The sequence below is a fragment of the Haemaphysalis longicornis genome, unplaced genomic scaffold, assembly GCF_048455015.1.
Source record: "Haemaphysalis longicornis isolate Haplotype H1 unplaced genomic scaffold, Haemaphysalis longicornis Haplotype H1 scaffold_4, whole genome shotgun sequence".
Taxonomy (NCBI): Eukaryota; Metazoa; Arthropoda; class Arachnida; order Ixodida; family Ixodidae; genus Haemaphysalis; species Haemaphysalis longicornis.
The window spans coordinates 69,730,770-69,802,858 of NW_027526361.1; the positions used below are offsets into that span (position 1 = coordinate 69,730,770).

The following is a 72,089-nucleotide window of genomic DNA, read 5'->3' on the forward strand; positions in this document are numbered from 1 at the left end:
TCCGATCGGTTATTACCTGCTCGAACTAACGCAACAGATGCATTATTTCCTTTGCCGATTATGGGTGAAGTTTCGTCAATCTCTCATTGCGAACAGCCTATAGCTGCTGGCGGTAAGTGTTTAAATCAGTTTTGGATATTATTTTGCTCTCATCAGATTGGCTCTTTTTTTTTCACTTACCACATTGGCTCCTTGTTTTCGGGAGTAATAATAATAATAAAAATAATCTTTATTTAACATCCCTGATCACATGCGTGGGCCAGCACAAGTCAAGAAAAAAGGCCTCGCTCGGACCTGCGCACTTTTGGCTTGGCCTAGACAATTTTGACAAAGATTGTACAATGTACGCGAGCTCGTAACTCCGAATGTTCTGCAACTATGTGACGTTTCACCGCCGCTTCACCGGTGCGATATTCGTATTGGACCGCAGCCGTCGCACCTGTTATCAAGTATAGCAGCACGGCGGCTGTCTCGACGCCCGGCTGTTGCATTTCACATGGTTTTCCGAACTTGCCGCTGAATGTCCTCCATGACTGGCAGGCACGAATCGTTTTGTCCACTGCTGGCTTTCTCATCTCTCCCAAAGTGGACCGCATTAGCACGCGCTAGAGCCCGCGCAAACCGGCTTTGCGAATTCGGCGTCTGTAGCGCGAGCTTTTCTGTGCTTCCAACTTGAGGCGCGAACGCCCGTGAACTGACGAGGAGAAGAGCACGCGAGAGATTACGGCACGCACGCTGGGCAGTGTTCTGATGAAGGCGCGCTTGATGACGGGATCGCTGAGCGAGGTTTTCTTGCGCACATTCGCCGTCCCAACACCAGCTTAAACAGCATCGCTGTCAAAAGAATTTTCGCTGAATATTGCGATAGCCCTAATGCAAAATTTAGCGCAGCGTGAACTGCAGAGTCTTCTCGTCTATGATTGGGCACCACTTTCTTCGTCTCAGGAAGTGATGATCAGCGAACGCACGACGGCGTTCTCTACTATGGTGTTACCTCGTATCGCGTCGCCGCCCCGGTGCACGTCTCGCAAGGCGCCATCGGCATACCTTCCTCCCTCTCACACTTGCGCCACGCTTTCCTCCTCCCCTTTCCTGTGGCTCTATCTTCGGTGTCCTTTTCGTTCTCTCGGTTACGAGGCCGACGGCGGCGTCGTAACCACAGGAGCCGGTGCTTAAGAGCTGCACTCTAAAACTGGAACCTTCTGTCTGGTGGTGGTGGTGGTGGTAAAACATTTATTCAAGAGGTTGCTCGAATCTGCAGCCTTTTGCAGGCGCGCCTGCAAAAGGCTGCATATTTGACCAACACCTATGTGCACAAGCAAGGGTTGGAACTGTCTTCCAGCAAATGCGCAGTGCTTGCGTTCTCACGGAAGCCTATGTATGCATACCCCTTGACAGATAATGGCGAAAGGGTCTCTAATGTGAAGTGTCACAAGTTTCTCGGTGTGGTCGTCGACAGAGACCTTTCTTGAAGCCCCCACATTCGTTGTTTGAAGAAGAGGCTGTCTGCAGTGGCCCATATGCTACAGTTCATCGGCGGAAAGACGTGGGGAGCGCCTATGAACTCAATGTTTCAGCTTTACGACGTACTATTCTTGGGCTCCCTACGGTACAGCCTGCCTGTACTTTCAGATACGTGGCGTAAAAATATTCAGTAACTGCAAGGCATACAAGCTCAGGCCCTCCGAACGTGCCTTGGCCTACCGCGGTGTACCAAACAGCTGCAACCATTGCTGTGGATTGTGATCAACCCTTACCCACTTACGTGACAATTGAAACACTCTGGGTGCACATTAGGCGCCTAACCAGGCTGCCTGATCATCACCTTACTAGTCTGCCATCTAAACGCCTCCATGCGTCTTTCGCAAAAGTTGTCACTTCCAACATCACCAGCATGCCGTCCAGCTATACGCCTGCGATGAGGCCGCCACTCCCACTTTGGTGTACGACGCAGCCTCGAGCATGCCTCACTATCCCAGGAATAACAAAGAAGCAAGATTTTCCAACGCTGGCACTACAGCAGCTAACTCTGTATTATTTACACGAGAGATACAGTGAGCGCACCCATATTTACACCGATGGCTCTGCAACAACATCTGGTTCTTCCGGCGCCGTCGTTATACCACGAATGTCCATGTCCTAAAAATTCAAAATAGCCCATCTTACCACTTCCACGGCTGCAGAACTTACCGCCATCCGTTGTTCCCTTCACACCGTTGAACAAACTTCATGCCGAAAATGGGCGATCTTCTGCGATTCAAAGCCTGCGCTTCAATCGCTCCAGTCGGCCCTGTGCCGTGGACCTCATGAACAGCTGCTGGCCGAGATAAGACTACTGTACGACCGTGACACCCAAGCGGGTCATGACATTGCCTTTCAGTGGCTTCCCAGTCATTGCGGCGTTGTCGGAAACGAAAGTGCGGACGCTGCCGCCCGCTCGGGAGACCACGAAATTTGCTCGGGAGACCACGCTATCCAAATGGACCACCAAAGAGTTCACGAGCGGTCGTATTCACGCACTGGACCCGCATCTTCAGCGCACCCTTCCGCTAGGCCTCCCACGATCTGATGCAACGTACATTCTTTGTCGTCTCTGGCTTGGAGTCGCATTCACAAATGCTTACTGCTATTTGATTGGAATGGCAGCCAGTGAGGCGTGCGAAGTCTGTGACACACCAGAGATCATACGACATGTCCTATGCGAGTCTCCACGGTTTTCATCGGAACGAAGCCAACTCTCTTCGACTCTATGAAAGTTAGACTCTCGGCGCCCGTTCTCTGAAAGAGACAATCCTGGGTCACTGGCCTTCTACGTCATCTACGGACAAGGCAACAAAAGCGCTCGTGTGTTTTCTAGAAACGACGGATATGAACCAAAGACTGTAGCGCGAAAGTCTACCCTCTATGAACTCACTGAACTTGTTTGTCTATAGTGTCCTACCGCTAGGCACACGACTCTGCGCTATGTCTGTACCTTTCCCCTTCTTTTCGCTTTTCCTCTTTTAAATGCAGAACATTTCAGTAACTCACGATGTCACCCGCGTTGACGTCCGTAGTCGTAGTCCGCACCCCTCCCCCTACACTATATAAAAAAAAATACTATCCGGCGCCTGGTTTCGATCCCTCGACCCTGCGGGCGGAACGCAATGTACATGGTGCTCTACCCACTGCGCTACAAAGCCGACACAGAATGGGAGGCTACGAACGCGCCTTATATCCTTGACTCATTCAAACTACGTCAAGAAGCTGCTGATACAACGCATTCACTACCACCAACTCTTCAAACACTAAACGTTAACGCAATACACCCACCCCCTATGCGACGCATTTACTCGAGTCCCCCTCGCGGGGAGATGGGCCCAATTTTTTAAGTGTGAATGCACTTCTTAAGCGAGCCTGAATCGTCCGCCGCTGTCGTCCGCATAGCAACAGCTGCGGGTGCGCGCGCTCCTCGTCTTCCCTAGCAACGGGGGGAGATGGGCGCGTGCTACTCTCCTCCTCCTCTCTCCGCTCAGTGACTGCGGGTGTTGGGCGCCTCCTCTCCACTTCGGGCGGGAGAGCTCTCGCTCGCGTAGCGGGCGCTCCGCATTCCGACGCGTGAGGGCGCTCGTGTAGCCCTCGCCGTAACGGCGGGCGCTACTCTCCTCCTCCTCTCTCCGCTCGCCGTCGTCGAGAGCGGTCGCTGGTCCTGCATCTCGATAACGATGATGGCGGACCGGGCAACGGTACCAGCAATAACGAGTGAAATATCTTTCTTTGTAGTTGTGTGCGTGTGTGTAATCTCTCGACTACTCATTAAGATCACGATATCCACCGTAATCGCGCAATCAACAACCGTGCATTCGCACTTACACACTCTCCCCCTCGGGGAAGTGCGAGGGAATTTTTTTCCTCGTTGTTCTCCTTTCCCCCGTTCAGGATAGCATACTAGGCCGTAGCCTGGTTAACATTCCTGCCTTTTCTTTACCTTTCCTCTCCCTCTTCTGTCTGGTCGTGTGCAATGCATACCAGGCCCTATATTTCCTTACGCTTCCCGGCGGACACGGTTGGTTTACAGACGCTGTTTTCTGATATTCTGATACGGTCGGTCCATGAATGAACGCTATCAAAATTTTGAAAATAATTCTCCGCAACTTTTTTGTAACGTAGGCGTGCAAAGATACACAAATCTCACATTATTTAAGGTACGTATTACAGTGGCGCATTTACCTTTGGAAACGCGAACATTCCAAGCTTGGGGCGTCCTTTCTGCCTTTCATCTACTGTGAGAAACTCGAATTTCACTTTGCGAACGGCTTCATGTAATATTCGCTCAAAATATATATCTAACGTAAATTTTCGTAATATTTAAAGAAATTGAACAGCGTTTTCACATATCCCTGATGAACGAACACGCATACACAACACACATACACACTCTCTCTTGTGTGTATTCAGAAACTGCAGCGTATTCTCCCTTTCGAAAAACTAACACTCTTTAACGGCCCGCAGAAACCTGGGGAGTTGACTATTAAAAAGGTCAAATGTTTTATTTAACACAAAGCTTTCCCGTCCTAATAATCGCGGCCTTACTTACTTAACTACAGGTTTCCGGCATTGAGGTGAACTTGCCGGGCTACTAAACTCGTATGTATGCATACGCAAGACCAGCTCAACTGAGCCTCGCCACGGTTCTGCATGCTTGTCACAGTGTCGAGGAAAGTGAACCATTAGTCGATCGCGCAAATGACCGCCAAAAATGATTTGGCGCGTTACGAACCCAATTTCCTCTCGTTCACGTCATTCCTGAGAAAGGGAACAACCAACGGCCGAGAAATGCCAAGGAAGAACCGACAGGCACGACGCGATTCGGGAACGTCTCACTCTGCAGGAAGAGCCCACGGCGGAGGCCGAGAAAGAAATAAACCAGAGCCAGAGCAGCGCCTCTAGCGTCGTCCGCGCTAAGCCAGTGCACGGTAGCTTCATTGCCAAAAAAGTGGGTGAGGGGGGCGCGGAAAGGGCAAAGCCTTGGCACGCCTGACCGCAGGATAATGAAGTTTCGCACTCGAACGATAATGAACCATAAAATAAATTATCGTGAACGGAATGATTCTTTAACTGCTCTTCTTTTCTATTTCTCCTTTCTCGCTTTTTTTTTTTTTGTCCACGCGGCCTTCCTCCTTTCCCGGCTTCCCATCTCCGCCCCCACGCTCTCCCGTGTTGCGGTAGCTTCGCCGGCCCGGCGCTGGAGGTCGTTTTAAACTAATTAGGAGCGGCGGCTGCTGAAATATTGGAGCAACCTGAGCGACGAGTAGACCGCAAGACGGATGGGGATATTATGAGAATGGGCTTGCGACGGGCCGCCAGTGCAAGACCGCGATGGCCCAGCTAGCGTTGTCGCGGCGCGCGCGACGGCGAAATAAGAAGAACGTCGTGCTAAGAAGCGGGAAAAAGGAGGCCCGTGGTGTGCCTTTGCTACCGCGCGCGATCTTTTCAGTGCGGCGATTCGAAGAGAAAAAGAAGAGCAGGGGAGGAAAGAACACAAAATTTCAGCAGCGAGCACACAAGTGAGAATAAGAGAAAATAAGCGAGAAACGGGAACGGCCACAGCGCGCTACCCGCAAAATGACCCGGCCACTGGCGGTAGAAGTAATTTACGCCTCATCGCGGTCCGCAAATGAAGTCCAACATCTCCGTGAACGGGGAGGAGGAGGTGTGGGGTGAAGAGAGAGAACGAGAGAGAGCGTTGAGCGCTTCGGTGAGGCGGAAGATTCTTGGGATGCCTCCATCCTTGCTCGGCAGTCGGTAGCGCGTAAGAACTTGGCAGATACCGTTATACACGAGCCAATCTGTACTCTCTATTTGCTGGAGGGAATGTTCGGAACGTTTTTGTCTCTTATTCGCCCAATTATTTGTTTGCCGAACTCTGTTATCTTTAAGCACACGTGTCGTTTTTATTGTCGGTTCAAGCCCACGATTCTTTTTGTGTCCGCATTTTTTTTTTTTTGCCGTCGTGTTTTGTTGACATGTGTTTGAGAGAAAGCGTGATGGTTTATAACCCTAGCTTTTCTTGCACGGCTTTTGTTTCCATGTTTTATGTTTTAACTGCCGAATGTTTTATGTTGGTTCTGCTTAGAATTGTACGGTCGACGTAAACGGGTGTAGTTCGCATTTTACTGAAATTAAGCTAAAACAAATATCAAGCTTGGTCCGAGCCTGCGATAAACAATATATAGTCCCGCAAAGGTTGATTAAGCAGTTCACTAAAAACAACTTCAATCACAGCTGAAAAATGGCGCTCAATACTTGTTTTTTACTATTTACAAGAATGCACTCCCGCACCCGAGCGTTGAGGAAACCGTCACCCTCATTTTCACGTCTTTACTTCTAATGAATTGCGACTCCCGGGCGTAAAAAAAACAGTCTGTAACCGCGCTAACTGTCGTTAAGGCGGAGTTTGATCATTCGTAAATACTTGTATTTTACTAGCTGCAACGCAGGACGGGCAGAAGCAATTCTACATCGCATGCGGTTGAATGTCGCACACACACGCAACTTCCTCTGTAAGATGAAACGATCTACGTCGCCACTCTGCCCACACTGTGCTGTGCGAGAAACCCTCCAGCACCTGCTCTGCGAATGTGCTCGATTGAGTGCTCAAAGAGTGTCCCTCGCTGTGGCTTTGGGACTGCCGCTTTACGTGGACATGCAGCTAAAGGACGTTTTAGGACCATGGGCTTGTCCCAAACGTGCTTTATAGTCTACAAAAGCTCTGATAGAATACCTGCAACACACAGGTCTAGACCAGTCGCTCGACTGGTCTAGTCGACTGGTCTGGTCGACTGAATAACTCGACGTTTCTGTGCGCATCAAGTTCTTGAACATCATCGCCATCATCTTAATCACATCATCAACTGGCGTACCAAGTTAGACATTTTAGCCCGGCTAACATCGCCAGACTTCATTAAAGACCGTTCTCTCTCTATATCTCTCCACTTCGGATTACAGAAAATAAGATGTCGATAAAACGAGCACCTGACCAAGCATATCGCAATGTGGTCATATGATCTCGAAGCAGCGTGCTAAAGGTCGCTACACACTCCCGTGTGCGCGTCTGTAAGCGTGTGTGTGTGTGTGTGTGTGTGTGTGTGTGTGTGTGTGTGTGTGTGTGTGTGTGTGTGTGTGTGTGTGTGTGTGTGTGTGTGTGTGTGTGTGTGTGTGTGTGTGTGTGTGTGTGTGTGTGTGTGTGTGTGTGTGTGTGTGTGTGTGTGTGTGTGTGTGTGTGTGTGTGTGTGTGTGTGTGTGTGTGTGTGTGTGTGTGTGTGTGTGTGTGTGTGTGTGTGTGTGTGTGTGTGTGTGTGTGTGTGTGTGTGTGCGCGCGTCCGTGCGTGTGCGTGTGCGTGTGCGTGAGCGTGGGCGTGCATGCGTGCATGCGTGCGTGTGCGCGCGGGTGTGCGTGTGCGTGTGCGTGCGTGTGTGCATGTGCATGTGTGCGCACGTGTGTGTGTGTGTGTGTGCGCGCGCGTGGGTAAGTGGGTGTGTGTATGTGTGTATGGGTGTTTGGGAGTGTGGGTGGGTAAGTGGGTGTGTGGGTGTGTGTGTGGGTGTGCTGGTGTGGGTGGATGGGCGGGCGGACAGGCAAGCGGGGGATGGGCGGGCGCGTTTTTTGATACAGCATAAAAATATTAAAAGTTGTAGAATCGCTGTCCGAGAGTGTGTAGTCTCACAGATGCGTAAGCCGGGCTTGTAGCCTCTATGAAGTTGGCTTCACGACTATGGGAAAGTGCATTGTTAGGAAGACAGTTGCTCAGGTCCGGAAAGAGCAGACGTATGGAGATATGAATTGTTTAGCGCCTCAAGTTAAATACTTACATAAAACCCCATGTGTCGCTATAGACAGCTTCACACGGAGCGCCTTTACACCGAGGGGAAACGACCAAGGCATTCAAAAATGTAGTGAAAGAATCAAAGACAACGACCTGGAAAAAGTGGACGGACGCAAAGAAGTCCTTTCATATCTACAGGTTCGTAAAGCGGGAAATCACGAGGGGAAAGTTCTTTGGCAATAGCAGAGGGAGTGTAGCGCATTGTTTTTTTAGATCGGGCGGGTTGCTTGCGGACGAAAACACTTATCCGCGAGCCAGTACAGGAAGAACTGTGCGTAGGTTGCGGCAGGGAGCCCGTAACCATGCGACATATTATAACGGAGTGCAAAGGTATCCGTCCAGTCCTTAGTGACGAAAAAATCCAGCTTCCGGAATAGCTCGGCTTCAAGGTTAACGGAAAATTGAATTGGACAGCAGTAGAGGTTAGTAAAACAATGTTAGAATGTCGGTGGGAAAACAGCAGAGCACAATGTGGAAAGACATGCGAACGAAGTCAGACTAGCGCAAAAATTCCATAAAGGTGTTTTCTTTTTTTTTGCGAGGAAATTGTAAAGTGGCGTTACGACTAAGTCGCTGTGCAACGCCACCCCGTTACAAAAAGTAAGCCACAAAGAATCATCATCATAATCATATTTAAAGCCGGCTTAAATACTATACCTAAATTCACCACTGGTAATACAGGTTATTAAAGGCGATATGAGGTGCCTAAGGTCAAAGTATGAATTCCCCAATACTTTTCTTTAAAATCACTTTCATAAGACCCCATTTATCGCTACAAAGTTCAATACATTGAGCCACTCTAACTAGGCTTTGTATCATGACAGAACGGCGTTGCTGTAAGAAAAACATATCTTCAAGGTCACTATAACCGTTCTTATATCAAACTGAGAAGGCCACAGAATTTTTTGCTAAACTCCTTTTCTTAATCAGCAAGAGTGTGAAACATTGAGCGTCTTATACTGGCAGACAAGTTTCCTCAATCAGGCCGCATATAAACGCTCCGTCATTTAAAAAATATTGAGTACCCACCCAGTCGTATACTGTATGGATGGCCAGTAAATCTGATGGGAATAAAACACTTTTATAGCTAACACTATGCACGTATTAACGACATTAAACAGCACGAAAGAGTCTTTGCAACTAACACATATAGGAATACTTAAAGAAGGGATTAAAGGTGTGCCGGTAGGGCATAACAACCTCTGGGATTAGGTGACTTGTGGAGTGCGATAGCTGTGTGTTGTGTACATAACCTCCGTTTCCCGTCCCGTCTTGGGCTGAACGTGCTGCTTCGATGTTCACGTTAGAGGCAACTGGCTGTGTTCGTGTTCATTGAGCGGCGTAAAAGCGTTCGCGTTCCAGTTGTTCACGTGATCTTCTCCCATAGGCCCATGAGGTGGCGTCATCTTTGAACGGCGCGTGAGTGGCTCTGTCATGTTCATTCTCTTCTTGGCTTGTTCTGTTTCGGTTTTTTTCTTGTTTTTTGCCCTCCGGCTTTTGCCTTGCCTCCCCCTCCTTTCTGCACACGGACCGTCGCAAAAAAATTCCGGCCAACGAGTAACTAACAACTTCGCTGTAAAAAATAAGTTAAAATAATCTCAGAAAGAAGAGCCCGCTATAAGCGTCTCTCGGAGAGACAGACACTAAAGGAATAAACACCGCTTACCCTTGATTCGTTTTTCTGTGGGCACGCAATAGGAACCGGACATGCGAGAAATTTATTTCCCTGCCTCCGATGGCGGTCTACAGCATTGCGTTTTCTCTCCGGTCCGTTCCTTTTCACTCCACTTGGGGTTTTCCGCGCGAAAGCTCCGTTTCAGATTGATTGATAAGGTGAACGTTCTTAGGAGCATGTTCGCGAAATGTCGCCTCAATCGATACATCGATCTCCGGGAGGCGGCCTGCCCCAGTCAGCGGTTGACACAACACAAAACATTTCGCTACACTGGGATCGGCTATGAAGCGGACTCAGCAAAGAAGAATGGCTCGGGACGTGTTTCTGAAAGCCAGACGTCCCGATATTGATGGGGCAATGAAAGCAAACCCGGTTCTTTTTGTCATTTGCTTCGCCAGAATTTCGGTCGAGATGCAATGGCGCGTCCTGGGGTTCGGCTGTTCTTGCTTCCAAGACGGCGCCATTTCGCCGTTCAACGTCGGGTTCTTAAGAGCTGTATGCACTCACACAAGCGATATCAGACGATGGTAGGTTTCCATTTTGTTTGAAAAATTCAAGGTTAGCCGTAATATTACCTGCAGATGTGGACTACCAGTCGAAAACTTCCACCATTACCTCACAACGTGCAAAATTAAGGAAAAGGAACGCGGTTAACTAAGCAAATTATCCAAAAACGAGCCTATCCGATTCTAAGCAGGAAATTATCAAAAGAAAAGCATCTCTTGACATATTATAAAAGCTGGTCAAGACTATTAACTATAACATTGCCTAACAATAAAATCACCAAACAAAAATGACATCAAGTTTAAATACGTTCTGAGCATAAACGGCAAACAGGTCCCTGTACAGACTTTTGATAAGGTCATCGCCATTATCCAAGTTGCAACAAAAAATAACACCAAAGAAGAAATTCAGACATACAAAAACATTATCATTCAAGGAACACCAAAGTACAAATTTTTCAGTTTTATGCACATGTAACCTTTGTACATGCATATTTTATATCAATCTGTGCGCAATCACTGTTTCACGTGTAACCGTTATACAGATAGGAGACACGGGTCGAAGCTTTTTTTTCTTTTTTTCATTTTTCTGTATTTTTTTTTCTTGCCTCGAAATGAACGAAATCTTTATACCTGTGCACAGATATATGCGCAGTGAGTCTTTCCCCATACTTTTTTATGCTCCTGTTGAACATAGCATTTTTACGTGGGATTTGCTAACACACAAAACCGTATAAGACAATCGCAATAAAAAAAACCATCAAATTTTCTTCCGTTTTCAGTGCTTTCAAACCTATATCCATGCACATATTCTAGCGCAGTGTATTATCGTGGCTATCCAAACATCGTAATTCGCTTTTGTTATTGTTCTTTTGATCTCTTTACTTTGGATCTCGGTTATACCATTAACGCTTGCGGAAACTACTCATCGAATGTCTCCAGCCAAACTACCCGGAACCAGCGGCCGGCTCTATTTGTCTCGGCTATTACTGCGCCCAGGATGCCAACTTGTTTAACGCCCCCTTGTGTAAATAATTCTAACGTTCCGCATAGCGCGTTCTCTCGCACACCGCGTCTTCCTCGATCCATCCCCGAGCGATTCCCGCAGTTAGCGCGCTCCCATCTCCGGCAATCGTCCTGCTCACGAAATCTTCGCCGCCGACCCGTGCCCTGCGGGTCTTCGTTCTAACCCGTTTCGTGTATACTACCACTGCCTGCACCGGCAGCGCCGAGCGGAGATCTCGGGGGCTTCTTGGAAGAAGTTTTCCGCGGCCGTCTAATGATGATGAATGTACTTTGGATGCAGAAAGGTGGTCGAGACGGCGGCTGGCGGGTAAGGGGTTCCGCGGGAGATCCCCGGCGGCTTTGGCCGGGTCACAGCCCCGGGCGCCGAGACCCCGCGCGCGAGCGCGCCGGGCGGGCACCCGGGGCTTTTGTATCGCCCGCTGCCGAGATTTTTCGGCGGACGTCCGACCCTTTTCTGAAGGCAATCCTTCTTCCTGCAGCGCTCGCAAGATTAATCGTTTTTGCCCGAGATGTGTCGCACCGCTCGTCGCCGTTGTGCGGACGGCCCCCACGTCGTCCCCTCGGCTGCAGGCCGCGGCGTCGCCGGTTCTCGCTGCCGACGCTGTGAGCGTGATATTCCGCCAACGCTTGTGCTTGGCCGATCCAAAGCGCAAACTTCCTTTTTTTTTGTTAGCCCTTTCTCCCTGCGCTAAAAGGAACGAAGCGCAATTCCTTTTATTAGTCCATGTTTCTTTCTCAATTCGTATCCTTTTGCAACCTGTGCTGCTCTAGTGTGCGATTGCCGTCGGATTGAACGTTCCTATATGTGGCGGCACGAAGAATCTTCAAAACCTGCTGTCTGTTCCTTCCGCAGTATGCTTTGTCGTTTTCGTTCGTCCCAAATATTTTGTGATAATGCAGCGACGTACTGTCTGCAGAAAGGCCGAGAACTGGCCAGTTGGTTTGCGTGCATAACGATAGAACAGCGCAAACTTGACGGGAATAGAATACAAGTCCACGCTGTTCCATCATTAAGGACGTTTTCTTTGCTTCTCTGCGGTATTTGTTATCCCGCACTTACTCTTGTTCCAGTCCACAACAACCGGGTGTGCACTTGTATGCATACCCGAACTCCAGGCGGCCTTCCCAAGTCAGAAGGCCTGACTGGCCCTCACTCGTATCCGCATGCGTTGTTATGCCATCCCAGATAGGCAACCGGATAGTGCGGTTATGCATGCGACCACGCAATGGACGACGTCTTGGTTCTGAGCAACGGTGGGCCCCCGGGCGTATATGCGCGCGGAGCAGCCGCCGTCTGGCCGACGCTTAATCATAATCATCCGCGAAGAGATCGCGGGCGGTCCTCGGCGCCTCCGCTCTCTCTGTGCTGCGCCCATCTCGTGTTCCCCGGAGACACCTTGGTCGCAACGCCCAGCTTCGGACCACAGGTCCCCAGAAATTCGATCTCGGGCGAAGGAAACGCCCATGAATAATGAATACCCCGAGACTTCCCCCGCCCGTTCTCACCGGCAGCGTGCGTGCACCGACGATGCACAACGCCCACCCTGGCAGACCTGTCCGTACGCGGTGCAGCTCACACTGTGTGCAATGACATCTGTGACCGTTCGCAGTCGCTTCGGGCTGCTGTTCCGCAGTGCATTGGCGTGGGACCCAAGACAGGCCCTTGAGGAACGCCGAGTATAATAACCAGCGAAAACGTTATCTCCGGAGTTATCCCGGCTCGACGATCAGGCAACCTTTCTTAAAGGGCGGGACTAAATAAATATCTCGTAAGGAAGTGAGATTACGTTTGATTAAAGAAGTAATAAAAAAAATAGTGAGGCAATTTTGCTTTTTTGCATGCAGGAGTTCGCTTTCTCCATCCGCTGTCAGTTCGACCCCTTTAGCCGGCAAAGCCTCCCTGTTAATGCGCCGACGTTAATGCGCCGACGTGCCTCTTTCGATAGAGCGATAAGCCCAGAAAACCAAAATGAATGAATGATTTTTGGTCCAGCTGTTGTCGTGTCCTGCCAACCTCTAGCGTCATACCCGTTAACCACAGCTGTACAAGATACTGTAAGGCGTCATTTTGCAGTGCACTTGCATGCCAGCGCGTTCATACAGATACGTCTGAATTATATGTTAGGTGCTGCAAAACATTGCCCTGGATCTCCCCACGGGTACATTAAACTGCGGAACAATTTTGCGAGCTGAGAACTAGATCGGCATAAATCGCATTCTGCGACCAATAATGTCGCATAAGGTAGATCCGATGCCTTAACTCCGGATGACCTGTCGCGGGTTCGATTCCCGGCCGCGGCGGCCGCTTTTCTGATGGAGGCGAAAAGCAAGAACGCCCGTAAGATACCCAGGTGGTCAAAAATTAATCCGGAGCCCTCCACTACGGCGCACCTCATCACCTGCGTTGCGTCGGCGCGTTAAACCCTACAATCAATCAAATCAACTCCGGATGACCTGCCTACATTCCATCAATAGCATTTATTTAACCGTGTTCGCTGAGGAAACCGTGAGTCAAACATTCTTTAAAAGAAAACATGCTAGTATCTTTATAAGCCGATCACAATCAAATTTTAGCTCGGAAATTTTAGTTATTGTAAATCCTACGCAGTTCGCCGAGCGATACTGTAGTTCCTGCAATCTCTTCCAGAATATTTGTTTCTACGTGCTTCGCATTTTATTTTTGAGATATTGATTAGAAGTATACTACTCGCCTGCTGACGTCCCGACACGCCTATACTAAAAATGAGGGAGAGGGAGGTGGAAGGGGAACGGGCTGGCAGGGAAAGGACGGAGTTCGCAGAAATTGACCATTTCAGACCTCGATTACCGCTTTCCTTACTATTGCGGGATTTCCCCTTTTGCGTAGCCCTTTTATGCTTTCTCGAAATTATAGACCAACTTCTGGCCTTTCTGTCAACTTGAGTTCCTGCCCATTTCACGTCTGAAAAAGATAACGCCAGGTCAAAACAGCGCGAATTTGTGAACGTGGGCAATAGAAAGCGGCGTTAAACATCTCGTCCCTCTCACGCCTTTTCAGATACGCGAAGAATGCTAATGGAAAAACATTCCCAGTTGCCAAACGTACTCTACTCTCAACAAAAATATAGTTACAGCTCACATTATCTGATACCTCAGCCCCCCCTGCTTTCCGAAAAAAAATCAGCCATCATGCTTGTGCTATTGAAAGCTCAATGCCGACACTCTGCAGGGTTTACGTTGTACTAAGACAAATACGCAAGTAACATCGCACAACCGAAAACAGGACGCTTTCGGAAAGCCGCTCAGCCGGGCCTCGGCAGGCATTCTTGTACAACAGCAGCACGGAGCACTATGGCAAAACCATGCCTCTGGCGTACGAGGAATGTAAGCAATGCAACGTTGTTGTTGCTCCCTCTTCTCCGCAGACAACCAATCGCAGAAATGCCTACATGTTTTTTTGTGCCGCAGCCGCGTTTTGGTTTTCTCCCCGTCACAACAGCGTCGCTTCGTGGAAACGCAGCAAAAGAGCAGCAACTAATAACCGCGGCAAAGAAGGCGAATAGGAAATAAAGTAAATCAGCGGGCACATCTCCTTGGCAGCGCGTGCGCCGCCGCGCACGGCCTGCCGCTGCAGGATCTCGGCTGGCGACCATCGATCACGCAGGGTCCCGCAGCGGGCGGCGACCAGTGGCGCAGACAGACGCACGGACTCGAAGCCTGCTACGGCGTTCCCTTCTGTACGAAGCAACGGGCCGACAGACAGTTGCCGGGAGACGAGAAGGAGCAGAGGGGGGCGCAGTGGTGCCGACTGGCCGAATTGGATCTATCAAGGGACGCACATCGGCGCTGATTATTTGGACTGCCACAGCGGCAGGGACCATCCCACCGTCCACCGCTGCCGCCGCCGCCGGCGTGTCCGACTCGGTCGCCGTCTTCTTTCTCTTTGTTCGCCCGTTCAGTGTCCCTGCCTTTTGCTGCTGGTCTCTCCTACCCCGCGGCCCTATGCGCCGCGGATCCTGATCAGCCGGGGCTGCTTTATATCGCTTCCGATAACCCCTGGCGTCCGTCCCATTGTGAACAGCCGCGTCTTGGGGCGATTTTTCACATCTCCTCTTTGTCCACGGCCTTTTGCCGTTGTTGCGCTGCTGCTGCTGCCGCTCCTGCGTCACTCTTCCGCCCTTTGTTTTGTCCGAGTGAAGATGGACCTTCCGCCATGTTGGCTGCTGCCGTGGTATTCTTCTTCGGAATCGGCTGCTGCCTCCCCCCCCCCTCCCCCCCCCCTTTTTTTTTGCCCCGGCCACGTCTCGGTGTCTTCTTTGGAGCTCTGTGTGCCGGGAGATCGGTTACGGCACTAGTTAGACGGTTCGCGCCGTTCTGTCTGCTACTATTTTGTCTTGGCCTGCTTTGGAGCCAGTGACTTGCTCGGTAGCCCATCACATCTGGAACAGCTCGGGTCTGACGGTGGAGCGGGATGTTGAGGCACAAGGAAATGTATAAGCGACACCATTCCTGTTGCCTCAAAAATATTGCGACTGCCGCAATGGCAACGCTGCTCCTTGATTGTCACGGCTTAAGAATAGTGCGTCAATAAACAGCGAGAACAGAAGACAAAAGAAGTAATGAACGTTCAACTGGTTGCACGATTGTGAATACCCGTTGAGGGTTGATGCAAACACTAAAGATCGAGTTATAGGCCCACCCCAGACCCGTCGTGGGGAACGTATTATGACGCACTTTCTTTCATAATTGATGTTTTGCCTGATGTCTGGTTGCTTGGCGTGTGATCACGTTCAACTTGGAGGTTACCTAACATTATTCCTGAACATAAGAAATCTAGCCTAACGTAGCGCTTGGAGGTCTAACGTCGCCAACCGGATCCCATTGGAACACTAGCACTTTGCGCAGATGAAGCTGCGGTACGAGTTAACGCTGCAAGACCTCTAGTCGAAACTTTCAACCTAAGATCCAGAACACACCCGATAGTTGCTGCAATTACTCTAGAAAAGTTATACATGCGCACAGAGTAGTGCATACATGCAGACGGGGCACTAAACAACAATTTATACGCACGAATATGCTGTTTTTGCCCAGTATTCCGTGGTGGGCGCAGACAAACCATCTTTCATTTTGAATAAGCTGGCGTGTATAGGCATGCTTGCAAGCACTCTGAAAAATGAAAGCTGGAAAACCTTTCAAAACTGGCGGCGACAAATTTAAGTACCGACTAATCCGCGTACAGGTGCACATGTAACGCACGCACCTGCTCGCCTCGCGCCCATATATGCGCACATATATGCGCAAAGGCGGTATTCTCAGTCTGTCCTCCGCTCCATGTGGTACTTAGACTCGGCTACGTCTAAACGTGGCATACACATGGCATTTCCTCTGCAAAAAATTCAGCAGGACTCTTCACCACTCTGTCCAACATGCCATGCAACCGAGATATCAAACATATCATCTGCACCTGTCCAAACTTCCCAGTGCCGTGACAGATTCTCCTTACATCTTTGTGCATGTCACACTACTTAGGCCTTGAACTGAGGGCAGTTTTGGGCCCTTCTCGCACGCCATCCGTACGGGCCACCAAAGCTCTTGGTGTTCTTGCGTAGCACAGGCTTGAACCAAGCGTTGTGATTAACTTGCAAACTCAGTTCGTGCTTGAAAATTCCTGCGCATCTCTTCATTTTTTACTATTTATTTATTTATTTATTTATTTTCCCTAATCCTCATGTTTTTGTTTCCTATGGCGTAGCAAGCTAAACGAAATGGCTTGGCTAACCAGGCTTCTACCATTCAATAGATTCTCTCTGTCTCTCTCTCTCGGAGTGGAGGATACCGTAATGCTTTTAAATGCGAAAATAGATTTCGACGATCTCTTAAGACTAGAGACTTGAGTGGAGTAGGGATTCAGAATACCAGGGTAATTATCGGTCGCAGATGTGTGCGGTCTTTAATGTTTCACCCGAAGTCAACAATAACTTGCCCTGAGTATGTTCTACGGAGTACTTGCAAAATTATTTACAGAGGGTCATCATCATCATCAGCAGCAGCAGCAGTCTGTCTACGCCTACTGCAAGGCAAATGCCTCTCCCATAGATCTCCAATTATCCCAGTCCTGTGCTAACTGTGACCAATTTATCCCCGCAAACATCTTGATCTCATCTGCCCATCAAACTTTCTGCCGCCCCCTGCCACGCTTGCCTTCTTTAGGGATCCCCTCTGTTAACCTTAATGACCAACAGTTATTTTGCCTTCCCATTACATGCCCTGCCAAGGGCCAATTTTTTCTTCTTAATTTCTACTCATATGTCTTTTACACGCGTTTGTTCCATGACCCATTCCGCTCTCTTCTTGTCCCTGAACGTTACACCTATCATCTTCCCCTCCATTGCTCGCTGAGTCGTCCTCAGTTTAAGTTGAACCCTCTTAATGAGCCTCCAAGTTTCTGCCCTGTAAGTGAGTGCCGGTAAGATGTAGGTGTTATACACTTTCCTCTACAGGGACAATGCTAGGCTGCAATTCATTATCTGAGAATGTCTGCCGAATGCACTCCACCCCATTCTTGTCCCTTGGAAGCTAGAATGGGAGCTAAAACGTCGTTAGAGATGTACAGGGCTGAGAAACTGGACACCAGAAAGGAAACTTTCTACGATAATTCCCAGGGCAGTGCTTTACTTTTTGATGCTAGAGAAGCCTTGCTTGCGAACTATGAGCTTTATGGGGAAATATACACAAAATGATACTGTATGCGTGGCCTGCGGAAAAGAAACAGAAACTATGTGGCACATAGTGTTAGAATGCGAGGGTATCCATCCAAATCTACACGAGGGAAACATTCGGCTTCCAGAAGTCCTAGGATTTAAGGCTAGCACAGAGGAAGTTAACTTCAAGGCTGAGGTGGCGACGAAAAAACGATTAGAATGCTGGTGGACGAAAGCAGAGAGGGGAATATTGCCTAGGACAGTTACCACCTGTTGCAGAAAAGTATTTTGTGCCCAGTAAGTTCTTTGTGCCTGCCCTAAGCAGCGCTAGTTTTAAAGCAAGAGTATAAAACATAGGTATATTAGTCCTTTTTGGTGAGATGACTCGTCATCACCCCGCTAGAAAAGAGAAAGCAATAGCAATCATCAATCATCTTCATCATCATCAGTAAGTGCTAGTTTGCAAAATTGAGAACGGAATGGCGGGGAGGGGGGGGGGAAGAGGGGAGTTTTGACCGAAGCTTCGCGGTCCCCTAAAATGTTCTTGCGGACCGCCTGGAGTCCGGGGACCCCCCTTTGAGAACCACTGCTCTATACCATTACCGCCTCTCACGTCGTACACTCCCCCCACCAAGCCTAACATCACTAAAGAAGAAGATACTATTTTACGACGCATTCACTCCAACACTTTAGGAGTGTGGATTAACCAGTTCCAGGCTGGATGACCAGACTTTAGGAGTGTGCATTAACCAGTTCCAGGCTGGATGACCAGAGGGCTCTGGTCTTTCGAGCACGCTCATTGGCCAGGTTCGAGGAATAGCTGAACTGAGGTACTCGACCCACGGGAGGGACGACTCCAACAACCGCACCGTTTGCTCAGTAAAGTCTACTCTTCCCCCTCTGCCGGTGAAAACAAGGATGAAAATATGAATGAATTAATCGGTGTTAGCTTGCGTTTTGCTTGAAGACGAAGTGAGGGGTGCAAGTTAGCTATTTTGCAGTAATAATCAGAAGCGGTATGGTAGTGGAGTAATGACTTCATGTATTAAACACAAAGCTTAGGATTTTTGAAATTTCCCGCGTCGCTATGGCACCCCCATACCCCCCCCCCCTTTATGTTTGTTCATCCTCTTCATCCCCAAATCTTTTCGCAAGCCAGTTTCCGAAAAGGGCAATATGTTACCGAAACATATAAAATATTGCTGCTTTTGCATTGAACATAAAATAGTACGACAAATCGACATTCTGGGAAATTGTTGCAGCCGAAGTCGCGTTTAGGAGAATAAAGCCTGTCGAAAGACGCTTTGAATCAAGAGATGTACCGAGAGATCTTCTGTATGTGTATTCGTTACCATTGATTGATTATGTGGTTTCACGGGCCGCCGCTACACAGGCGGCAAGTCGCGCCATAGCGGAGGGCTCCGGATTAATGTTAACCACCTGGGGATCTTTAACGCGCGTTGAAATCTTAAACACACTGGCATTTTCACTTTTCATATTTGTTACCAGTACTGTTACGATTGAATGTATCGTGTTTATTTGCAATTCGCATACATGCACTGCTGTACTATGTGCAAACGCGAGGCGCTTGCCCCGTCAGGTGGCATTTGGATCTTCGCTTTCCTTGCCTCGTGAGAATATGCATATTTATGTCCAAATGAAAATTTCGTTAGATCTGAAAAATAAATACCCACACATTTGATGTGTTTAAAATTTAAGGCGTGATCACAATTAACTGAACCGAAATAGGATACAGAATGTTTGCGTTCTTAGAAATACGCGGCAGGTGTTGGTACCGAGAAAACTAGTATCAAGGAAACGCGGTTGCGGAGTATATACCCGAAGGAGATGAAAAATGAGGGCACGTGCTGTTCGTAAATACCCAAAAAAGCTGCCCTCGGTCGGGTGGCGTAAGATTGCAGTTTTTAATGCGCCACTATGCTTGAAGTCGCACATCCTCTCGGGGCTGGAAGTGAACCATAAGGCAGTAATCTGATTAGCGCTAGGAGCTTGTGATGAGACGACAGTACAGAACGATGTGGGTTGGGCCTCTTTCGAAGCCAGGGAAGCACGAAGTCAGGTACCTTTTGTAAAGATGCTTCGACACTTGCACAAGGAGAGTATACGTGTACCTGTACCTCAAAAGCCTGGACACTCAATGGAGGAAGGGAACGAGGATGCTGAGAACAAACAACAAAATTTGGAGGAAAGGACTATCAGGAGCAGTTGAAAAGAAAGTGAGGCAAGTGGAGGTGGTTAGTTGCGCGGAAATGTACGATGACACTACAAAGAGTACGTCTTTTTTTGAGACTCGAGCCGGCTACCTTAAGTATAGAATCATATGTGATCAAAATACCTCCACAGGTTCACATTTGTGTATATGTGGAAGAAATCCGGAAGCAATCGAGCGTTTAGTAATCCACCCTGACCGAAATGGAGGGAAAGTCCAACTTCTTGAAGGAAAGCATTAACCGGTCTGCAGTGAGAATGCTATTAGATAATTGTGGGAAAGGGACAGTAAAAGCGCCGATACGGGACCTTCACAACCGATTCCAATGGAAAGACTTTAGTTATCATCATCATCATCGTCATAATTTAGTTATCATTAGTTATCATCATCATCATGAGCCGTCACTCGTGTGCTGCGTAAATTCTACCCGTAAATCACATACGCTAATCAATTTGTATTCAGCCTGAAACATCAGCGGGTCACCGTTACTACATCATTTTTTTAAGCGAAGCTTTGGCGTTCTGAATGATGGCGTCTCAAGAAAACGCCGAACTGAAAGAAAAAAAAAAACTCTTCCCGTGGCCGGTATCAAACCTTGTCCCCTCGAGTCATGAAGGCGGCGTCTATCCAATTTCTCCATTTCTTTCTTTTTTTCTTTACTGCATGGAAAACTGCACTTATTGCAGTCTACAAAAGCTACCAGTCATCCAGGAAGATACACATCACTGCAGCTAAAATAATCTGTCCGCTAAAACTACGGCAAGCAGACGCACGTGTCCAACAGATGCAGCCATTTTGCTGGGTCACTTTGCGACACTCAAATGCTCCGCGCCAATGCAGCCTACTCCCCAAAAATAGCCTTGGTTGGGCGAGAAGGTTTCACGTGCCTGTCAGTCATGCGGCACATCCACAAGATATACAATACCTTCACAACAAATATATCATACGGCACTCCAGTAGCATCTCGAAAAGGCAAGAACCGAATTGTATGAGGGGTAATGTCCATGTCATTTTTAGCAGTTCGTTGCAAAACATAAAAAAAAAACACTGTGTCCCGGCACATAACAAATCAATGATCAATGGTCTCAGATTTACTACATAAGCGGCAATTGTCAAATGAATAGACATTCCCTTTTCGCGCAACCATGTTTTCGCTGGGAGTGTTGATGTATGCATCTTAAACGGTTTTGCATTTGGCGGAAGACACATACGTGTGACACTCTTCAAAACACTGTCCTTATGGTGGCCGATCTAATGCTGGCGATAAACCGGCACTAGGAACAGACTTTCTAATAAAGTGTTCGTCAAAGCCTTTCTGGAAAGGGTAAACAGATATTGCAGAGAAAACCTCGCAGTAAGAAGGTGAAAGGTGTTGACCACCTCCTTTAAAAAGCCCCGTGGTGGCTTCGTACTAACTTCACCCGTGGAGACAAGCAAAAAAGGTAAATGGACATGGCCGAAGCGGTTTGCAAAACTTTACCGAAAACCAAAGAATCCGTCACGAGAAAGCTACGCGTTCAACCATCGTCGTCGTTCGACGGAGGGTGCATGATTTCTTGTTCGCGCAAACGTTGCCTTGGTGCTCATTTGCTACTTTCTATCTGTCGTGTATCACTTAGATGCCGCATAATTAATAATAAAAAAGACAGACATAAAAAAGGGCCTCGCACTTAAACGTCCTCGCATCAAGGCTTGTCCGATTTCTAATCCCACTTCCTCCGATTTGACAACCCCTCGTACACTTAGTTTGCCTGCACGCCACTGCAGTTGCGTTTTAACGAGCTCCGCGCGAAGTAAAAAGAGCGCGAGATAGACGAAGTGAGCCGAAAGGGTGCCAGGGAGGAGGAGGCGTTACACGTGTTCCCGATAAGACTCCATCCGGCGCAGCGGAGGAAGAACCCGGCGGCGGGAGGAGCATCGCCGCCGGAGGAGGACGAAGCCGAGGAGGATCGGCGAGTCGGTAGTTCTGTGTATATCTTGTGGGGCCTCGCTGCTGCAGCAGCAGCAGGTCGGTTGGGCCCCAATCTCCACTAAAACCACTCGGGTTCATCGAAGGAAACCGCCCGACTTATCGACGCGCCGGGGGATTTATCCAGCGGGCGGCTTCCCCGCCTTCCTCCCCTGCCTGGCGGGAAGTTTCCCTGCGTCGTCTCCCTGTGCTCATTAACAGCCGCTCGCGAGTTCTTAGCGCCTGTGTTGCCGGCTTGGCTGCAGCTGGTGATTCGGCTTCTGCCGCTGCTGCTTCGGCAGGCTCTCTTATCCTTGGCCCCGCCGCAACTCCCTGCGGTAGTGTAGCCAGCGAGCGTCGACTTCTGAGTCTCTGTAGATAGTTCGCACATCTTCGCTACCTTGTATATCTATGAGCCTCTTTTGCTTCAGACTGATGGATGTAACTTGTATGCACTATGTATGCACTCGAAGGAGCTTGTTCGATTTGGAGTGTGCTCGTGTTTCTACATGTGTACATCGCTCTTTTTTGTTTCCTTTTCTTTTCGCGTGATGATAGCCGAAGAAAACGACTGTCTGATGCTTATTACTCTGGTTATTTCTTTAACCATTACTTTCCTTTTATTACTCCTGGTGGGTATTCATGGTCCCACGATTTCAGTGCTACACTTTTTTGAAGGTTTCGTCATGTTACACTGCCCTGTCATAAATTGTAGTGTGCCAATTTTGCGGATGTTACCGCTACATTAGCTTTTACAAGTTTGCTGTTGTGCTTGTCATGGGTAAATATAAATCTTGGAACGTATTGGCTCTTCATATTTCAGGAAATACCCTATCTACTTTGGCTTGTTGGTCTTGAAGGTGTGCAGCGTTGGCCCAGCATCTTTATTTTACAGCTAATGCTCTAAAGTTGCAGGGGGTATGCTCGAAGCAGTCATACTCCGTTATACGATGCGCTTCTAGATATACATCAGCTTTAAAGTACGCGCCTTAGGCCAGCTTGCGCCATCTAGTGAATCGTCCGCAAGAGGCGCGTGCATCTCCTTAGTTTCTTTTTTTTTTTTTCTCCTCTTGCCACCTTTTTGTTTATGTTGAAAGTACCTCAAACACCGTGTACCGGGTGGTGCCGCTGTGGCGTAGTAACTGAATCATTTGCGTGTCGCTGCCCGTCCCTGGGTGCGACTCCGGTTGATGCCATCGGTTTCTTAGTAATATAACGTTATTTGTCTGCGGCAGTTGTTGGCTTTTGTAAACGCCTTTTGCGGACGCCAGCTGCGCACACGCCTTCGCCGGCCTAGTTAAGTAAAGCTGCCGCGCTAGTGACCACAACCACTATATTAGCGATTCTCCTTTTTTTTTCAGAAACCAAGCTTAGACGGATGTTGCGTCTTATACAGTGAGTGTGGTACAAATATACAACTGCTCATATGGGAGTTTCAGAATATGGGTACGGGATCGAGGGTTTTCACGCGACCGCTCCTTGTGAGGCATTAGGGGCATTATTGGCGTCGTTCTTGCTCCACAGCTGAAACTGGCCCAAGTTTCGCTTAGGTAAACTCTTTCCCGCGGTCAGCTCCCCACATCTTCATGCTGAGAAATCACTGCACAAGATTTTTTTGGTCCTTTGCATTCTGCAAAACTAAATCGCCAATCCCTGTGCTGTCTGTCATGCACATAGCAAACTTGCTTGCACTGTATCAATCCTGTCCTTAGCCCCGCTTGAACTACTGTAGAGTGTTTCCACTGTGCTTCGAGACTTAACTTTTTCAGACATGGGCATGCAAATGTTTATTTCAAAAAAGAAACGCGAACGATTCACTGAATAATAGTAGCTGGTGAACACTTCTACGCGGTTTCTAGGTGGACAGGCAGAGCAAACTATTTAGTACAGTCAAACCTCGACCTCACGAAACCCGATCTTGCGAATTTCCCTATCAAACGAACAAATTCGGATTCAACCGCAGGTGCATATACGGCTCAATGCTTTTATGAACTCGAACTAACGAAATACATTCAGCACCATGCCCGACCTAACGACGTATTTCGAGAAACACACACATTTAAAAATGGAGAAATTTCAAATGTGCTTCGTCAGAACGCCACGAAGATTATCGGCCACGTAAAAAAAAAACAAAAAAAAATGAGGGCTTTAGTTTCGTTTTCAAAGAGCACCACTATATAAGCTCAGCGTTCCCAGAAATCGCACAGTTAATTTGCGGTGCACAAGAGGTGTCAGAGGGGAGGCTGACGACCCAGAAACTGCTAAAGCTCCTGCGCCCGCTGCAGGCCAGGTGATGGACGCTATTGACTTGCTATTGACAGGTGTTTTTCTGGGTCTAAAGAAGGAACCGAGGATGCGTTCAACTCACTTGCGGGCTACAAAAAGTCTGCCCGCCCAATGCTAAGGAAGCACACGTACACTCTAATCCTTGTAACCCATAATGTAACTTCTAAACGGAAGTAACCTATAAAATAAAGGTTACAATGGATCCATTTTGATGTTTTCTTTATCCCAGTCCATTCTAAGGGTTACAAGCGTGAAGTTAAAAGCGGTTTATAGGTTACATTAATGATTTATAGGTTACATCAACAAAATCCGAAATGTAACCTTTACGTTGTAACCTATAAAACGCCCTGTAACCTATAAGAGATGCTCGTCGCGCCTTCTCTCCAGGCGGCCGTTGATTTCTCCGTTGCATGACGCGATATAGAGAAATGGCGGCGCCCGCAGGCCCGGTGGCTGCGTTTTCGCGCCACTCGAGCCTTTTTACCGCTGTGATACCCCTACGATGAAGCGAGGATTGCTGTTACAAGACTTATTTGTCGGCGTGAGTCGCGGAGGCTGCGGCGAGCCCATTTGTGACTGGCAGCGCTACACGGCCCGTTCTTCTACGACCAGCATCAAGTTCGCATGTTGGACCAATGCCCCGGCGCCAGTGAAAGCGAACTCGGTGAGTATATTCCCGTAACGGTTTCCGTGTTTTCATTGGATGTATCTTTTCGCAGGGGGCTTTTCAATTTGAAATTGCAGCATTCGAGAGGGATTTTCGTTACCCGACTGGTTGCTTCGCTGGACGTTTTCTGTTGCCCGCGACGGCAATTGAATGAAATCGCGGGCTTGCGTTCGTTGTGTCAGACTAGAGCGGACGATCGGGAAAGCCCGTACATTATAACAGATAACGGCGCTCGTGACCTGCTTTCTTCTCTGCGCGCCTTCGTCATGTGTTGAGCGTTTTGTTTACGCTGTTGGCTGCATCGGGCGCACTTGACGGGTTATTGGCCCATGTAATTGTCAGGTAGCTCTGCTTCAATATTTGAATTTTTTCCCAATGAAGTCTTATATTATCGCGGTTTTCTCTGGGAATTATTATTTTGTTTCAGCCGTCGGGAAATATTCATTTTTCTCGCTGCATATATTCGCAATGGTGTCTCGTTTATTGGTCTTGTAATAATATATCCGGATAAACACAAGGTGTGTGCTGCAGAAAAGTAGTCCACTAAATGCTGCCAGAAATTTCTAGACTCACTTTTGTCCAGTACAAGCCTCTTTTTTTGTTAAAGTTTGCCCTACCGCACAATAAAAAGTTTTCATATGTACAATACTCTTCATTTTTGTCATTCTTTTCCTTGAGTGCACATTTGGTGTTAGTCATTTTGAGGTAGCGGGGCATTTTCACCATGTTAAGTGGGTTTATTATTCTCATTCACACAAATCAGTCGTTTATTTATTCGCGTGGTATTGCAGGGCAAATGGTTGTCTCGCATGATACTAGTGTAGTGCAGTAAAGCGACTTTACAGAATGGTGGTATGTATGAGCCAGCATGCAGGCTGCTTGATTGTTGTTGTTTTTTGATGATACAGAAATTGTGACGAATTACACAGAGACAGGTGCAGGTGTAAAAATGGGTGCTGCACCCTCATCGGTTACTGGCTGTTCGAAAAGTGTGGTTGCATATGGATAACTATGCTATGACTTATCAGCACTACTGTTTTTCTTTCAGGCAGTGTTCCTTGAGCTGACAACCAGGACTCCCCTGCGTATGACACAAGTTGAAATGAAGTCTGATTTCCGTGGAAACAACGGTATGAAAATGCAATCACTAAAACACATTCATTCAAATATTCTTTGTAAAGATGGCACCCAGGCCTGCACAGACAAAAGTATGAATCACTTGTAAAAATGCGAGGCCTTACTTCAAGTGTTATGGTGTTATATTTCGTATCTTATTTTGCCTCATGTTTAGTGACTCTTTCTATCAGTTCGTTACTACATTAACGTTATGAATTCACATAACTATTTCCTCAGCATGGAGCTTTGTAGTTTTTCAGCAACTCTACCTATACTATAAGATGCGTGGTTTTGCAAAGCCAACAAGAGGAACTCTTTTTCCAAAAGAGCTCTTTAAGAAAGCTTCAGTTGTTAGTGAGGGCTTGTGCTGTGTTCTTTTCTTCGTCTTGTCAAGTTTGAGGTGTTCTTTCATTATGAATGTATACCAACTGCCCAGCTCTAAAGCCTATTACATTTTAACCCAAATAACCCTTTGAGTCATTACAGGTACAGACCTCCCGGGAATGTCACTTGAAGATCGGTGCAAGTTCTAGATGTATCCTCTCCCACAACACATTTGGACGAAGAAAAAATGTAAGTTGGCGATTCCTTTTTACGAATAGCCGAGGAAGAAATCACCGATAAGAACACTTTACTGAAATGAAAAACGTTTCGGCTTCCACGTGGGATCCTCGTTCAAAACGAAACTGCCAGTACAAGGGGGGGAGGGGGGTGGGTGCGGGGGGGGGGAGATGTTTAAGTACAGCCAAAAATGTGACGCAGACGGCGTCAGCATCGTGAAAGGACGTTTCCTGGGTTTAGTGCGACGTTCGCCCTGTTGCGTGTACTAGTGATTCCACATGAAGGCGCGGAAATGTTTTTGCTTTCTCTTTTGCAAATGTATGTCAGTTTATTCGTAGCTCAGGGTTTCTGCCTGTTCTGGGTGAGCATGCAGAAACATTTCGCGAGATAAACAGGAATACGGCGCGATTAAAATTCGGGAAGGTTGGCCGACATGACTATAGTGGCTTCGCGTTGTTCTGAACAATGCGGCCAAATTACTCTGTGTAACGAGAACTGAAATGATGTGAAATTATTTGAAAGGCCATAAATCACTGCTTCTCTGGTGTGGCCTTTCATTTCATTCTCTGGACTACGTCTTCATTTTCGTGCAATATATTTTTCGTACTTCACATGCCTGTGGTTTGGTGTGAGGGGCTTATGGTTGCACTGGATTTTGTTGTTTTTCTGAAATTTTCTGTAGATGGCTCTTCAAGGTGGGGAAATCCAAGTGACGGCCCCTCACATATATACCTCCATCTGCGGCAGCAGGGAACAAGTTATTCAGATGACCTCGGGAAATCTTCAGCGTGCCCTGATTTTCTGTCTGCTTGTGTACTACGTAAATTGCGAAGCTTATCTCTGAATTTTTCCAAGCGCCTTTTTTCATGCAGGAAATTATAGATCCCATTTAATGTTTGTCCAAAAGACAGATTGCCATTGGCCTAGAAACTTAATAGTACTGAATAAAAAACGATAACTTGGCGTGGGAATCACAACTCAGGTGGAACTGTAAAGAGGAACCTAAGAGGGAAGTGTAAAGATGGATTCGTAAAGACAAGTGAATTCCAAGTGTAATATTAGACTATGAGTGAAACAGAGAATGTAGGGAACATAGCCGTAAACACTGCTTTGTATGAAACAGTGAATTTGTAATAAATGTTCTTTCTACTTTCCCACATTCGGCGTTTTTTCTGTGGGGAACCATGACAATAACGCTGTACTGGGAAAGTGCACCTCTGAGAACCATCTTATAAATGTAGCTCAAACTCGAATTCGTCTGAAATGGTTCAATTGCAGTACCAAACAATTCGAAATACTTTGCATACATCCGTGCAAATATTGAGGTGAAGAATCTGTATATTTGGCCATGTTTGTGAAGCTGTTCACGCAACATTTATTAAACAGGTTTAATAAGGATATATGAATAAACCGAGTTTTACCTGAAAGTCTAAAGCAATATAGGAAACACCAGTTCGGCCAGGAATCCGCACTCGTCTAATACTCATTAAGGAACGATAATTACATTGGGGTGGTTCGCAACTTTGCTTTTTAATAAATAGCCCACAGGAGTTTCATAATAATAAATGTGAATGTTCAAAACTACTGATGCCAAACTTCTGGAAATGAGCTCCTGTTAAATTCGCAAATATGTGTGCATGTACTGCAATTCTCTTTTGATAATCATGGCCTGAGTTGTCAGACAAGAATTTTTGGCTTAAGGCTATGTTATCATAACTTTGGCGTCCTTTTGAAGTATCCTATCAAGTGCATGTTTCCACTAAAGCTTGGTTTCACTAAAGCCTAATGTTGTTTAACTAACGCTAAAATTCATGCCCGCAATTTACCAAAAGACCTACCATGCATGTATGATACTGGTTTCTTAAACGGCACAAAGCTGATGCAAATATCAAATTTAGTTATGCCTGTTTACAAGACCCAAGCGTTGCCAATACTCACAAAGATTTTGGGGTGACAACCCGGGTAACGATTATCGAACAGGTAATGCAATGCATATATATTAAGAGAACATTTTCAAGCTTTTTAGCACCGCAATTTTAGGAATTATAAAAGTAACTTCTCTTTTAGCCCCAGCCGTGTGGCCGGCAGTTTATTCAAGGGACGAATAAAAGACACCACCCGACGCAAAAGTTTAGACTGCGCAATGGACAGCATGGTCGCACATATCGTCTTCCACTAACGCGATATTTGTTTACCAAGCGGGAAAGGCGCCTTCGGGGCGTCGCCACAGCTGCGCCGGCGAAAGCGCGCCTGGCGCGCAACATGACACCTTCCAGGTGTGTGGCCTTGGACGGCGGTTATTGTAACTTATATATAGGTATACATGCTGAAAGCGGCAAAGTAACCCATAACTGAGTAACCCTTACGTGTATACGTATATAAGGGTTACGAAGATATAGGTTACATTTGTACCTTATAAATTATAGGTTACAAAAATTCGAAAATGTATACCTCTATTAAGGGTTACCCAGCTTAGAGTGTAGGCGAAAATTAGAGGCTTTTTTGCCAGGAAATAAGTGTTTCCTCCAGAAGCCTAAGCGTTTTATTGTTATTATTTTAAGCGCAGCCTTTAGCGCATTGCTTAATTATCTGCAGGCGAGCGCCACGTCCGCTGAAATCACGATGTCATGGTAGAGTCTGGGATGCGCGTCTCTCAAGACATCGAATTTATGGAATCAACTGCTTGCAAAATGACAGTTCCGATTTCAGGAAGTTCTCGATTTAACGAAATAATCCGCGGTTCCCGGTGACTTCGTTAGATCGGGTTTTAACTGTATTGGTCATATTTCGTTGAAATATACATTCCCCATCCGTCCGATTGTACGATTGGACACCACGCTTCCGTTGAGCTCGTATCGAGAATTGAGTACGTGCAGTCACACTGACAGTGTTTTTTTTTTTTTTCAGCAGAGATGCAACCGAGTATCACCTTTTTTGTTCTTATTGTTGTTGTTGAGAGTACGACTCATAGCAGGTGGTAATGAAGTGTGCTTTTAAAATCGCCAGTTCAGATAGACTTCAATCTAACGAGTGCGCACCGGTTCTCACTGCAGGAAACATGTCTTGACTACGTAATGAGGCAATACAACATCTGTTGGAGCGTTTACTGCCTTTACTCTTAAAACGTTTATCAGAGTCTCCTAGGCCGCTTGGGATGAAACGAGCACAGCATTAAACGTTCGTTACGGTCATTTGTCGCTTATTTTTCGTCCGCCAAATTTATATGCGTATACAACTCACGAACACGAAACTACTTCGCGTTTCACAACTTTTCTCATTTTCTCAGACCACTGCTTTTACAAATCGAGATTCCAAGCTGCCAGGGTGTCGCGAAAAGTAAATAAACAGATCGGGTGCTTCCATACTTAGGCGTAGATGTCATCAGTGACTCTGGTTCCTCTCTCTGTCATTGCGGATATTTATGTGAATCTCGACGCCCTATCCGCTCGCACTTTCTCCTCCACGGCGCGTTTTATTTCGTGAGGGCGCCTATTAAAAACCCATCGCGTCAGGCTGAGATCACGCAGCAAAAGTAGAAAAAAAAAAGGGGGGGGGGTCGGGGGGGTGATGAAAATCATGCAGAAAGATGGAACAACCTCTAAGAATAAAAAGAGAAATCGACCTCCTGGCTGGAGGCTTCGCTCGGAGGAGGTTGCGCCAGAGGAGACACCACCTGCGTCACAGATCAGAGAACGAACTCAGTCCTGGCTTCAAGGGGGCGGTGTAGAAAAAAAAAAAAGGGGGGGGGGGGGGGGGGGGGGGCAGGAGGCAAAAGCGAGGAATAGCGCCAGAGCAGCGTACAATAGCGAGTCCTTGACAATAGCTTTTGCGCGTCCAGCGAAGGTGCCACGCCGTCGCCGCTGTGGCGCAATGCGTGCGTATACGCCCGCGTATGTGCGTGCGCAGTATAAGCGAAAAAGAAAAAGAAAGCGAGCGGTAGGCGGGAAAGGGGGGGGGCGTTTTGAGACGTAGAACCTGCGGACCACATGCCTCATCTCTCCTTTCCCCGTCATGAGACGGTTCTGGCGGGCAGTCTATAATTTATTCCACCATTAGGAAGAAGAAGAGTGCGCGTATATGCCTTCTGCGGACAAGACCGGCGCGAAAAATAAGCAGACGCCGTCACTCCTGCCGGCCGGCCGTTCGTGCGTCGGACCTTTGGCGGCACGTCCCCAAAAAAGGGGGGCGAGATAAAATTACAGACGTCCGTCCCTCGGTCGCTTCGGTCTGCTCCGCGTGTTCTGCCGTGGCAGCTCTGCAGTGAAGCCCACGAGGAGGCGGGGTGGGGGATTCGGGAGGGGGACGCCGACTTCCGTCAGCGCAGACGACGACCAACGTCGGCGACGGGCGTCCCCGCGCGGGAGAGAGTGCGCGAGAGTCTGAAAAGGGGCACGTCTCCGCGGTCGCAGCACCAGCAGCACGCAGATCGAACGCGATAGAGAAGAACCAAAGCGGTCGCAACAGTCGGAGTTTCCGATGGGGCACACGACGACGACGCGCGCGGGAAGGCAACGCTGCGCGCGTGCGCTCGCGGCTAGCGCGGGTTCAATAGCACACGGATTGGTTCCTTGGCTCGTAATTGCACGCCTTGCGGCCAGTCTCTCGGCGTTGCCCCCGGCGAGGTACGCGCTCGGTCCGCTTTGTTTCCTCGGCGGCGGTGGAACGAATGGCATTGTTCTCGCCGCCTCACTGGCTCCGATTCGCTCCCAGTGTCGCTCTGTGCTTTTCTTATCCGCATTCCTTTTTTTCTTTGTTTGTTTGTTTACTGGCTGTTTCCTGCTCGAACCGAATGCACAGTTGGAGTTGTGCCGTTTGCGTGCGCAAGGCGAGTTGCTCACGCCTTCTTGTGCCGTCTGTCTATACAAAGGCTGGAGGACGAGGCCGCTGCCCGGATGTGACCCCCCGGCAGGAGTGGCAGCCTTGTCGGTGGAATGACGACAAACCCGATGTTTACGGTCCTGGGTTGTATTTCCCAAACAAAAATTCTTGATCCTATTTTGGTCTGCTGAATCGAGGAATGGGTCAGAGGGTAGCACGAAAAACGGGCAGAAAGGCTCTCATCACATGTTAACATAGGTCTTAGAGGTTTCAAGGCGTACCAGGAACTGCTCCCGCATGCCAAGACCGTTGTTTGCGAAAAATTAGTATTGACAAATGCCGTACCCATGAAGCCTCAAAAGGCCTGCCACTGTGCCCAGGGTGAAAACGGGCCTTTTCACCCACTTTCAAATGTACTTTTGTAGAGCAAATTAAATATTCTTGCGCATGGATGTCTGGTCTCGCCTCGGCCAGCAGTGTCTCTTATGGAGCGCCTTTATTAGATCGCTAAGTTACAGCCAGTGAGAACAGATTATATGAGCACTGATTAAATGGGCACAAAACGTTCTACAGAAGAGGGCCCCAAATATGGAGCACACTCAACGGCTTATCATTATCGTCATTGTCATAACAGTCGTCGTCGTCGTCAATGGCTATCGTCAACCAGTACCGCCTCAGTACCGCTCCTCCCATACCTCTATGCCGTCATCTTCGCCACCACCCCCGACCTTACCTGTAGGGTTTTCTCTGCAGTTCACGGCGCTTGACTGTGTGTAGGCTACCTCTTATCTGGGAATTCGAATTATAAGGTGGCACGAAGCATTCCCGACTGAGTTATTTGCAAGTGTTTTGAGCTCCCCCTTAATTGCTGATCATTGATGTACCTTACCGGTACCCCCCTGGAACTTCATGTGGGCCGAATTCTCGAACGATTCTACAACTCACGGCTTTTTAAAAGTATGATCTTAGCATATTCGAGTGAGGCAATGCAAAGAAATGGGAGCGTCGGTGCTAAGTTGTGGCTCGTTTAGGAAAAAGTTTGAAAATCAAATGCGGAAGCATTTATAGGTGTTCTCTTCTCCCCTCTCAGTTTGTGTCCACCCTTCTATTCGCTGTCTATCCATACCATTAGCACCATCCGACTTCCCGTTCCCATTACTTAGGTGCCAGCCTATAGGCGGCCGTGGAGAGGTGAAGTGGTGCCTTGTGCATAGATAATGTGGTGCAGGGGGAGAGGAAACCGTCGGCAGCCGTGAAACGGTTCCTTGGGAAGCATTCCATAGCACAAGGCGTTCCATAGCGCGAGCTCAGACTCAGTAGTAGCGAAAGGTGGCCATCCACGCCAGTGCCCCGAAACTTGAGTAAGGGAGCAGAAGAACACAACCAAGCGACAAAATAGACAGTCAGGGAAAATCCTCATATCCGCCAACATTCCCATTGCATGACGCCAGGAATATGAGCAGCTACGTAGGAGACAAAACAAACATGTAGGAAGCAAACATAAGCCATTTGAAAGCGTTAAGGTGGATCGCGAAGCGAAGCGTCTCAGCTCACTAGATAAGGTTACAGAGTATTGGTACTCTTTTCTCTTATTGTTCCGTGCCGCCGCCGTGATCATTGGTCAGTTCGCATCACGTGACATTTGTTTACACTGCGACTGGTCACGGGCACCGCCATCTTCATGTTCATCCGTTTTCTGTCCGTCAGCTGGTGGTAGTTAGTCTCAGCTTGTCCTCCCTGCTCTGCGGCTGTGCGCGACTGGCGTCGTTCCGAATGCGAATCGAAGATAACGCGATTCGCAACATTTCAGCTGCAGAAGTGTGTCCGAAGATGCCGTGTTGCTGCGTCTTCGGCAGTGTTGTTTACAAATGACCTCGTCAAAGTTAGCGGTGAGTTTGCAAAAGCGGCGATCTGGCAGCACTGATAAGGACCAAAATCGCCCCCGTTGCTCCCTTGCGTGCCTCAGTGACGGTACTGTGTATCTTATCTAGTGACAGTCTCAATCTTCAATCGAGAGGACGATCGCCGTTCACAAAGCATCTCGGGCGTTCAGTTGAACTTTATTGCTTTCGAATTTGCGACCCGTAAGAGATGTAAAGGTACCCTGGCAGTTTTAACCGCAGCGATGTTTATGCCGACACAAATCCGTCCGCCGTAGACAAAAAGAAACCCTAGCGCACGTGAGCGCGGGCCTCGCGGTGAACCCCCGGCGTCGTCCAGGCTTGCGCGTGGGCTTACGCCACATGAGGAGTTCCCGCCTTCGTCGTCGTCATCGTCGTCACCGTGAAGCGACCGGTGTGCTATGGGTCCGCCGCGCCGAAGACGATGACGACGAATCTGTCGAGCCATCCCTTCACAATGCACACGTTGAGACGACCACCGCGCTGACGAAAAAGTGGAGGCCTTCCGAAGCGAGGACGCGCTACAAGAGGATTTGTCCTACGCGGCTCGGCCGTCGTGAGACGACGACGAAAGGGATGACGACTGAATAAAATACTGTACATACTGTAATGTTCTTTGCTTTACAGTGCCGTCCAAAACAGCTTTGGGTTGCGGCTGCTCCCTCTCTCCTGGGATCCGCTGTCGGTGTGCAAAGAACCTTGGTCGACCCCCATCTGCGCTCTTTCTCCAGCCTTTCACCGCTAGTGCAAGCCACGCCAATTTTATTTTTTATATTTCCTCCTTCACTTGGGTTCAAAACTTGATTTCCGCGAATTTTTACGTCGTAAGCGCTCTATCCATCAATCAGTAACCAATAGAGATTTTAAAATAATAAGGAAGGAACATACGAGTTAAAAATGCTCATCTGAGCTTCTCAGAGGCCTATAAGACGCACACCTCTTGTACGGTGGTCGCGCGGCGGCGATATATTTTGTTTCGAAACGTAAATATTGGTGGTTCATTTTATCTTCAGCGTCGAGGTATACGGTATGCACCTTTTGGCCCAGATGCCTCAAAAAGACGAATGACTGTACTAGCTTGCGGAAATTATCCGCGGGATGAAAACCGGAAACCACCCACGGCGAAGCAGTGAAAAATTACGCCTGGCGCTTGGTCTGATAGATCATGCTCGGTTGCGCGTCCTTCTGCACCAGGCGAGTGCAGAGGAAGGAAGAAGAAAAAGAAAACGACGCGACTGGACAACGGGATTACGCGTGTACACCTTGCCGTGCAATCCTGCAGCGTCCATGCGGCAGAGACGCGAAGGCATTTGTTACGCACTTTGAAATGCAAGAGAGACCTGCAATGGTACGTTTCGAAGGCGAAGCTCTTTCGCAATGCGTTTAATTAGAGCAGGAAACGTACGCCTTTTCGTTGTTGTCTTTATATAAGCGCAGTATCCGTGTCGCAAAGCACGCAGTAAGTGCAAGCACTACTTACACTTCTTCCATCCTTTTGCGCTTCATAACTGCAGAGACGCTTTGTTAGTAAATGTTGTTCAGCAATAGCCATCTTCTGTGATTTGTGTGTTCTCGTTGTCGAGCTTGAACAACTTAGCATACGAAGCAACACTTATGATTTCAACAAGAACCGTACACTTGCGCCACTGAAAAGCGCCAATCTTCCCACGTCTCTTCGAGTCGTTTATTTTGTTGCTTGGGATTATTTATTTTGTTTGCTGAGAATTCCTCTGGGGCTTCATTACTTTCTCACATACAAAAGAAAAAGACGCTATGAATTTAGGCGTACGCCGAGCTGTCAACATTATTGTCGATTCTTCTTGGAATAAAAATGATATTTTGCGCAAACAATGAACAAACCGAAACTTGCAGTCCAGCTTAATTCGGAAACTGTTACGTTCTCTTTAATTCGAGACAATTTATTCAGAGCTCGAACATTGCGAACGAACTAAGGTGCTATTTCCTCTGATCCCCTCACCCAAACTTCTTTTTTCTGATGGGAGATTAAAAGACGCAATTAGAAGCATATAAACCATTATATGCGCACCTTTTATGGTACTCCTTTTTTATATACAAGCGGAATTGGCGTAATCATAAATTCATACCTGTCTGTCGGGACACGCCGATGGGCTACCCCGTTTTCTGATGTAAAACAGACAGCGCAGTTTATTATGCATGCATGTCTCTCTTCTTCTACATCTGCAGTTTCTCCAATTGCGGTGGTCTAGAAAATGCGGTGTATACAAAAAAGGAGAGCGGGAGCAAAATTCTTACGTAGGAAACTTCGCAGCTTGCTCCCTTGGCAACACCACCTCCACAGAAATTATAATGAAAAGGCGAGGAAGAAAATAAAGGATGAGGAGTGTACGCACTTTCGGCATCCGTCTAGATCTCCAAGAGAACCGCGCCTGTATACTTCAAACGCACGGCGCGCGCTCTCGCGTTTGTTGTCTGCGCGGTATACACGCACTTGCACTCCTGTATACCACGCGCTGAGAAATGACCCGCGCCCGCGGTGAACATTACTCATACTTTGTATTCCACTTGTACCGCGTGTCGTATATGAGAGGTCTGCATCGGGTATGTATGCGCGGGTGAGTATAACCCGTATACCAATGCACTCGTACATACCAAGGCGCTGCGCTCTGAGAGACTCTCCGACGACGAGGATACTCGAAATGCGGTTTCTTTTCCTCTTCCTTCGGTCCTTTGTTTTTGTTTTTGCTGATCTTCCTCTCCTTTCCAACTCTATATCTAACGCCGAAAAAGAGAAGCCGCACCCGTGTTTACAACATACGCTCAAGCATAAGCTCGCGGACCAGAGAAAAACGTTTCCGCTAGATAGAAGTATACGCCAGCGGAGTGCGCGAGAAAAGTGCAAGGTAGATTCTTGCCACTACCTGGGTGTGCGCGCAGTGCGCAACGTAGCGTTTATCTCGCGCAAGCGTTTCCATTTGGAATACATCTTCCAATCCTCTTATTCCTCCCGCTCGAAAGAAGAACGTCGGAGGAGAGAAAGTATTTCGTTGCGGCCAGAGAGGTGCGTGTAGCGAAAGAAAACTTTGTCTTGTTGCAGTCTTTTTTCGCAAAAAAGCCCAACCTACGACGGCATTTCAAGAAGCACGATCGGGCGACAACCATGGAGGAAGGCCGGAGCAGAACGAAGGGAAGAGGATGGAGAGGGAGTGAGGAAGGAGAGGGGGAAAGGAAGATGCGATAGGGTGAGGAGCAAGCATGAACGTGCCTGTTAGATTTACGAGCAGCCCGGTCTCATTTGTAAATAGAATTACGTTCACGAATTCTCGGGCCATAAAATTTATGGCAGGACTTGAGCGAAGAGCGCTCCCGCCGTTCGAGAGAGTTTTTGCTGCTACCCCCGCCGGCCGGGAGGAGACGGAAGAGCCTCGCCTCGCGGCGGCTCTCTTCTCCCTCCGGCGTGGCGCGCCTCGGGGCGAGCGTGGGGGCGGCGCGGAGAGCGATAGCGGGAGACTGATTCCTCGAAATAAATATTCATTGGTCGGATTACCAGCTAATGGCATTAGAAAGAGTGAAGCGTGTCGCCTTTGCTCCTTGGCGCCCCTTCCCCTCCCGCTCAACCTTATTGCGCTGGCGGCGGGAGGAGACTTGTGCGGGTCGCTCCAACACCACCAACTCGACCGGAAAGCTGCAATGAAGCACCCGACGCCTTATCCGAGGCCTGTGATCGGCTGGGAACTTTCAATTGCGGGCGCTGTATGCCGGTGTTTTCGTTTTATCGTCGGCACCCATATGGCAAAGGTTGCGTTCTACGAATGGCCCTGTACTAAGACATCCTTATCTTATCAGCGTTCGTCACTCTTCCAAGTGTGTGAGGGGTGCTGGTAAAGAAAGAGTAGCCTCCCCCCCTTTACCCTTTTCAGAACCTCTCCTCCAGTAGGTATATATTTTAATAGGACTTGCCTGTAGGGACATTTTTCTTCTTTGAAGCGGAATGTGTTGCTGGTTCGTGCGGGAGAGCAGCTTTAGTTCAAACCTTTAAAGAAACATCTTTCAAAGAAGTCTTGTTGAACATTGCCTCGCTTCAGCCTATGTCGCCCGGAGAGCTTTCAACGGTGTCAATCAAATTTGTCTAGAACTCGATTTTAAAGTGCGACTTCGCCTTCTCTACTTGCTGGACAATGAAAAATCAGCTGCGGGTGGTAGGCACGAAAAATGAGAGTGGAGTTCAGAGTTTGTTTGGAGTGAGGCGAAGGGGTGCTACTGTAACGTTCACTGTTGTTCCGGCCTTGGAGATTAATGATCTTCAGAGCCGGAAAGTTAGAGACAACGGAAGATGTATTGACTGTTGAGATAAAATAAATAATAAACAAGCGTACGGCAGATGTACCGACTGTTGATGTATAATAATAATAAACAAGCGTATACTGTTCTCAAACAAAACCGTTGGTCTTTGGAGCACAAAGCACAGAACCCATAAGGACAGGGAAAGGACGCGGAGGCTCTCAAGTGCAAATAAATAATGCTTTGCAAACAATACCACCTCATGTTGCAGGCCTGGTATTGAGTAGATATTTTATATCGTGAAAAGGGCGTTAGTTTTTGTACGCATTTAACTGGAAGTGCACCACACGAAATACTGAAGCTATTGCGGGCCAGTAAGTTTGATAAAAGACGCAATTAGGCTAGTTACTAATGTATATACCACACACCCTCGGTGAACATTTGTTTTCTTTTCTTTTCTGTAATTCCTCAATATTTCTGAATTACTCTTCGTGTATACTGACGGAGGCTTTCAAACACGTTGAAATGCTTACATATCGACGATTTTTTATACATTTTGAAGCGTCTCCAAAAAAGTAAGGATGTTGATGACATCCTTATTTGCCGTAAACCGAACGCTAACCTTACTTCCTTACTAAAAAGACCTTAATAATAATAATAATAATACTTTATTGATGACACGAGTAAATACAAAACAAGGAACGGGCCTGCCAAAGCCGCAGTGGGCTTGAACGGCAGTGCCTGGCAGACAGCGACAGAGCCATCAATAACAGATAATTCGCTTGAACAGTAGTACGAAGAAAAGAGAGTGAGAACGCACCACGAAAAACACAAAACACATGACAGGGTTCCGGTCACAGACTAATGCGTCTAAGACCTCTTTTCAGGCTACCTTTCGTTTTAACATCATTTAAGCACCGCGGAAGTGAATTGAATATTTCAGGGACATAATATTTACGGAGTCTTCGACCGTATCTCGTATTACAACGGGGTGTAACATAGGGATTCTTTGGTCTCAGACAACGAGCAGGCACATACGGAATTTTATACTGGCTTGTCCAAAAATGTTTCAAGACAACCTTAGTTTCGATAATGTTCCTTGCTTAATAGATAAGAGTGTACAAGTCTTACACTGTCCGATCTCTTAGAAGCTGAAACTTTTTTTTTTTTTACATTCGCGAAGATGGAAAGACGATCGTTCCTTGTTTGTTGACGCCCCTTCACCTTTCCTTCCAGCTTTCCACCTCCCAACTTTTTTTTTTGCGTCTTCCGATCTTCAAAAAAGAATAACAAAAAAAAACTAAAGCTTTATTTTGTAGGGAGATGGTTTAGCGCCATTACAGAAGACGGCTTCACTGCGACACAATTCATCCCGCACAACAACACTCTATTAGGCTTCTGCTGCTTCCTCTGCATCTACCCTGTTCCTTTTGCAGAGTCCGCTTGCTTCTTTGAAATCGTCCTACATATTGGCCACGAGGACATACTGTGGCGCCACCTACGAATGACGTCACTTGTTGGACGCAGGGTCGGGTTGTCGTCTGCTACAACCCATTTCCTGTGCGTATGCGGCCGCGCGCGTGCGCGCGTGCGTGCGTGCGTGCGTGCGTGTGTGTGCGTGTGTGTGTGTGGGGGGGGGGGGGCACCGTACCCCCCCCCCCCCCCCGCTCCTTGTGGATTTGATGCAAATTACCCCAAAACGTTGTGTCTGCAACCCGAATAATCCGGCGAGCAATCAGCGACTCGCTTTTTCCCGGCGACACCACCGCGCCTCAAATCTCGTACGCAGCCAGCTAACGCCAAGGACGATGCAACTGATGCCGATAAAAGTACACTGTCAATTCATTATGAAATACTTGCGACGTGACACGGACGAGACTGTGTGTGCAATGAAACACCTTGTAACAGCGATGGAAGCGCGTCGCTCATTTGTGATCTCACCGCACCTACTGCTCGCCTTGCCTGGTAAATGAATGACTACGTGAGAACGGTGATCGGATTGCTTCGCCCCGCATCCTTAAAACTGCTATGATGCGCAATTTTGCGCAGTGCCTATTACCCCTACAATGTTTTTCATAGTTATCCCCGGATTTGATTAACGATCACTGCCGTAGCCTGTACTCTGCACGGCTGATATGTTTACTTTTCGCGATAACTTGTCCGCAATGTACAAATGGTACACGAACGCGAGTTTTCAACGCCTGCGAGCGCGTTTGGACGTGGCTATATTTAGTTTTCATGAGGACTTCGGCGTGGGAATGTATATTTGTAACGTGGGCTCTTTTATGTTTACAGTGAGCCTTCCTTCCTCTAGCATCAATGAAACTAACGATTGCTCACAGAAGGCAAGGCTGTGTACGAGGCGAAACACGTCGCTAATGAATTAGGGTAATTGGGAGTTTTAAAATAGGAGAACCGAGCGTTGGGGGCCCCCCATAGTGATGGGGGATCCTCAACGCAACACGCGCGCGCGAGACGAAAGGGTCTTCTCGAACCGCTCGCCGCCGGCTTCGGATGCACGTAATTGAATGTTGGGAACTTTAGGCTTAACGTCGCGGCAGATGTTTCTTCGCCGCTATCGTTACAGTTGCGAATGAGAGTCCCTAATACAACTTTTCACTTCACTGTCACACTATTTCTTGTATGTGTAACTTTATATCCGCGTCCGTTTAAGCGATCGCTTTGAAAACCACAACTGATGACACTACCCAGCACAATTTTTAAATGCAGAGCATTTCTTTAACTCACATGTAGCGTCCGATGTCCGTCCGCAACAGCTCAGCGCGCCCTCTCCCCCACTACCGCATCACGCTACCCTCCTCGCTCTCAACAGCAGGTCCGCACCCCTCCCCCTACACTATATAAAAAAATAATACTTACCGGCGCCTGGTTTCGATCCCACGACCCTGCGGGCGGAACGCAAGATACATGGTGCTCTTCCCACTGCGCCACAAAGCCGACACAGAATCTAAGGCTACGAACGCGCCTTATATCCTTGACTCATTCAAACTACGTCAAAAAGCTGCTGATACAACGCATTCACTACCTGTGGGCGGAACGCGAGGTGCATGGTGCTCTTCCCACTGCGCCACAAAACCGACACAGAATGAAAGGCTACGAACGCGCCTTATATCTTTGACTAATTCAAACTACGTCAAGAAGCTGCTGATACAACGCATTCACTACCACCAACTCCCCAAACACTAAACGTTAACGCAATACACCCACCCCCATGCGACGCATTTACTCGAGTCCCCCTCGCGGGGAGATGGGCCCTTTTCACCTATCTAACATCCACATTCACCGCTGTCGAATCACTTTTCCACAACTAGCGTGATTTTAAAAAGCGGCGACAAGTTGTTGCTGCCACGACCTGCGTCGGTTCGAGCTCCTCCGTCGGCCGTGCGGGCAGGCATGGCGGTGTGTGCGCGGAGCGTTTCTGTGAACAGTAAACGCTCCATGATTTCTTGCTTTACACATTTGTTGCAAACAAGGGAAATCTAGAAACTTAGCTTGGCAATCATCGTAGTCTACATTGTTGATCGGGGAAACGAGCCGCAGCTTACGCTTCGGTCGCACACCTACGCCACCACGCTCAAGTTGTTTGTGGAGAATGTACCAAAGTTGATACGGTTATATAATCCCCATGACGTCAAACTGCGCTTGACGCACTGAGAATAAACTTCAAAGGACGGAAATTAACACGAAAATACTTTTAGGACGCGCGTCCTAAGCTAAGTGTCACGCGCTGCAAACCAACTGTGCAGCAAGGTAGGAATGGTGATCCCACAAGTGACGTCAAAACGATCGCAGCGCAGCCTCTCCAGTGGTGGGCCTCGCGGCCAATATTAAAAGTTCGTCCCTTATTACTTCTATATCTTGTTTTATCTTTTCTACCAGTGTATTGACGGCCTATATTTTCTATAATCCATTAAAGCGCGTTATCAACATGCCCCCCCCCCTCCCTCAGCCACCTCCCTTTCCGCTCTCACCACATTTTTTTTCCAGCGCTTCATTCGTATGTCTGGTTAAGCTAACCCACGGTGCATGCGCGATTGCCGTGAAGCACCCTTGTGGAGCACTGGAGCAACACGTGGTACACCTACACGAATGTTCAGCGATAGCTGCGTGTGGGCATAAGTATGGGTAAAGTAAAGAGCCAGTCACGTAAGCCACATGTTTATTTCTTAATGAGAAAATATTAGATGCGCCACGGTGCGCGAAAACCGGCGTCCGGGACAGAAAAGCGGTTCCTTGAGGAACGCCGCACGGCTTGCGCACGACTCTACCCTGGGTCTTTCTAGCGCACTGTTGTAAGCTTTATTAGCACTGTAAAAAATAATTAACAGCGGCAAGTAAGGTGAAAGCCTTCCATTGCGCACGTGTGAACCAACGTGGCAGCTACAGTGACGTCAGTGCAAGATAGTAACTTCGCAAAGGAAGAAAAACACAATGCCCCAAAGACAAAATACAACTGGGGTTCATTAAAAAGGCCGTGTTGTCCCGTTAACAACCACATCGATTTTATCGTCAACTTTAGATAAATATTCCAGATATTAAAGAAAACGTATTGAACAGTGGCGACTCCCTAGCCACTTACCGGCAATATTTCTATGACGTCACAGTACCTTGTATGTGCGATTTGCAGCCTCTGGCCATAGCCACCGCCAATAGACTTGTCGGGCGATTGTAGTGGGACCATGGTATAACTACAGCGGGAAGCTAGGACAAGGCACAAAAGAAAGATAAACAGGATGACCGCCGACTTTCGACTGGAAATTTATTCAACAAGTTGTTCTATTTATACAATAAGCGAAGATCCCTCTGTGCATGCGCAATGCAAGACAGAAACACACAAAGAAACAGTGAATAAAAACAAACAGAAATATAAGTAAAATAACAACGCATAAAAGGCCTGATCTAGCGGGCACCAGCACGGGCAGTAGTTCCACCTAATCGTATGACTTCAATACTACTATGTTGTTAACACGCTGAAGGATATGTTTTCAGTGCTTGTCCATACTGCGTAACTCCTGCTCATATTACGTCACTCTGGTGCGAAATTTGAAAGTTGTTCAATATTTCTTGTGTTCTTCCAGTTAGACAGACGTCTTTCGGGGCTAGAATGTAGCTGAGTGAGCTACCAAAGTCTAGTTCCTTCAAATAGAACAAAGCTGTGTTTTGTCTTCATGGCCCTCACGGCGGCCGCTTTTCAGATGGAGGCGAAAAGCAAAAACGCCCGTGTGGTCAAGATTTCGGCGCCCGTCAAAGACTCGTATGTTGTCAAAATTAATACTACGGCGCGCCTGTGTAGCATCGGCGCGTTAAAGCCCACAATCAATCAAATGAATCTTCATGGCCCCTTTAAGAACCTCGCTGCTGGGAAATGCAGAGCCACGTAGAAAGCAGAGGGTTGCCGCTGTGGCTGTTATTGCAGTGTTCGGTGGCATATCAAGCACGCGCTTCGCTGGCATGGCACAGCCACACTACAGCTACAGTTACGCATTTGCAACAAGTTTATTCAACACAATATTGTAAAACATTTCCTTGGAGGACATGGCTAAAGGCAAACCAGTCGCCAGACGGAGGCCATGCCACCCTCAGCAGCACACGGTACGACAAAGCAATGGAAATTACAAGAAAAGTTTACAAGGAAAAGGAGACACTAGCATACACTGATACAACAGGACAGGCTTACAATTCTTGTACCAAGCTGTTTATAATTATGGGGTGCAGAAGAAACAAAGAGTGTAAAATACAAAAACAGAACACAAATACACAACTTCGTGAGCCGCGCGTGGAATTGCAAAATAAAATTTATGCTGATAGTTACAATGATACCTTCATATCTATCCAATAGAAACGAGTAGCTGTTTAATAAATTCCTGTGACGGCGTTGTTCCTGAAATTAAGACTTCCAATATCGCGGGGTGTTATTTCAACACATAAGGTATTTTGTGAGACAGTTTTTGGTCACCATAGTTCGTTCTGGATCTTGGCTTCGTTAATAAGGTTTTTAGCAACTCATACAGGCTCTGTTTTGTTTGGCATTTAAGTAGAAACAGGCTGTCCGAGCGGTATTGTCGCAATATTGCGATGAACAATTTATACGTCTGGGTTCTCCTGACATCAAGAATTCTATATTCGGTGTAGCACGGAGTAACGTCCTCACCGAGTTCAATATATCCCGTTGCACGCAAAGCTCGATTTTGAAGTGCCTGTAAGAGACCCACCTTTTTTTGCTTGCGGTTGACCACACTAATAAACAATAATTCAAGCGGGAGTGTGTAAGAGCATGATATATAACGCGTTTTAAACTTGGCGGGATATAATACCTGAGCTTATTTACGGTGCGGTAAATACCTACTCTAAGGTATTTACCTACTCTAAGTAGGTAAATACCTACTCTAAGTGGTTTTCCTGAAACGCAACCCCCGGAAATCTAATTGTTGATGTTTGTTATATTTCGGCACCCTGAAATTGAAATGGGTGTTTGTGTTCCTTTTGATTTGAAAAGCATGTACTTTGTTTTACTTACGTTCAGTTGTCGTTTATTTGCAGTTAGCCATGAGCATAAACGGTTTAACCGGGTGTTGGCCTGACCAAACAAATCGTGCACATTTACGCTTGAAAAAAAAAAACACGTTGGTGTCGTCTGCATATAATACCCTATTTGTGTAACCTTTGATGTGTACAATGTCGTTTATATATGGTAGGACTAAGATAGGCCCAAGAATTGATACCTGTGGAACTCCGTATTTTATGTACAGTGTTTTAGAAATTACCCCATTTATTGAGGTGTACTGGGTTCTGTTTGTAAAATAGCTTATTAATAATTGTAATGCTACACCACGTATCCCATAAAAAGGAATTTTTTGAAAAAGAACGTTATGTAGGAAATGAATACGCCATCTGTTATTTCTTTCTCCTCTATATTTTGTAGCAATTTTTATTTTATTCTAAGGAGGGCCGTTTCTGCAGATTTGTTTTTGCGGAAACCGTATTGTTCTTCAGCTAATATGTTATGTGAGGTCCTCGCATAATACTCTTAATTCGTAATTCTTCTCCGCATAATGTTCTCGGCTATTCTTGAAAAAAAAAACAGAGGCTATAGAGATGGGTCTATAATTATTTAAATCATTAAAAGAACCACCCTTATGAATGACCACTACCCGAGCGAACTTAATTTTTTTTTAGAAATACACCTGTGGAGAGAATTAGATTGCAATGGGGAAACATACAGTCTGACTAACACCTTTCAGCGATTTTGATTTAACCCCGTCTGCAGCGGAGAATCAGCCATCCTTTAACGATAAAATTATATTTTGAACTTTATATTGGTCGGTGGCATGCATAAGCACGGTAGAGGGAGGGACAGCTCTCTTTTATGAACTGTTCACACTGGGTTTGTTTTAGGACATCTGTGGCAGCTCCCACGGCAATAAAGTAAGAATTGAAGGTATTTGCAACATCTAGGTCCGACAGCCCATTTATTTGAAAGTGAACTCGTTTCATCGAATCACTTTTGTTTAGGATTTCGGTTATCGCTTTCCACACAAAACGTGTATTTCCTCAAGTAGCTTGGCATTTGTTCATGTAGTAGTCAAGCTTCGCCTTTTTATATCCTTATTTAGTTGATTTCGCACCTTTTTAAATATCTGAAAGTCGTTTTCCTTTCTGCTGCTTAAAAACAATTGGAATAGCTTAATTCGGTGCTTGATTTGTTTATAAAGGTATTTTGATATCTATGGTTTTCTGGATTTCTTAAGTTGTGTGAGGGGTTTGAGGGGGAAACGTATTATAAAAGGATGTAAAGGTAGACAAAAAAGCATCGTAAGCGGTATTTAGATCGGTTGCCTCCGTAATTTTGTGCCAGGGATGGGCAGAAAGAAGTTCAATAAAGTGTTTTTATATTTTGTTCAGAATAATTTCTAGTTAGCACTTCATGGTCAGTTTGACACGGACGCTTATGTGGAATGAGACAGTAGATGGGTAGGTGATCACCAAGGTCGCACATCAAAACCCCTGATTTTATGTTGTCTCGAGAAAAGCTTGTCACACAGGGATCAAGGGTTGTCTGCGTGGAAGACGTAATTCCCGTAGGGGAGTCAATTACATTCGAACAGCCATACGATTCAAATATTTCTTGAAATCGTAAGTAAGATGGATTTGTAGAACATGCGTTTATATTAAAATCTCATACCAAAACTGTTTCTAAATTTAGAGCGGTGCTCAACTCAAAAAACCTTTCTGATAATGTCGGCAAGTCTTCTATAGATCCAGAAGGAGGGCGGTACGCAAGAGAAAACAATATGTTATAACATTTGATAGCGAGTGATTCATAGCTACTATGAACATTCTTGAAATCGGGAATAATTTCATACGATAAGTCCGAATGAACATAACCAGCAATTCCACCACCACGCTTTTGCGAACGAGTGACACAAAAACACAATCATATCCATTTATAGCACTCATCAAGTAAAAACCACGTTTCGCTGAAACACAGCAAGTCAAAAGAGGGTTTTAACTGTAAAAAAAAAAACTGGAAGAAGCCCTCAGTGGCCTTCATTTGTACACCAATGCTTTCTCATTCACATGTCATAATAAGGGATTGCGTTTTCTCGGATGTGTGTTTATAAACAAAGTTTTAAACAAACGGAAATTTTTAGTGCCATGCTGAAGCCTAAAAGTTCGTTACCGGCAAATTAGCAGCGCAATTAAGAGGGCGCGGAGGATTGAGCTGCTTTTTGTGAGTAGTGGGAACAAAGAAATTTTAGCTGATTTTTGAAGTATCAGCATTGTTATTTTATTTTTGTTTCTAAGTCACAAAAATGATCGTACTTCTTGCTTTTGTATTTTTGGTAAATTTCGTTATGACACGCTTACTTTTGTTTCTTTCACAATCGAGGACTCAAACTGAAATTTTTCCTTCGCCATCTCTCCGGGGAAAGGCTGCCGACGCCCGTCGGGTTGTGCGGAAACGGTCGCATAGAGTAAGCTAGAGCTGGAAATATGCCCAGTTGATGATATGCCCTGTTTTGAGATTACGATGCCCATTAGAGATCTCCAGGCAGGTGAACTAAATTAATCTGTAGCCCCCCGCTGCCGCGCTATTCGAAGCTTATACATGCAATTTTGGCGCAAAACAACCACGTATCTACATATATTTATCTCTGTAACTATGAGCTATTACCATACACGTTAATTGTTGAAGTCTGAGCAGCCACTTCCGCAAGAATGTCAATTTTTATCAATGTTTTGACGATCTCTGCTGGAGCGTCCCCCACAATCGATCAAGTGAGTTACTGCATGTCTGAGCTCCCAGCCGGAGACTGTCCGTGGGGCCACCGCGGGAGAATTAACGCCCGGCATCAGCGTGGTGAGCGCATGCTACCAAGTGTGGTCAGAATAGTGCGCCAGGCTAGCTCGTATCCCGCTTTCGCCTCACTGTATATAGCTCATCGCTAGTCTTGACAGTTTGGACGTGCGGGAGGTTCAAGGCGGCCTCACCACCTAAACTTTCAAACTAGTAATCGTTAGCCGCTGCATCGTGATCCCAACTGCCGCGCAGATCTGGGAAGTCGTGCTGGCTCGGCTTAGCTAAGCATTGCAGGTGAAGTCACCATTATGATTATCGACTTCTCCGGCGCGGTGTGCGTTGTTCGCACAAACGGCGGCACGCACACGGAGACAGGGGCCTGCCTGCTCGCCCGAACATTCGGCTGACCGGATTAGGACGCAGACTGGAAGATGTGCGATGAACGCGCTGTCGGTAAGCTGGCTGCCCTGTAAGGAGAGAGAGATGTGCTTGGTGATAGAAGTGGACTGTTTTATTTCGGGTGAAATTCTAAGCGACACACATCCATACCCATACCCGTTAATCAGACGGGTATTTGAAAAAATCTCCGGGAGTGGCGTATACAAAATAACAAATACAGATCAAAGTTAAGGGAAAAGAAAATCCGAGGTATAAGTGCGAACTGAAAGGAGCGTGAATTTCAAACCCTTGCTGAAGAAAAAAAAAACCCAGTCTGTTCTAAATGCGGTTGAGCATGCTTATCATAATCGCGGGTTTGTTGCCTCTGTTTGCAATGCCTCAGTTACTTCTTTGGCTACTCCTCAAACAACATACCACACTCAGTGTCCTTCGTTTTCGGGTTGCATAACTTTACGGTGACGGCCGTAAATGCAAAGCTAAGCTCTACATACTTTAGACGGGAGGCTTTTCTCGTGTCCGTTCATCAACAACAGCACGTGGCACATATACATGCATGCATTTTAGTGCCTTTCGGGACTAGTCAGTGCGTGCATTTACACTTCGGCACTAACGCCCAAGGCAACACAACCAGGTTGTATTCAGCCTCTTGCCAGTGATTGCTCGTATTCACTTGATTTTAGTGTTGCTAACCGTTAAGCTGAGAACTTCCTAATTAATCGTCATGCACTCAGTCATAAACGCCTGTTCATGTGAAGGTTCAACGAAGTTTTATTTACGCGATCAAAGATGCGGGAAGTAACAATTTCTTCCTGGCCATCTGCTTCAAAGCTTTAGTACTACGCAGTCGTCGTAACACGAAACTAATCAGATAATATCGTTGCTTTGTAGGATCAGAATAATTAGCATATTAAGGAACAAGGATAATATATATACCAACACGTAAGCCAAATTAACGCCTTCAGAGATTTTGTGGTCCTTTCCGCTGCACAACATTTCAGTTTTTTAGAATGGATGTTCTGAACACACTGCCGCTGCAAACTATCGTGTCGAGCATACTCAGAACAAATATGTGATTGAAGTGGCGTATCGGCAAGCCCTACCTTCCTAATGGACGACATTGCGTCACAGAAGCTGCCTGTAGGGTACCGCAAGAACATTTTCGAAGTATCAGAACAAGACCTGCGTCACTGCGTTGTGGCGCAGTTTATTGCGGTATGAGTTGTGTTATCCGAGTTGTTACCAAGTCATTGATGGAGAAAACTCCTCTATATCTCTCCTTACCTGTCTTCTGGGTTTGAATAATTGGTGTGTCCATGGACTGTGCCGACAGGATGTGCATCTCGATCCCTTGATTTCGTGAGTTTTCTTCTTTTGGTTTGGAGTGACAGACGAGCCGGTGCCCCCTACATGCAGACATGGAGTTATATAGCACTGTTAATTGAAATGTCTACGAGGGAATTATGCCCTACACAATTGGTCAGCGAGGACAGCTAGGAAGCAATCCAATTGTTTCCAAGTGCTTTCTTCCTTGCATCCAATAATTGAGTAATAAAAGCATATATGGGCAGCCTGCAAAAACAGGACGTATATTTCTCTTTCTGTTCTCGCTCCACGAACATAAACCCTTCCGCTAATCGATTATTGGATGCAAGTTTCAAAGTAGGTAAATTTTTGTTCCAACGCACTGTGTTCCTTGTATCCAATAATCGCGTAACAAAAAACACACACGTGCGGAAAGCAAATAAACAGAACGAGAAAATGATACGTGAAAGCGTTTCCTGTGGATTTCTTGCGCCTTCGCGCGCCAACGCTACTTGGCCTACATTCCTTACAAGCGAAGGCCCTGCGGGGGAATGCAGCCGACCAGCTTGGCTCGCTAAAGTAAACATGACCGATGGCGGCTTCAGTGTTTCTTCGGCTGCCGCTTTCTAGAGAAATTCATGAATGCGCAGCCTAACTCTAAGCTCAGTGTCTCCATATGTTGCCGGGTTGTGCGTAGACAAGGGTGTTAGCTGTCTCAGCATGGCCTGTTCCGTGCCATGTCGCCTTGCATACCAAAGGAACTCAACCTTGAATCAGGGTATTTAAGAAGTCCTTTGTTTTATACTTCCGGCCTGTTTACGAGCTTTCTTATTAAACATAGGTTTTACAAGTATACGTTCTCAATCTTGTGTGCATGTGCGTGTGTTGCTGACAGCAAATACCAACGCGAGCAGATAACGCACTTGATGCGCCTCAAAGATAACGACTTCCGGTAAGGTGTGGACAAGAAAGAAGAAAATATTTCGTCGCTGAGCATTTAACCATTAGTTACGACGACAATTCGACGTGTAAGTACTCTGATTAATCTAATTGGCTCAACCGTGACTGTGTGGTTTCTGTTGCACCCAAGTGAATGGTTGGCCTTTGTTACGCCCTATAAATTACGCCGTTGAAATGTTTCAGAGCGAGTTATAAGCAACGTCAGGTCCGTGACTACTAACTTGTATGTATGATTCGGTAGTGTTCTACAAATTCCGCAAGCAATACGTAACACTAATTGGATATTTACCAGATTGCATAAACATTTTGGAAGTAAAGATCTTAAAGGGGCCCTGCAACACTTTTTATAAACGCTCCCACTCTTCCCTTCGCGTCTTGAAGTACTGCGAAAGCTGTCGTTATCGCCAGCACGGAGCGGCAGTAGCTGCGTAATTGACTGGTCGCAGCAGATACACCTTTCGTTTCTGCTTTGTTTTTGAAGCTTTCTTTTTAAAATTGCTATCGAATGCATTTATTGCTGCAACTGAAAGAAAACCGGCCAACAGCACCTTCACGGCCTTAATGACGTAATTCGAGCCATCGAAAGAACGCCATGACCGGGAAAGAGAGAAAAATCTGTTGAGCGTGTTTCCAAGTCATCTGATGAGCATAGAGCAGCAATTTCTGGCTGGGGTGCTTTGCGACCCCTCAATCTAAGTACTGGGTGTGTTGGGTGACCACGTTCTGCAAGCATTTAAGATTTCAAAATAAGTTGAAAATAGTTTTGCAGGGTCCCTTTAACGATGTCTAGCCCACTTTTGAAGTTTTTTGTGCGCGTTCGGGGACACGTCTTAACTAACTTTTTGCACCCTTGTCAGCGTTACGGATTCAACGAGGCCAATGCGCTTGCGCTACAAAGGGAAAACGGTAACCAATTGGCCACAATTCCTTTGCTCCTAATTAAGCTGGTGAAACTGAGGATTTAAAAGCGAGTTTTCTGAACAGTTATCAACTACATGTAGCGGAAGTGCATCCTCGTTTGTAATATTTGTCTGTACTTGAACTGGAACCAAGCAACGACCAAAATATAAGCTGTCGTAGACAAATTTGTCGTGTGATCTGTTAAGAAACCTGCCCCAGGCCGATGCTCACACATATTATAAATTGTCTCTTGAAGTCATAAACACTGTTTCTTAGTCAATGCTTCATCTGATCGCTCTTCTTGTCCCGTTTGTGCTCTGTTTTCTCGTCGAAAGGTGCAGACAATAATCTTTAGGGTTAATGTTACTCTATACGCAGTTCGATTCCTTTACTCACCAAAATATCTTGACGTAAGTATGTGAAATATGGACTGCCTGCGTCACGTGGGGAACGTTTGAATTTTGATCTTATCTAACGCGCCGACAGAACCGCATGTACTAATGACATATTCTATCAGATATAAAATGCAGGGATTTACTGTAAATTTTCGCGAAAGTTAGTTCTGTAGAGTAAGATATATTTTACGAATCTGACTGTTTGCGTGGGAACAAATTGGGCGCTGTAGGAGGCGGAAGGCACACAATGAAGCAATGGGGTCGGGATTTTCGCGTCATGGCTGCCAGACATATCCATAGCGTTTAGTTAATAAGGTAGTCGAATTGAACAAACTTCATAGTTGAACAACTTCGTTAATACATGACAGCAAGGTGATTACAACGTCCCGCTGCCTAACTGCTAGAACAGAACACTCGGAATACCATTTCGTATAAAGTCACATCTACGGGGCAACCTTCTACGCACAGGAAGAGCGGTATAACCAAATTGTTAAAACGTCTTCTAAGGATCCCGTTACGCACATTACGCATTCGTGGCCTCTCAAAGGCAGCGAGGATCGTTGTGGGCGCAAAGGGGCTTTCATGAGGATAAATACAACGATGATTCTTTAAACATGCTTCCAACTAGGAATGAATTAAACGAGGAAGTGTTAATAACAGTCATGGAAAATTTTCACTTCTCTGTGGCTAAGGATGGGGTATGCCTCTCTTGCAAAGGTATTTTCCAATAGCTTCCTTTTGGATTTAAGCCTTTTTTTTTAGGGAGGTCAAATGCCAGCAGTTTATTATGGGGGGGCTTTTTATCGGTGTGCGTCTGTCGTGCGTGTGACTGCGGCTCGGAGCACGGAGCCGGAAAACAAATTATCGGAAGCTCCAAGGATTCAACCTACACCCCTCTACTTCTTAGGCAGCATCATAAGCGCTTCATTCAATCGTCAGCCTTTTTATGTCCACTGCAGGACGAAGGCCTCTCACGAGTCACTATATGAGAAGTTTGCGACGGCATACTACGCCAGGGCTTAGTACCTTACTAATGCGAAAGCCTTTGAAAAGTACTTTGAGCAATTGGTATTATAGATGACCCATTGAGGGAAGAAGCCGGCGGCGTTGTTCATAGCAGCGAAATGGTCCAATAAAGATGACTCCTTGGCTCTTGAGCATCGTTGCCAAGAAGCCAGCAGAACTGCTGGCGGAGAGGGGAGTGGCGAGTATGCGCCCGCGTGACGTTCGCCGTAACGTTATGCTTCGAGGTCCGTCGTCGTCAAACGGCATCTACAGCTAGACGTTCAGGGAGTTTGGCGCTGCTTCACAAGTCGTTAAGCTGCGGATGGTCAAGTCTAAACGTGGTCGTGACAAGGGCCACTGACATGCATCATCTGCTAGGTAAATATTTCTCGATGCCCATTTTCTGCATCGTAGGGCGCTGCTTTGAAATTGTTTTTCTGTACTTTTCGGTCACGCTCGCCATATGTTGGTTTTAGAATTCTTCGTCACTCATCTCGAATAAGGTTTTTTTGTGTTATGTTGAAGGGAAGAGGGGGGGGGGGGGGAGGGAGATGCGCTCCAGAGCATCCTTGTCTAGACGCAAGGGAGAAGCCGCCATGTCGTTCTTCGGCCTGAATATTGTCCTTACCATTATGCCCCAGATTAGCAATACAGTGCATAATCCGCGTCATAATTATAACAACTATCATTCTCATCGTTGCCACCCCTCCAGCGAAAACCCGAAGCGCCACCGGAACCACGGGTTTCGTGTAAAACTTCGTTCATAAAATGCGCGGACGATGGCTTACGCCGCAGTTCTGACACCGCTTCATGCGTATCTCAAGCGCCCTTAACTGTGCACCGTTTTCTCGTGATTGACGTGAGCGGCACTTCATTGAGAGTCTTAAAGAAGACGCCTCGGAAAAGTTTGCGACGGCATACAAATGATATCGCACTAAGCGCGCTTCCCGGCATCCGATTAAGCGGGTATTCCTAAGGAGCGCTTCAAGCCCGTCGGTGGGACAACCGGCGCGGATGTCAACGCGGCTTTCACGCGTGATGAAGATCGACCCACGTCGCGGGCGCACACGCGGATCGCAGGCACGTTCTCTGTCTGCCGTGCGCATTGGTGAAGGCGCACGTGCACGCGTCACCCCGGGCAGGCGCTGACGCCACCCACCGAAAAGAAGAAAGCTGCTGCTGCAGGCAGGCTGCTTCGATCGGCTCAGAGCGTGCTCATTTTTCGATTGCATGACGTGGGCGGGCGGGAGGTCCTGCTGCTGCCGCCACAAGGCGTGTGTACTCCCTTTCTGAACCAACACAGTGTGACGCACAGAGAACGCGGGGCGGACGAAAAGAAAACGATGCAAATAGACAAGCCGGCGGCGGCGCGGCCTCGGAATCTGGCGCAGCACGTTCGTTCGGGCGCCACAGAGACGAAAGGAAGAAGAGCCGCACACACGGGGATCAAGATAGAAAGAGGAAGAGGAGGAGACAAAAAGAGAAGGAGAAACGCAAGGATACGGGGAAAAAAGTAGGGCGCTTTGCAGGGGGGGTAGAAGAGATCCTGACGAGGACCGGCCGGTCTCCATCCATCTCCGTCAAACGCGCGCGCGCGAGAGAGCGCGCGGCATTATGGGAGCGCTGAGCTCGCCTCCTTTTATTCACCCACGCTTTCCCTTTCCTCCTGGCGGAGCCTCCCATCTCTCCCTTTCTGCTCCCGCGGCAGCCGCGCGCTAGGCCTAAACCAACCCCCGCGGCACTGGGGGATCCGCGGTTCTGTCAGGAAGACCGTGTTTACCTCGGTAGTCTAGATTGCCTACTGGGCTCTATACCGATTTTCAGGTTTTATTCAGTTATTGTTCATCTAGGCTTTCCATGCTTCGAAACATTGTACTACTATAGAGCACGAGAGAAGGTTTTATAAGTAAGACTTAATCTCGAACTTTCACCGACACAATCGCATAATTCGGGTGCGTGTTAAAAGATGCGTTCAAGATAATGCCTCGGCAACACCACGCGGATCTAGAGCAAGAGTGCAGTCGCTCATAATTACCGCACTGGTTATGAACCATTGCTCGCCATTACGTCCCAATCGGATAGGTTACAGAGGTAAGGCAATGAAGCGAAGAAAAATGTACAATCGAGCGAAGTCACATACATGTTTTATAATAAATGATCCCAAAGAAGTGACCCTTCCCAAAATGTGGATGCAGATCGAGTAAGACATCTCGAATGTCGTAAGAATGCTTACCACCTTGAGGTTCCTAGTGGCTAAATGTTATTACAGCTTGCAGGACGTGCTACTGGAGCATGCGAATAAGCATGTCTCTAAAGCTGGTGAAGTTTGGCCGCAGATTGGGACCAATGACTTAGCCGTTGCTTGTTTCAATGTGGCATTGAATTAATTTCGTTTTAACGTCGCATTTCCCGTCCTTTCTTATTGTTCGCCTTCTTCGTAACCCTGCGTGCGTACATTGCAATGACACAAGTTCGCGATACTGAACTTCTTTCCAACGCAATCTGCAAAGAAATCACTGTTGGATTCGAAAAAAAATGTTCTTTGAGTTTCCTGAAAGCTCTCAAATGTCAGGATAACGTATTCCTACATTTATAAGCGAGAACGAATGCGAACAAGTTCGTATACCTTGATTTCACAATAGGGACGTCCTTGCCTTCATTTTTCCTCTCCGTCAGCGAGCCCGACCACGAGCAAACATTTAGCGCCGAGCCGTAGCTCCGGTAATGAGCAAGGCCCGTTCGGAGCGGGACCCCCCAGGCACCGTCTACGCACGTCACTCGACGTTGCACTTATACAGCGCACTTGTCGCGGAAGAGCGCAAACGACCCGACGCCTACACCGGGCCCCCCCACCGCCAACAGCGGGCGCAAAGCTAGGCGAGCAGCCGGGCAGCGCAGCCCGCTAAAAGGCGGCGGCGGCTTCAACCGGGCGCGCCGCTGCACCGGAGTTTCTTTCGGCGGCCGCTTCCCCCCTTTTTTTCCCACACAAATCACTCCGCGAGGGCTCTGACAAATATTTCGGGCCCATCGGAGTCGAAGAACGGAGGGCGAGGCCTTTTGGCGCGCGGAGTGAGGGAGGGAAGGAGGCGGCTGGCGGGATGAGGGGAAGAGGCTGCGGAGATCCTTCCCTGGAGAGCAGGCCGTGGGCGCGAAATCAACGCCGGCCGCTGGTGAGGGTACGCGGTGAGAGAGGGAGGTTGTGGAGGAGTCGAGGCGGTGGATGGACCGGGCGGCCGTGGTGGCAGCGGGGGGAGAGGGCGTGAGAGATAAATAATTCCGCGGAGAGGTCAAATGGTGTGCTTCGGCAACGGCCAGCACACACGCACAGTCGGCCGGCACCGTTATGGCAATAAAAACCGGATTTATGGCGGCGTAAAGTCTTTGCGGCTACAAGGAGGCCGTTGGTAGGGAGAAGAAGAGAAACCAGGCGCGGAGCTGGCGAACGATTTGTCTCTCCGCAGATCGGCGTGTTCTCGCCCGGGCTGCTGCCGCTGCTGCAGCCGTGTTCCGCTACAACATGGAACCGAGCCGGTGTTCGCAGTTTTGTGCCCAGTTACTTCTACTTTCTGCGAGCGTTTCTGCAGTGAGGTAACGAAAAGCTGAGCAATAAACCTCTCCCTTCGCCTCCTTCCTTTCCTTGGAATGTAAACATTGGCTACATCGAGTGCGCCTCGACCCTGTTTTGAGGTGGAGTTCATGTAAGTCTGCGTTGCTCGAGCTATTCCGCACCACATGACTGTGGAACGGGTTCGTGAATGCACTTTAATTTATGGTTAACGTGTGAGCGAGGCCGGTATTGGAAGATAGACTCAGTGGCGCGGGATCATGATAGTACTCCTCACGCGACTGTTCACGTTAGTGAGGAACAGGAGAGAACGGCACTGACCCCAAACCGAATGACCTATTTACTCTTCCTGAGAGATTTTGTCATGCTCGTAGCTTTCCGTATATTCAGAGCGCTCGGAAGGATGCAATTCCTACCATTGGTTTACCTCACCTGCGATGAGAGTATCGCGAATGTGCCAGCTTCATTAATTGAGTCAATCAAGCTGTATTCATCGAAATAATGTCGGGTATAACCTCTTCTATCTTAGGAGGAACACAGCTCCACCAAAATCGGTTGTCTCTCCCCCTGAAAATACATTCTTTCTTTTAACTTTTTTCGCGGAAGTATCAGTTTTTCCATAGTTTAATTACTGTAGAATTACGTCAAAATAGGCGAACCTGTCGATGGCGAGGATACATAAGATTATCTCCAACAACAAAGCGATGTACACAAGAATCGCACGCGAGTGCAGCGCCACCTTGCGGCGCCCACTCAAATCCCCGGGATCGTAAAACTGCGCCACACTTTAAGTGTATGAAAAAAGATTCATAAAATAATTTAAAAGAATGTTCTGGGCCTTCATGTTTTAATATGACTGCTTATATTCCCTCTGTAAAAATGTATTCCCAGAAATACATTTGTGGTTAGGAATGAAGCCGACTTTATGCGGATCGGTGGAACCTTAGTCTGTGTAAGCTGGCTTTTCCACATCGCACTGTGTGTTGCCCAGTGAAGCATGACCACCTATACGTAGGGAGTACGATCACAGAAAACGGCTCTAATTCCCGTGTTATCGAAAGTATTTGAAACAAATTATGTAAAAATTAGCCGCTAAGACGACTCTAACATTACGAATCACAGCTTCAATGGTCATCATTTTCCACATAGTGAAAGGGGACTGACTTCTTAATTAAATGTTTTGAGGCAAATTTAAATGGCCCTGTTCAGGGCCGTCATAACTAAGGCTAAGGGAATTTTAAGGAGCTTTAAAGCAACAATGTGTATGCTCATTTTTAATTTCCGCAAAACACCATAAAAAGCAATTCATCACTTATCGGGTATACCTGGAACAAATTGCGGAAATATGGGCGACAATGTGCATCATTCGAAACTTCTAAACGGAGGCGCACCTTTCTCTTCATCAAAGCCTATCACCCGATACCCCCAGTTAACGTTGTCCTCATTAAGTGTGAGGGAATTAGTTTCTCAATTACTTACGCCCCTCCAGGTGCTGTTTTGACGACCAACCAGATATCCCCCCCCCCCTCCCCCCGCGCACATACATAAAAAAGAACCGTCCTAAGTCAACTTCCCTGTTATTTGTTATTCCCGTCATTCCTCTCCGGAGCATCCAGTATAGAGTTGTCAGATGCGGCAGGCACTGCCGGGAGCGAAAAAATAGCCCCAAATCGGGTTTTCTGTCATCATTTACAGCTCCCAGAGGAGCGATGTTGCGCGCCAGTGGCGCGGGTGCGCCTTACGCTCTTTTTTTATTTTTCCTTACCCCTCCTTTCTTTTGTGTAATACTTTGGCGGATGGCTTTATGTAAAACAAGCGACTCCGCCAGCGCAAACTAAGAGGAGGAAGGCGACAGGGAGCGGCGACGCGTTGCTAAATGGAGCGTGCTGCCGCAGCCGCCTCGTGATCCGCGTTGATGCAAGGGCCGGTGAAGCGAGCGATATGGCATGCGTCTGTTGCGGGGTCGACGCGCGTGCCGCGTCCTGCTATAGCACAAACCACTCCGGCCGTGATGTGTCTTCCAGTTCACTCGCGATCACTGACTGCGGACCTCACTCGTGCCTGTTGCCGCCCGTGGGCGCCGTATATTCGGAACATGCAGCAGTGTGACGTATACCGAGAGCGGAGATTAGCCTAAACACACCGTCGTTCCTTGTTAAGCTCTTTACTGAAGTCTTTTACAACGAAGCTGTTAGCCTTTGGCTGGTCGTGATTTTTCGTGGCGTCCGTGAGCAGAAAGGATGTGGGAAAAAGCCCAAAGCCCGAGAGCAAGAAAACAAAAACAAGCCAAGAAGAGAATAAACGCGAAACATGTGCTCACGTACCCCTCATGGTAAAAGAAGACTGCAGGGAGTAGACCACGTGAACACCATAGCACCACGTGAGCATGATCTGACCTCTGGCATCGACAAGCTTCGCCTGGCAGCTTTTATCCCAGGGAGGCCTTCTAAACATTGTAATGTTGAAAATAAAATGAACTTTGAAGTTCACTTGGGACGCTTGAAGGCCACGCCACGATCCCGTGCACAGCCAGCCACCGATGACGTAGACATTGCCGGCAGGCAGTATACTGTCCACGAGGAAGACGCGGGAGACTGGGGGTATAGAGCCGTTTCCTTCTTTAAAAAAAGAGGAATCTCATTTTTTTCTGTATTTTTCCTGACACAGTGTTTCATCCCACTAATTTCGCGCGGCAACCTTGAAGAAGGCCGGTGCGCTAAGCGATATGTGAGGGGGACTAGGTTTAAGCTGATCTACACCAAAATAATTACATGCAGAATAATTAACTTAGCACAGCGTACTCCAGTCATTAAACACCACACATCTTAAACATTAAAAACGTCTTAAGCAGTGCCGAGATTTAAGCAACGTTGGTTATTTAACCTTAGCGGGAATCGAACTGCGGCCACAAGTACAGTCAGTCCTGAAATTCTTATATAAACTATCCTTGAGATTAAAATATGCAGGGGTTTATGTTAACTTGATTGGTGACATTATTTTATTATCCGACCAATAAAGTTTATCATCGCCATAATCACACATTGGTATAAACATTAAAGTATGCACCAATACCACAGAGGTGAAATAAGTGTGTTTTCAAACCCATTTGTGAGCGAGTGTTACAGCCTTGGTCAGAAGTCACACGGCCGTGCCAAAACTTCCCAGAACACAAATATTACAAAGAAGCTTGGCTCTCAAGTGCAATCAAGATATTTTTCCAATAATTACAACGAATGCCTCTCTCACTAACTTTATGGTGAAAAAACATTTCTTTCAATTTCGATAGTTACGCGTCAGCGTCGAATTATTCGCGGCCTGGGTACTTTTCGCATGACCCCGGAAATTTTGACCACGACTGTCCGTGAGAGACCGGAGTCTGTATCTGAAGCACCAAAACGAAAAGGCGCGGTGAGCCTGTTTCACATGCCTAGTCGAGCACGTCCGTTGAGAACTGACGCTAGTTGGTCCTCCGAGCGCGCGCAATGTTTGCCCAACGCGGCATCCTGGGAACCCGCGGCGGTAGCAACGGCGTATGCCCCTGCGGTACACATACATACGCGAGTGACCGCGTTCGGTGCGCGAGCACACGGGGATGCGATCGGTGGCCAGCGTGCCTTTGTGCCCATCTGGCAGGCCCCGTCCCAGCGGCCGTTATTAATGGTCTCTGCCCGCAGCGGGAGGCCCGGGGTCGGAAACGGCAAATAAAACGCACTCGGACGCGCGCGCTTGTCTATCTTCTCCTGCCGACCTCCGTCCGCCACCGAGCTTCTTCGTCCCCCAGGCGGCGCTGCGCTCTTTCGCTTGAACAGCGGTGGTGGCACGCCTTTTTTGCGATCCGCCTCCGCACGTACTGTTCCGAGAAGAATCCAGAGAAAGATGTTCGGCCGAGGTGGCCAAGTGTGAACGAGCAAGCCTTGGTTAACTTTGTATCTCTTCATATGCTCGCGTGCGAGAGGCCTGTATCGTTTACACTCACATGATGAAAGGTACCATTCGCTGAACAAGCCAATTTTCTCAATGGACATAAATAGCTCGAAGTCAGGGGGTGAGGCGGAAGCCCGCCTGGTCGGGATGCCTATTCAAGAGTAAAAGACCGGGACGCTGACCATAGAGTTGGTAACCACGAATGTTTAACATTTCGGGAGAGCCGAAACGCGAAACATTTTGCCAACTATGTAGTTGGCTTCCTGCCCTTTAATTGTTAAACAGGGCTCTTCTTGTGGTGAGAACTGAATTTATACACTCATTATCTACGATGGACGTACATCACTATGTATGAACTGCCACAGTGGCGACCAGTGGTCCTGCATATATGACTGCGCGGTGTTACTTAATCCTGCAGAGAAATGAAGAACCTTCTCGTCTCTTTTGATGACGCTGACATTGTACCCAATGACTTTCAACTATGCCGCGTGATTCAGCAAACACTGACAAGCAAGTCGAAAAAGACAGATTAACACATTGCCCCCTTTGGGCCCCATATGTCACCGGTATCAGAAATCGCATAATATGTGGAAGGTGGAACAGAAGAAGATTGCAACAAAGAATTCTCAGTTGAGGTCTAAATTTGCATTGAAGCACCCATGTTTCAATCACAAGACTGAAAGAACTTATTGTATGAGACAATACAATTTTTGTAAGTCCTTTCCCATTTCCGTCGTTTGTAATAACAGTCCTCAAATTTACGACAGGTTTACTGACGTTGAAGCTTGTATTTGAGCATATCGCACCAATTATAAAAGGTGTGTCAATTATAAAAGGCGAGTCTGCTTCACACGTGTGTTTATACCCCGTCGTGCTGCTTTTGAATATTTATGCGGCTTCAGCATCTACCTGCCACCTGAACGCTTCACGGTGCTTTAGCTTATCGAAGGCATCAGACCGCGTCGGGTTAGTCTACTCACCTGCAAAAGTTCAAGGCTGTCTTCTTCCCCGCGCCCAGCCATGGGAGTCCAACCTGTCGACCCTTGCTTGAGCACGTCAATGGAAATGGGACCTGAAAATGGTAACTGTGTGCATGGTTAATTCATTCCCATCCGGCCTTTTTGTCAAGGTTCATTGGAGAAAGGCATAAATGAGCAAGGAATAAGATTGGGTCGAAGGGTGAAAACTTAGTACAAGAGATACCGACCGTCCTTCGCCATTGATGGGGGCCTGTGGCGTCGTGCCCTTTCACTTAGTATGTAACTTATACATGCTGTAACTCCTACTTCTCCATCTGTTCCATACTTGCGTTATAGCTGTGAAACCAAATGCTGGTATCGCACCTAAAGCGCTACTAAACTGCCCAAGGCTGTGTTCAGTTTTACTAAAACATTGATCTTGTTTTTTAATTCCCTCCTTTTTCCACTCTAACCAGCCGATAGCGTGTTAATTGCTCCCTATAATTGGTAACCTGATTTCCTAGTCAGCGGATTTAGGTACGCATTGTTCCTATCTGTATATCGGGTGTAGGAAAAAATGGTCCCGGAAAAAATGGTCCCGGAAAAAATGGTCCTGGAAAAAATGGTCCCGGAAGAAATGGTCCCGGAAAAAATGGTCCCAAATCCAAGGTAGGAAAAAATGGTCCCGGAAAAATTGATCCCGGAGCCAAGGCAGGAAAAAGTAGTCTTGTTCGGGTAAACCCGGTTAATCGCACCAAGAACGTTTGTTTTACCGAAATTCAGGTTGGGTTGCGTTCATGGCCTCTCCCATATTTATTTTCGATTTTGCCGTTACGCTAGCTTCATCCACACATGTTTCGTATTGATGACGTCTCAACCACATATAGCATGCATAAATCTCAGCACATCTCTGTTTTGAACCCGCACGTTGTGAGGAGGGTAAACCGCTTCTACACAACCTCGGCAGGTGAAGGTACCGACACGAAAAACAGGATCCTGGTGATGTGTAGTGAAGGGAACGAGCGTCAGAGGGGGCTGCCCAGCGGGCTAATCAGGAGTGGATGGGGACTTTCGTACGAACTTTCGTAAAGTTTGTACGAAAGTTCAAGGCATATCAACAGAAAATTTCGCCTTCACATTCTCAGAGTTGTAAGGACCCCCTGCAATTTTTTACATGTTTTTTTTCCTTAACTTTTTCTTACACACACTCTTTGCTGCTATTTGTTTCTCTTGAATGCTTTTTTTTTGTTTATTCATGCTTTGGAGTTAAAGATTGCATATTTTAATTGTATTTACTTTTGCATTTTGGTGGCCGGCAATTTCGGTGCACGGTCATTTCGGTGCACGCACTTTTCAGCGCACGGACGTTTCAGCGCACGAAGGTTTTGGTGCACGATGTCTCGGTGCGATCATTTCGGTGTACGGGATGTCCCAGATATTAACTTAAAACTTTAGCTTTAATATTTTAACTTCGATATGACTTTACGTTCGAGAGTTGGGTTTGGGCCGCACTGCGCAGAAACGAAGGCTAAACCAAGGCGGAGCATCAGCGCGTAAATCCCTATTTCAATTTACACCGATTCTGATGAAACCTCGAAGCGTAGAGCTTTAATGACCTTCCAGACACTGAGATAGCTGTGTCCAACTAAGCTTCTAAACCGGCGGTTACAGGCCTCGCAGTTGTTTGTGCGGTTTTAATCCAATTACTTGCCCTAAATTTTTAATCGATGCTCAGCCCTACCATCCATCCATCCATCTGTACATACATCGCCCACCCATCCATCCAGATTTTAGCCTCCACGGGAGTTAATTTCTGCCCAAAAGCATTCCATCTCTTTCTCAACCCTTTAACTAAAACGCAAACGCACAAAAGCAAAGCCGCAAAAAAAGTTCAGATCTGACTACCTTGAATGCAAACACGTCGACCGGAGCATGGGACCATTTTTTCCTAGATGGTCACTGGGACCATTTTTTCCGGGACCATTTCTTCCGGGACCATTTTCTCCGGGACCATTTTTTCCGGGACCATTTTTTCCGGGACCATTTTTTCCGTTTCCGCTGTATATCACAGTGCTATGGCCATGGCGCTTAGTTCGGAATAGGCAAGCGTTCGTTATCAGTAAGTTTGTTATCAGTGGGCTCGACTGTATCAATATCTAAATTGAAATCAAGACCAGCCAAAACACGCGTCCTAACAAGGCAGCTATTTCTTTCGGTGACAGAAGACAACGACGCTTTTCTTTCCGGGATGTAGCGTTTCCTCCACGCCATCCCGTGCGAGGCGCCGCTAACAAGACTCCGGACGCAACGGCTTGATTACAGGCGGTGCAGCACGAGTGCATGATTGCAGTACAGACCGGGAGGCACGAATGAAAAACGATTTGGCCTAAGTGGTCAATATGCAAACAGCGGCTATTGTTGGCTTAAGCGAGGCGGCGTTTGGCGACATTGAAACGAGCTGGGGCGTATAAGGAGCTATTCCCAAGAATGGGTCGAGCGGCGGCGCATCTGGCCCTCGTTAACTGCCCCCTCAGTAATTGGTGCTGCCCCGTGGCGCGGTACGCACACAAACGGCGCACGTGGTTTCGGTTGGACGCCCGTTCGCAAGCCGCAGGGAAGAAGCAAACGACCATGCTGCACGTGTTTCGAATACGATTAGAATGCCGGAGCGTTTGTCGCCTGCAGGAAGAGTCAGCGGGTACACGACTTGAAGTGCTTTCTTCTCCGAGGCAGCGCGCACGCTTTTATTCCCTCATTTGCCGCGTGTCAGACGTTGATGAATTCGGTTCTTCTGTAGGCGTTGTGACAGGAAAACCAGAAACATGTGTGCGTGCCCGTCCAGGGCTGTCTGAAAGCTTGGGAATGCGTTTTTCGCTTTCAGTGCCTGGTTTCCGCTCTTTGGTTCCGGTTCTCAAGTTACGCTGTTGTTCTTCGTGGGCTTTCAATGCTGGAAGCACGGCTAGGCTCCTCTCCGGTTTGTTCCCCGTGCATGCTCGTGTTCCAGCTGTTCCTTGAATGCTACCCCTATCTTTTTGAAGGATGTAACTGTAACGCTTTATCTTATGGTGCGCCTACCGAAGGTGGGTAGACAGATAATATGCCCCTTTCTCGCGAGCAAAGCGGTGCCGTTCGAAACACCGCGAGATGCTTTTCGGCATAGCATTGCCGTATAGGTCAGAAGGATGCACAGCACCTGTGAATTGTACTGCGAAGCAGTTAGTGCAACTCCCTGAAGCTACCCGCCGAACTTGGTGTCTCTCGTGGTGTACAGAGACGCGTAGCATCATCTAGAGGAAAACGACCTGCGTTTTTCTTTCTTTTTTCCTCGGCCACCCCCGGATGTCGCCACTGTCGCCGACGCACTAGACCAGTCGTGCGCCACTGCTTGGAAATTAATACGGAACTTTAAGACCAGCATTATACTGGGTGGATCCGATTAATTTACGATATTCCACGCGAACAAATCTCGAAAGGACGACCGCGTACACTGATAACTCCCAAAGAGCGAAAGGCCTACCTGGCGAGGAATGGAATGGATGACTTTATTATAGGAGGAGGCCAATAGGCCCTGTTGGGGGACATTGGAAAAAGAGGTAGGGGAAGATGGTTCATATAAAGTCTTCACTGCACTGTGAGGGTTCACTTAGCATGGTATGCACATTGGAAGGGGTGTAGGAAAAAATGGTCCCGGAAAAAAATGGTCCCAAAGCCAACGTAGGAAGAGAGAGAGAGAGAGAGAGAGAGAGAGAGAGAGAGAGAGAGAGAGAGAGAGAGAGAGAGAGAGAGAGAGAGAAACATTTATTGTACTAATGATCAGGATGTTCTTAGGGGGTGTATCACGATTGCCCCACGCGCTGAATCCCCGCCGCGAAAACCCCGCGACGTTAGTCCCGTGTCTCATTTGCCCCGCGTGCAGTATCCTCGCGTGCCATTTGCCCTGATGCCAGTTTCCCCGACCCATTCTCCCGGGGCGATATTATGGCGCGTCATTTTCTTTTCAGTGACTATAATTTTTTTAATTAGAGTAAAGTAAAGTTGGACGATTTTTTTCAAGAAGAAGATTGGGTCTGCCACTTTCGCGCAGTAGCACTGGGGCTTTATTCCTTCTTCCCTTAGCTGCGATAATTTCGATGAGGCTTCAAAATACGATGGCGACAAACGCTATCCCCCCCCCCCCTTCCCTCTCCGCTTGTGTCTAGGACATTTCGGTGCACGGACAGTTCGGTGCACGGACATTTCGGTGTACGGACATTTGGGCGCATGCACGTTTCGGTGCGCAAGCTTTCCGGGAAACGAATTATCTGGTGCTTACTTGTTTTAAACAGTAATTCGATATTTCCGCGTAACTTGGGTTATGGAGCCCAATAATCTACTGCAGTGCTTTCACATTTACATTGATGCCATTTTTATTGCGCCAGTTATTTGAAAAATTGAGCATTTCAATATTTCTGTTTATACCTTGTTCAGGAAACATTTATTACGCAGCCAACTAATTAAATTCTTTCGCAGACCCTTTTATTTACTACAGCACTTTATAATGTATATTCGCTCTTTTTTGCCGCATGCACATCAGCTAAGGAAATCAGCCGATGTTTACGATGTACTTTGCAAGTAATTTTCTCTAAATAAAAGGCACACTCCCACTATCGCGAGACAGCACCTTTACAAACATTCTGTTGCTCTCAAAATGCAGAAAATATGACGTGTTTCATGCCAGCAGCGCTGTGACGATTAAATAAACTTGAAAATACTGTTGTCGGTAGCTGTTTCTTACTGAGTTTAGAATATCGTCATGAAGGAAGAATGGGCCTTTTTGAAGACAGCTGCAGCTTCTATCTTTCTTAAATTTTGCTAAAGCGTCTATGGACGCTTCCAGGCCTGGCAGTTGTTTGTGCGGTTTTAATCCAATTACTTGCATAAAATTTTTAATCCATGCTCAGCTCTACCATCTATCCATCCATCTATCCATCCATCCATCCATCCATCCATCCATACATTGTGGGCATTATCTTATCCTATCCTTAATCCTTTCCATTAAGGAATAGAATAACAATAATAGAATAACGCGCCGTCGTTATTCTCACTGCTCTCGCGCAGCACCGAACTTGCCCTGCCGAGAGACTCTGCCCACAACGGGTTCGAGAGCGAGCCACGACTCTCGCCGCGAGTGTACGTTTTCAATCACTTCACCGGGAAGCGAGATATTTCATAGTACAGGGGTTTATTACGCGGACAACCACGATACAAACACTACACTGTACTACGCACCTAGCCCCTGGGGCATATACAGCCGTCAGCGTGTGCCCAGCCCGTAGTCGGGCAGCAGTTAGCGTCCGCCGGCGTTGGCCGGCCGCAACGCTCGCTGACGTAGGGGAAGGGGGCTCTCTGTGGCCGCTACACATTTCAAGCCACGCCACTGGACACGACTGGGCGGCATCGGCGCTCGTCCGCTGACCTCAGACGGCGCAAGCCGTCACATCGCGGACGCGGGGGCAACCCACCAATGAGTGGAATATGCCCGCGGAGACTCGCCGGGCATCCTAGATAAACGCACTGACGCAAATCGAGGCATGCGCTAATCGACACGGTGGGTGCCGTGACCCACGTAAGTGGGAAACAACGGCCAATGCAAGAAACAGCCAAAAGTGGCCGAAGGGCATTTACGTACCGTGCGATCGCTGCTCGTCCCAAGGGCGGTCTCCCCGGGGAGTCTCCTGCGCGCATCCCCCGTCGCCTCGTAGGGAGAGGAGGGAAGCGCGCGAGGATCGCCCTCGCCCCACCAAGGAGGAGGACGTCGCAGGCGCCTCCTCGCCCCGATATGAGGGCTTGGCCCCCACATCCCCCTCTCCTTAAATGCCCCCCTGACAGTCGGAAAGCCGGCCATCAGGTACTCATCCAAAAAGAACAATCTTAATGTAAGTTAAACAAAGCTAGTGCCCACCAGCCTCTACTCCAGCCCTTAAACAAACGCTGCATTCACAACACACGCTATACATACTTAAGATATACATGCAAACTATGAACAAGGTGTGAAACAAGAAATGTACACTATAAACAATACTCTACTCACTTGGTGAGGGAACTAATGTTACGCTATACAGAAGAGGTCAACTAAGGTTGCACTACGTACACTATACTACACGAACACGGCTGTTACTTATATTACACAACCTACAGTTAATTATAACGCACTAAGAACACTTAATTACATTACGCACACTTCATTACATTACACTAGATACACAGGTGTAGAAAGATACACAGAGGTGGAAATATTGCACTAAATCCGCAAAGGGTTGCAGTGGTAATCACGGGGCTACGCATTGTTCGGTAGTACGGGGCACAAAGGGGCGAAAAGATCTTCCCGCTGTCAGCGTTCGTTGTCGTCACATCGGGGAGCCACACTCAGCATCGAGTCTGTCAACGCAGAGTTCTCGAGGCGCGCAGATAATGGGCGGACGCGGAGGAGCGATTCCACCGTTGCGTCGAGCCGCGTCGCTCCGCAGAGGGGTGGAGGGGAAGGAAGCAGCGCGTGAGCCGACGATCCAGCAGGAAGGCACCACAGCGCGTGCACCTGCTGGAAGCCAGGAGACGGGATCGGCGCCGATGAACGGGGCAGCAGCCAGAGAGGGGAGCGGCCCGAGCTTCAGCCCCACGCAAGGAAGGAGGGGGGTTAGGCTGAGTCGAAGGCAGCCCAAGGTCAGCTCGGCCATTCAAGGCGCCCGCATTCCTGGAGACGAAGGGCACCTCTGCGCTCGGTTGTCGGCGTCCCTGGCCGCAGCGAGCCAGCCGAAGAGGCCGCGATGCCGGCACACACCACAAGACATGGCGCGCTCTCCACAGACACGCACCACCAGCGGGGTGTACTGTTCGGCCGAATGAAGCTGGCACACAGACGCACGCACGCACTCATACACGCAGGTCTGCGGTGTTGTACGCAAGAACGGAACACGGGGGCGGAAACAACCACCGGAAGCACATTTGTCCCCCTCTGCCGACGCGCACACACGTCACATTCATCAAGGCGGCAGAAGCACAAGACTAGCCGCGGCGAACGGACGAGGCCTCCGACGAAAGTTCGCTCACAGCAGACGCCGAAGAAAGCGCGCGCGCGCGTACACACACACCCCACAGCTTGGCCCGAGAACACGCAACAAAACAACAGCCTACGCAGTCCCCCACGCGCCAGGCCTGCGAAAATCGTCCTAACGGCCGAGCAGACGCGGAGAACGAACCGATGGGCAGTAACTCACTCACTCCACACACAAAATGAACACACACACAACAACAGATGAGACAACGAAAGCTACCGCCAACCCCTGCAAAACGCCGCTCCCGCTCTCCCCTCCCTCGTCCACGCAAGGACGAGCCGGACCGCGGCGGCGACAAGAAACGAGGGGCCGAGGGAAACCAGAGTACAGATTCGCCCAAGCAAGGGGGCCATCACCCTCTCTAACCCAACGTTACTGCTCTACCCCGGCGTCTCGTTGCCGCGGAGAAACTGGAAACAAAATACAAACTAAACCATCCTCAGAGTTTCCAAGAACTAAGGGAGGCGGCAGAGACGGCCGGCCTAGCAACAGCCCGGAGTTCCCCCTCCACGGCGAAGGGGAAAGCCATTGCGCCTCTGTTTTTTTTTTTCGTCTCCTCAACACTGTCAAAACTAAGTCTCTTTTACACTTCTCTATACAGGTTGCTTGGGACTAGACAAAGAAATGCACAATTCCAAACACAACCGTACGAACAACAATATGAACAGCGTCACGCGTGTACACAGCGCGCAAACATTAGCAAAACACAGCAAAGAATTTGCAATAAGAAACATGCGTTCTCTCACTTACATAGCGGGCTGGAGAACGGGTCAACTGGCTCACCAGGAATCACCTCGGGAGTATTGTTGACAGGCTGGTGTGCGCGTGCGGGGTCATCAATCGGCTATAACCGTCATCAGACCAGGCGACTCCACAAAGGTGATGTCGGCAGAAACGGTACAATGTGTCCGCCCAAAACAGTCGGACATACCGAAGGTGCTCGGGCCACGCCACGGATAAGCCGGGCGCGATATTGCGACGCGCTCTAGGAATAATCCAGGTGCACAATTTCCACACTATGCTGGCGGCACATGACTAAAGTCATCACAGGCCAGGTGTCTCCCAACAATGGAAAACCCAATTAAATAACTAAAAACGTCCCACTTCACACCTGCCAGTGACACTGCGGCTGATCATTTAAAAGATCTTCGAGCCTACCAGACTGTATGGCCAAGGTGAGCTAAGACAATGACGCAACAATACGCACATCTGACCTTTCGGGACTTCCGCCTTTAACCGTTCATACTAATCGACGGTGACGATGTATTACACCACGAGCCCCCAATCGGCCTAGCGAGACACTCATCCCCGGAACCACCAGCAATACAAGCTGGTCCCTGTCCCCAGCGCCCGTTGCAAAGCAAGTCAACGTCACGGCGCTCCGCCTACCAAAGGCGGCCGAGAAACTGCTCGGAAAAAGGAATCGTTCCGCCAAAACCGTGGCTAGCTCTTCGGGGTGAATACCTACGATACATGGCATCCTACAGAGGGAACCGGTCGCATTAATCCCTATAGATACGAGATCAAGCACTAGCTTGAACACTCCGAGTTGTGGAATGAGGCTACTCGAATTCAAGCATCTCCTTTAGCACCCGAGCGTGGGTTACGTCAAAATCAACCTCAAAATCGATCACAGCACGAAAGCCCTATGTTCTCATGTGCTCGAAGCAAGGAAAACCTCGCGCTCTCGAGCTCCGCCGGCATCCACAAAACGAGGAGCCGGTCCGGCCGGCGGCCCGAATGCGGGCTCTCACCGGAACGTACACTGCACGCAACTAGCGTGCCTGGCGCAGCCAGCCGATTGCACAAGCAAAGCTCGCTACGGTATGGCAGCAAATGAGCAATCAAACGCTGCCCCACGTTGGGCGCCAGAAATGTGGGCATAATCTTATCCTATCCTTAATCCTTTCCATTAAGGAATAGAATAACAATAATAGAATAACGCGCCGTCGTTATTCTCACTGCTCTCGCGCAGCACCGAACTTGCCCTGCCGAGAGACTCTGCCCACAACGGGTTCGAGAGCGAGCCACGACTCTCGCCGCGAGTGTACGTTTTCAATCACTTCACCGGGAAGCGAGATATTTCATAGTACAGGGGTTTATTACGCGGACAACCACGATACAAACACTACACTGTACTACGCACCTAGCCCCTGGGGCATATACAGCCGTCAGCGTGTGCCCAGCCCGTAGTCGGGCAGCAGTTAGCGTCCGCCGGCGTTGGCCGGCCGCAACGCTCGCTGACGTAGGGGAAGGGGGCTCTCTGTGGCCGCTACACATTTCAAGCCACGCCACTGGACACGACTGGGCGGCATCGGCGCTCGTCCGCTGACCTCAGACGGCGCAAGCCGTCACATCGCGGACGCGGGGGCAACCCACCAATGAGTGGAATATGCCCGCGGAGACTCGCCGGGCATCCTAGATAAACGCACTGACGCAAATCGAGGCATGCGCTAATCGACACGGTGGGTGCCGTGACCCACGTAAGTGGGAAACAACGGCCAATGCAAGAAACAGCCAAAAGTGGCCGAAGGGCATTTACGTACCGTGCGATCGCTGCTCGTCCCAAGGGCGGTCTCCCCGGGGAGTCTCCTGCGCGCATCCCCCGTCGCCTCGTAGGGAGAGGAGGGAAGCGCGCGAGGATCGCCCTCGCCCCACCAAGGAGGAGGACGTCGCAGGCGCCTCCTCGCCCCGATATGAGGGCTTGGCCCCCACAACATCCATCCATCAAACCATCCGTCCGTCCATCTGTCTGTCTACCCAATTTTCTTTGTTAGATTTTAGCCTCCAAAGGCGTTAATTTCGGCCCCTTATAGGATTATAAAGCATTCCATCTCTGTCTCAACCCTTTAGCTAAAACGCAAAGGGACAAAATAAAACCGCGAAAAAGTTCACATCCGACTAACTTGAAGAGAAACACGTTGACTTGGCCATGGGACCATTTTTTCCTAGTTGGTCAGTAGGACCATTTTTTCCGGGACCATTTTCTCCGGGACCTTTTTTTCCGGGACCATTTTTTCCGTTTCCGCATTGGAAGTTGTGGCGAGGACACTCTGATACGACCATGATCCGGGTGTGCAAAAGGAGCCGTTCAGGAGCCACAAAGGGTGTTTTTGGGAGGCCATCTAGGGAGTTGGTGAACGATCCGCCATCGTACTACAAAGAATTTTCTGGCATGGAAGCTGCGTATTCCCTACTTAAAAGTTCGTGTCAGTGAAACTGAATGGCAACGCCAGGTGCGGAAGTTCGTGACCGTGGTGTTCGTGACACTGTAGTTCGTGACGTTGTGCCTTAAAAAACCGCATGGATTCGTAAAACAGTCCGGACGTCATCCTGCTTTGCACGCAGTTCAATCATCCCACTCAGGGCTGAGGTGTCGGTGCGCCTTTTGCGCCTTCTCTCTTACACACCCGTGTGGTTAGTATTTCTGCGGCCACTTTACACTTTTCGGGCAGGTACGATGCCAGCTACGTAGGCGTCCAATAGTAGTTCGAAAAGTGGAATGCAGAAAGGTCACCCTGAAATGGAGATATGAGAGTGGGTTGATTGTGCAAGAAATATTCCTTCCAATTCCAGACATTTTTTTTTAATAATTAGCTGTTAAACCACTAAAATTGGGGGTCTTTTTTCTCAGCGTTGGTGTTTGTTTGAGTGGTTGTGCCCGCTCCCCCATTATTTTTTAAGCAGTCGAGCAGCGAACTAGACCCATCTTCTAATAATTAGTAGCGAACCAACGAACTGCACCATTGCAGTACCGGCAAGCTGCAGCCTTCAAAACTGAGGCTTCATAATGAGGTCATCACTGTCGCATTAGAGGTATCTCTCCAAGCGTAGTTTGGGTGATGATTTCTTTTTTATTCCCAGAATTTGTACAAAATCTCCACACGGAACGTTGTTCTCAGGAGAGAAACTAAAGCACGAAGGATTGATCTCGCTTTAGGCGCGAAACCGCAGTCCTTCTACCGGCGTTGTCACTGTCACTCATCACCTGTCGTTCATCTGTGTCAACTTTCCGGCGTTTGCTAATACTTTGCGATTATTCCCAACGCGGCAAAACACACAACAAAACTTTACTACATATCTCGTAGTTACTTTCCAGTCAAGCGTTTCCTCACTCCTAGTTGGCGGGGCGTAATTAGCGTAGTTCCCTCAACAGCAGTATTGAGTCACCAATTGCAACATTTCTGCTCCCAGTTACACCGAACTTTTCCTTTCCCTCTGCAACTCCCCCTCCATCTCCTTTGTCCAGTCGCAATGCGTGCAACAGACTTGTTCAACGCTATATTTCGCCTCGCCCTTGCGCGACCCTTGCACGCAACTCTCGAGCGCAAAGTTCATCGAACGAGGCACGGCGCTGCAGTGTCGTACGCGCCTTCAGGGACGGCGAGAAGAAGCGGCGGCCAGGCGGCCTTAATTAATTCCGCGTCGGACTCCGAATCCCTTCATTCATCTCCCTGAGTCGACACTCGAGTCGATTTCCACTTTCTGAACACGCGGTGGCACGTCTTGGAAGTTACGCGGGTTTGCGCGCCGCTGAAGCCTCCCAGAGCCGCGGGATTCGGGGGCCGGGGAAAGGGGAAAGGAGGGAGGGGCGGCGAAGAGGCCCCGGCGCTGCTTGGAAAACGCGACTATTCAAGCGATTGTCGGCACTCCATCCGGCATTCTCCAAGTTTAATTAGCGCCGGCGAGTGGTAGGCGCTTGCTTATCGGAACAGTCGGGAGACGAATGCC

At 48.1% G+C, this 72,089-nt stretch overlaps 1 long non-coding RNA gene across 1 annotated transcript; it reads left to right on the forward strand.

The window, feature by feature from the left end:
* The first annotated feature begins 24,650 nt into the window (after positions 1 to 24,650).
* LOC144180393 (uncharacterized) lies at positions 24,651 to 27,430 on the forward strand. The gene is made up of 4 exons (XR_013324395.1): positions 24,651 to 24,877; positions 25,929 to 26,010; positions 26,483 to 26,569; positions 27,240 to 27,430. It is a non-coding gene; the product is annotated as an uncharacterized LOC144180393 (long non-coding RNA).
* The last annotated feature ends 44,659 nt before the right edge of the window (positions 27,431 to 72,089 follow it).